Source organism: Chelonia mydas, chromosome 8, assembly GCF_015237465.2.
Source record: "Chelonia mydas isolate rCheMyd1 chromosome 8, rCheMyd1.pri.v2, whole genome shotgun sequence".
In the NCBI taxonomy this organism is placed as follows: Eukaryota; Metazoa; Chordata; order Testudines; family Cheloniidae; genus Chelonia; species Chelonia mydas.
The window spans coordinates 100,075,674-100,140,647 of record NC_057854.1 but is presented as its reverse complement, the minus strand read 5'-3'; the positions used below and the strand labels follow the sequence as shown (position 1 = coordinate 100,140,647).

At 45.0% G+C, this 64,974-nt stretch overlaps 1 protein-coding gene across 1 annotated transcript; it reads left to right on the top strand.

Annotated features, from left to right (window-relative positions):
• The first annotated feature begins 4,342 nt into the window (after window positions 1-4,342).
• Window positions 4,343-47,408, top strand: LOC102935382 (cytochrome P450 4B1). Its single transcript, XM_007061593.4, has 12 exons — window positions 4,343-4,552; window positions 14,686-14,830; window positions 18,464-18,508; window positions 20,513-20,640; window positions 26,458-26,582; window positions 27,105-27,256; window positions 27,976-28,082; window positions 33,423-33,613; window positions 36,921-37,054; window positions 38,265-38,329; window positions 38,851-38,933; window positions 47,108-47,408. Exons 1-12 carry the CDS (start codon window positions 4,343-4,345, stop codon window positions 47,280-47,282), a joined length of 1,560 nt encoding a protein of 519 aa, XP_007061655.1. The 3' UTR covers window positions 47,283-47,408.
• The last annotated feature ends 17,566 nt before the right edge of the window (window positions 47,409-64,974 follow it).

Below are 64,974 nucleotides of genomic sequence, written 5' to 3'. Positions count from 1 at the left end.
ACCGGGCGGGCAGAGTGTGGCAAGCTCCCATGCCCCGCTCCCCGCAGGAGTGCCAGGCAGGAGGAGCAGGTTGGAGTGTTGGGGCGCCCACTTTTCCAGGGCCTCCCAAGTGGCTGGGGCCCCTGGGCATGAGTCCCGTTGGCCCAGTGGCTAATCCACCACTGATTAGAAGAAAGTCCAAGAGTGTAACGATCTTGGGGTTCATTAAATAACAAACCAGTGAATGAGAAAGGAATAAAACTTTAACAAAACAAACTGGAGAGCATCTGCACTGAGCTGCTGCACACAGCCATGTGGTGTTCCCAAACCCTGCCTCCAGAGCACTGCTCCAAATTCCTATGGTTATAATACTGTCCTTTATGAAGGATCGTCTCTAAATTATAATCTTCTACAAACATATCTCTACATCTTCCCTCTTAAAGAAAAACAAATTAACTCTTATACACATATATAAACAGCTAACAACTATCTAATAACTCATTATTAAATTCTCAACCCATGTAGTACATTTCCATAAACACAATGTGAAAGGAGTGGTTACCTGCATGTCATTCTCGAGTGAGTCTTTACCACTCACTTTCCTCAAATACCCCTTCTCCAGGTAGGTTAGCAAGTCTCTATGAGTCTTTCAGGATGTTTAATCTTCTGCTCTGATCTTCTCTGAGTTGTTCTCTTGTTCCTTGACAGTTTCTCCTTTGTGCATTAATAAAGGATCAGTCAGATGGGAAATGTCAGAGTCCACATCTACTGTCAACATGTTTGAACTTTCTGGGATTACTTGTAAATCCCTCCGATTATGTCAAAATGTGTCCCCCTGCTCTGTCTGGACTACATAAGATGCAGCTGTTCTTTAATGGTACTACTTTGGCCCCAAGTGTTAGAGGTATGATCCCTCAGGCACACTCTATCACCTGGGTTAAGAGATGGGCGATCACGGGCCCTTTTGTCAAAATAATATTTCTGGTTCCACTTCTGATTTTCTTTCATCTTCCGCATGGTTTCATTGTTGTGCGATTTCAGCAGGTTATCAGTAATAAGTAAGTTAGATCTGATCCTTCTTCCCATTAACATCTGACCTGGAGAAAAGCCATTCTCCCAGGGTGTACTTCAGTAAACCAGTAACGCTTTATACAAATCACCCCCACTGTCAAAAGTCTTTTTCATAAGGTTCTTTACTGTCTGTATAGACCTTTCCGCAAGTCCATTTGATTGGGGATAATTTGGGTTGGTTGTTTTGTGATGAAAATCCGAATCTATGGCAAATTGCCTAAAATCTGCACTGGAAAATTGTGGCCCATTATTGATAAAGACTTCACCTTGAATTCCGTGTCTGGAGAAGATTCCCTTCATGCCGGCTATCACTGATTTACTATGAGTACTGGGCAGTACTATTTCTGGATACAGAGAATAATAATCCTTTGATTCCCAGGTAAATAAGTTAGTGCCGATCTTCTCATAAGGCCTTTGTGGAGCTGGCTGAGGTCTCAGCGGCTCTGCCTGCTGGCGTGGCTTGTATTCCAAGCATGAAAAGCAGTTTCCTACCACATTAGCGATGTCGTGATTGATCCGTGGCCAATACAGCACCACTCATGCTCATTGTTTGCACTTCTGAATTCCTAAATGACCCTAATGGATCTTCTGCAGCATTTCTTTTCGGAGGCTCATTGGAATGACAACCTTACTGCCCTGGAAAATCACTCCCATCTATCACAGTCAGTTCATGTCTGCAGTTCCAATAGTTTTGTATACTTGGACAGCAACTGCTTATTTCTTCAGGCCATCCTTTAATTAACACTTCTTTCAGGATTCCCAACGATTACTGAGGATGTGCCTAAGAGCTCTATGACCTCACCTTGTTAGATGCTGTCCAAGCACAGAACAAGACAACTTGCCCTGCCCCAAATAAAAATAAACATTAAGAACAGCACTGCACTCCTATGACAATTATCCCCAGTGTCCATTCCATTATCAGAATCATCCCAGCCGCTTGATCCAGACTGCCAGAATTTAAAAACCTTTCTTGCTGTGCCGGCTCCCTCCCTAGTCTTTGCATTTATGTGCAGGGAGTTTAATACGTTAACCCACTGTGTAACCTTCACCTCTTATTTTAGAACAACTCCATCTCTCCTGCCTTATGCTGCCCATTGGAAGTATTAGCCAAATTGTTGGATCATATTAAAGAAGTTCTGTATTAAAATCACAAATGAGTTTGATTCTCCATAGTTTAAATTCCAGGGTATTACTAATTAAGAGGTCTCTTGGTTTTTTGTACTGTTTCTCTCCCTCTATGTGTGAAACTTGCAAGCTGCTAATTGTGTTAGTACATTCTAAAACAGAGTCTGCTCTCAAAGCAATTCACACAGAGAGAGACTCAAAGCAATACTCTGTAACAACAGAAACAGCACCCAGAGACTCCCCACCTTTTTGTTGTATTCATCTCGCTTTGTTAACAATAGTGATTAAAATAAAGATAGAGGATGTATGTGGATGGATGCTTGGTGTGAATAATAATTGAATGATCAGGGAGGTGGCAGCCTAAGAATCCAATGTCCATCAGCTGAAGAAGGTGTCAAGTGGAAATAACCAGAGGACCCCCCAGAGGGCAGACTGGAATCCACCCAACAGCCTCAAGAATGGGAGAACCAAAGAATAAGATAACTTCTGGCAGCACGGAGCCGTCAGGAATGTGCCATCTGCTGATTGATTCAGCAACAGCATGATGAAGCAATTCCCATAGACTGGCATAGGAAGAAATTCCTATAAAAATGGACTCTAGAAGGTAAGAACTTTGGGGTCTGATTCTGCAAACCAACTTCCAGGAGCATCAGATGAGCATCTGACAAGGCCCTGCTCCCTCCTCATGTCCAGGCCACCTGGCCAGTGGCTTGGCATGAGCAACTCTAAGGCTGGTAACTATGATAACAACCTTGCAGAACCTGTGTGTGTGTGTGTGTGTGTATGAATAAATGTGTGAATAAATATGACATTGAATGGAATGTTACAGCTATAACTAACTGCTTACTGAAAAGGAGTACTTGTGGCACCTTAGAGACTAACCAATTTATTTGAGCATAAGCTTTCGTGAGCTACAGCTCACTTCATCGGATGCATTCAGTGGAAAATACAGTGAGGAGATTTATATACACACAGAACATGAAAAAATGGGTGTTTATCATGCACACTGTGCATCCTTACAGTCTCTAAGGTGCCACAAGTCCTCCTTTTCTTTTTGTGAATACAGACTAACACGGCTGCTACTCTGAAACCTAACTGCTCACTAGGATTCTTTCTGTATTCACAGTAAATGGGGCATTTTGCCTTTTCCCCTTTAATAAGATCCTGCTGGTTTTTATTTTATTGGTATAACAAAATCAACTGAGTTAGGTGAAAAGCACTTCTTCTAAAGCCCACAGGACAAGCCTTGTGAAGTCTCAGTCTAGCAGGTGGGCATCTGTTTTACTTGTGTGGAGATGGTGCAATCCAAACAGGCTCTGACTGCAGGAGTTACTCCAATGATCCTTGATTCCAAAATTATGCCTGTTACATTGTTGGATGGTCTCCCACATCAATATCCAGATATTTTCTCTAATGCTTGACTCTGACAAGTTCTCAGGGAAGATCATCCACGCAGTGAATTCATCCGATAAAGTGAGCTGTAGCTCACGAAAGCTTATGCTCAGATACATTGGTTAGTCTCTAAGGTGCCACAAGTCCTCCTTTTCTTTTTACAGAAATAGAAAGAATTCTCAGACTAAGGTCATGTCTACACTAGCAAGCTTACAGTGGCACAGCTATACTGATGAGAAACTGTACTGTGTAAGAAATCCAGGAGCAGGCAGATGTAGGATAACATGCTCCCTGCATGAATCTTGTCTTTTCACCCATCTTTTAAGTGATTCCTGATTATATCAAATTCCAGATGGCTGGTGACACATAGTCCTTTGTGGGCTATAATTGGTAGAGGTAGGATGTCTCGTATCCTTGCTATAACAACGTTTACTTTGGCATCTGGGAGGCAGCAAAACAAAAAACATCAGTCCCAAGTGTCCCAGCCCAGGCTTCTTATTGTGGAGTCATAAATTAAAGAACCTAAATCAGTTAAGCATTGCAATTTTGAGCAGAGCAATACCTAAGGTGTTGCAATTCTAAGTGGGGCAACACCTAAACACGTTCCTTCTGGTCCTTCCCCCCCACAAGTAAAGTTGGCAGGAGATCAGCTGCTGGGTATTTGTGTGACTCTACCTCTTTGGATATCATTGGATCAGTCTGCCAACTGGAACACCTATAAAGAGTAATTGGATGGTGCACTTGCTGGTCGGGAGAGGACATACACAGCAGGAAAATGACATCTGTGGTGGTAAGACTGATAACAGCTATTTGGTGCTGGCTGCATAAGGATGTCTCTCGAATCTTTTACCTGCCCGCTGTGCTTTGTCTGACCTACACGGTGCTGAAAGCAATCAAGCTGTATCAGTGGAGAAGGGAGCTGAACAAAGCATTGAAGAGTTTTCCAGGCCCTCCAGTCCACTGGCTTTTTGGCAATGTCCATGAGGTAAGGAAAGAGGTGGGAGTGCAGAACACTTCAGTGGTGGTGGTGAAGACTTAAAGCTCAAATCGAAAAACCAAAAGCAGCTTCCTTCTATAGAGAGACAGCCTGCCTAGTGGTTAGAACACAGGTCTGGGAGCCAGGACCTCCTGAGGTTTTCTCCAAGCTCTGATATAAAGTTGCTATCTAGAATGGAGGGGTGGGGAAGTCACTTAACCTCCTGCCTACTCATAGTGAAGGAGGAATAATAATGTTTACATTGGTCACTGGTTGTTGAGAGGATAAAGTGATAATTATACAACGCTCTGAAGACATTTATGCTCTATAAATGCTGAAGTGTTAGGATTATAACTATATAGATTTTTATAAAGTTACCGCAGGAATTTGGAAGGGTTATAAATTCTCATGTGTCAAGAGATAAGCCAACCAGTAGCTAAGGAGGGCTTGAAAAAAACTATTTGTGTGGGAAAGTTCTTCCAGAACTGTTTTTGGCAGGGTATCTTGTAGCATCTTCTGAATCTGATAGTACTGGCCGCTGTTGGAGACAAAATACTGGACTAGATGGACCCACTGGTCTGATCAAGTATGGCAATGACCATGCTCATATGAAGTAAAAGAGAAAAATAGAGCAACTACTCCACCTTCCTGGCCTCTAGGCTAATATCATTCAGATCTATGTTTCATGCGTAATATTGTATAGCATGCATTATACAGTGTGTGCTTTCCATTTAAGTAGCCACAGAAGAAACAATCAGATGGGGGCAAGAGGGATTTGAGACAGGAAAACTCTGGTTAAACTTTCAGTAGAAAATAATCTATGAGCAAGTTTATTTATTTACTTATTTTGCATGCTTCCCATTCAGTAATTTCTTTGCAGACATATAAGGTCCAAATTTATGCTTGTGTTCTTAGCTTATAGACATTGAAGGTCAGATATTTACTGAAGTCAACAGGGTTATTCATGTGAGTAAGTGTGAGCCTTCTAATGTGAGTAAGGAATGCATAATTTAATCCCCAAAAGATTGGCCACTTTGGGGGTTGGATTATCAATGGCACTGAGCTGGGACAAAGGTGGCATCACATCACCTTTCTGCATCTCTCTGTCCCCAGTCCTGGGGACAGCAGGGGATTGTTTCAGACTCTGGTGTAATTTAGAGCAGTCTCGGGGCTGCTCTGTAATATGCCTGGCTGTCTAGGGCATCTAAGAGCCATCCACCGGCCAAGGATTTCTGAAGCACAGTGTACGCCAGTCACCCCCTTCCTGACCCCAGCAGACCCTCTATCCCAGGGGTCAGAAGCATGTAGCATAAAGGTGTCTATGCCAGCCTCTGAGACTTGGAGATCCCCAGCTGCCTTCTTATGTCAGCTTTCTACCCCTCTTACCACCAGAGCAGAGCACGGGGGATAAGGTAAGGGTTAGGGAACTTGCCTTGTGTGAAGCCTCCTGCAGAAATGAAATGGTAAACATAGTATTTTGTCCTTCTTCCCACAAATCTCTGGCCTGGCAATCCTAATCAAGCAGCATGGGCTGTGTTGCAATAGTCTGAAAATGCTAAAGCCAGATCACTAGAATCCGCCAGGGCTTATAAAAAGCAAACCCAGCAAATTCTTTGCCATTTTGCACTGCTTCTTCTGCTAACTCATTTGACTGTGCGTAGGAAGGACTTGACATGGGATGCTTGAACTGATACAAAGAGAACTGCCAAAATGACTCACTCCTGAATTGTAAGCCATTACTTCAGCTGGAATATTGTGTTATGCAAGTGAGTTAGTTACACTGAATGGCAACCGAGTAGCTAGTTTCCTTGCCAGTGTGTTGTACAACAGCTCAAATAACAGAAACTGATCGTCTGTCCCTCAGTAAGAGATCCTGCTTAGCTCAAGTAGATCGACACCACCCTGTGGTGTCAGTCGTTGCTTTACATTTTGTTTCTTCTCTTTATTTCACACTAGGATAGTTTATCTTCACTGGCACAGTTTCAGGTATCTCCACCTCTGACCCGTCTGCTCTAGGGATGCCCCCTTAGGTCTCAGGGCTCCCGCTGTCACCTCTCTATAAGCAGAGTCTTGCAACTTTGTCCCTCCAGACCATGGTTTCAGGCATGCAGTCCCCCTGCAGTTCACTGCCATTAGCCTATAGCACCTGCAGTCTGGAGCTCTCTTTTTCAAGGGCTAGGACAGTGGTTTACCAGAGACCAGGAAGCCATCACAGATATTTAAGGACAAAAGCCTTCCAGAGAAAACATGCAAAACAATTGACACTCTATACGCTTGCTTCAGCTTACCAAGTGTGCCTAGCACCTGGAGACCTTGGCAGGTTCTAGTTCTTCATACCCTGGAGCAGGGGTTGCCATCTTGGTTAAAGGTTCCTGGCAATTGGTTGGATCCAAATGAGGGCCCTCTCAGTCAGTTTAAGCTGACACTTCTCTACAGTTTGTGGGGCCTTTGTTTCCCAGGTGTCCTGAAACAGGTAAAACCAGTTACTTCGCCTTTGCCCGCGGGGGGGTGAAACTTCAAAGGCCAGGTAGCTGCATAACCAGAATTAGGATTTAGCATTAATCACCCCTTAGTGTGTCCGTATTCCACAAGAATCTCAGCCAGCAAACCAGGAACACATAAACATGTATAAAATGTATTGACACAAAGGCCTATGAATGTTCGATAGACCCATACCCGTCTCACGCATCTCAATATAACTCTTCTGAAGTTTCCATGTGTCCAAAGATGGACTCAAACCCCTCACTGTTTAAGTTTCTGCTTCTTGGCATTTCCACAACACCTCACACAAGGCGTTATGATGCCTCTCTCATGCCTAAGCCCCAGTCTGAAACTCAAAGCTGGTGCAGAGAGGTGTTGCCCTGCCTGTCTCAGCTGCAGGGCCTGAGTGGGTAGATGTGCTCTCAGAATGATTAACTCCACACAATGAAGCTGGGAGAGAGGAGGAAAAGGCAGCCTCTCTTATAACCATTAGCCCAGAGATTGGGGAATTCATCCAGGATATGGGACATCCTGATTCAATCCCCTCTGCATTCAATCCCTGCCCATGTTCTGCCCCCCTCCTTCCCCCTACCCTGAAGCCGGCGGGAGTTCAGCTCCAGCTGGCAGGCTCCCTGCTAGCCTCCGCACCACATGGTGCCCAGGAAGCAGCCGGCATGTCCCCCCTCCAGCTCCTATGCGTAGGGGCAGCCAGGGGGCTCCGCACGCTGCCCCTGACCCAAGCGCTGCCCCCACAGCTCCTATTGGCTGGGAACCGTGGCCAATGGGAGCTGCGGGGGTGGCACCTGTGCACAGGGCAGCACGCAGAACCGCCTGGCAGCGACCTCCACGTAGGAGCCGGAGGGGGGACATGTCACTGCTTCCGGTGGGGGGGGGTCAGGCACTTGTGACCAGCCTGGGGAGGGTTGGGCCAGTGGCCCGGTGCAGCACTAAGGCCAGCCTGAGGCTGGGGGAGCCGGTAGCTTGGCCTGACGCTGGAGCAGGGGGGCGGCAGCTGGGGCAGGCAGCCTGGCTCGGGGCGGGGGGGTGGGGTGCAGCCAGTGCGGTTAGAACAGGTGGGCTGGGGCTCCTCTGGCTGTGCGGAGGGGGGGCCTCGGGAGGAAGGGGCAAGGCCTGTGGGCTAGCCTCCCTGAAGGGGTGGTTCGCCAGCCGCCCATGCACTTCTGCTTCATGAGGAGAAGGGATCTGAGCATAGATTGTCCATTTTTCACATGAGTGCCCTAATGTCTAGGTTACAGAGTCAGCCTCACCATCTCTCTGGCCCAATGCATATTTAATTCTATATCCACACAGAGGAATAGCTTCAGTGGGAGAGATTGAGAGACCCCACATCAGAACATCCTAGAATCTAGTGCTTAGGGCCCTCAGCTGGGTGGAGGGAAACCCTTGTTGAAATGCCTTCTCCTCATCTGACAGAGCGGGGAATTGAACCACAGTCATGAAGGAGTTTCCTAACCACTGGGTTACAGGTTATAAGGGAAGCCTCTTCCTCTCTCCCACTGCCACGGGGCATTTTGTGTAGAATTAAGTATGGAACATCACTATTCTTGGAAGAAGTAGCTTAGGCCTGTAACTCTAGGAGAGGTTCACAGAGATACGTGCCTCCCTCCAGCTCAGATTGAGGGGCCTAACTCCCCGAGAGATGTGGGGCTTAGAATACACCCCTCTCCTTCACATCCGCTATTGGCTGATTAAGGTGGTTCCGTGCCTAGCACGTTGGCTTTTGTGGATCCCATTCTTAGGGGCTGTCTCTCCCTAGGCATCGTAGGGAGCCTGGCCACCTAACTCAGCTTTTGAGGATTCCACGGGTGATGAGGGGTTTAAGAGTTAGGCATTGCACCACTCAACCTTGCAATGCCTAAGTTTTGTTTGTGGATGTGGACCTTAGTGTTTCTCTGGCTAGAGCTGATCAGGATTTTGAAATGTTGACACAGACACATGAGATAACCACAGCAACATTTTACATTTAAAAAAAAAATTGTGTCCATCTTCCAATCATTGCTATAGCTGCTTGGGAAATTTTGAAAAATTCAATGACAAAACAGGGGGAATAATGTCAAAGCTTTTTACCTGTCCCCTCTCTATCTTGCTTTCCTGCCACCTCTAAATCTAAGGCGAGGTCCACACTAAAACGTTAGGTCGACCCAGTTACATCATTTAGGGTTGTGAAAAATTCACACCCCTGAGTGACATAGATAAGACAACCTAATCCCTGGTATAGACAGTGCTAAGCCAATGGAAGAATTCTTTTGTCAACTGAGCTACCGCCTCTCAGGGAAGTGGATTAACTACAGTGACAGGGTTTTTGTAGTCTGGAATTGGGACAGCAATTTAGCACATACTTAAATCTCAGTAATCTGGAAGTTTTCCGGATTCAGGGCCCTAGACATGATGAAGTTTAAATTCTTTTCCTTATTTTTCTGTGTTTCTGACAAAACCAAAATACATGCCTATGGACAAGAAACCTTCCACTTTTGAGAGATTTGTTTCAGTTTGTCAAACAGGGCAGTATGGAGTATCTCCAGTGATTTGTTTAGAGATCAGGTGCTCTCAGAGGTCTGCCTCAAACCATCACAAAGCAAAACAAAATAAGCAGTTTTGATTGCCCCAAGGCTTCAGTAGAGACCCAGCAAGACAAGCTGGCTCCTTCCGGGTCTCATCTTATCTGAAGAAAGGGCAAAGTTTATAAACTCCTTTATCTCCCAGAATGCCATGCCTCAGCTCAGAAATGCAATTGGGCTGCTAAGGAACTCTGTCTCCTAGCAACCTTGCTCCCCTGAATCCGAGAGGACTATCCCAAGTCAGCCTTGTCCCTCACCTCTGAGGGGAGCTCCAACCCGCCCAGCCTGGGGAACCCCAGCCTCACATTCACCAGTATGTTTTAAGAGGTAAAGCCTGGACCAGGGTAGTGCCACGTTTTAAGGGCCAGTGCGCTTCATTCCATCCAGGGCACTCTGTGTCAGCCTCTAATTAATTCAACAGTATCATGTATAAATAATTAAAATTGGGATTGAAGCATCACTGGTGGGGGACTGGTGCTGACTGAATGTCCCAGGAGATGAGTGAATCCCTACCCTGATGGGAGGGTGAGGAAAACAGGGTTAACTGGTCCAGAGGTCCCCATTGCCAAACAAAACAGAAGCTAGGGAGGGGCTGCAGCCTACGGCCGTAGAAGTCCCACAGATGGCAGGTTGGGGTCCCTGTTTGCACAAAGTGAACCCTCGGACATTTGGAGTGCTGGACTATGGTGACCTGCTGTTACAACAACTAATCATAAATCTATATTGGGGTAGCACCTAGGAGCCCCAGTCATGGACCAGAATCCCATTGTCCTAGGCATTGTTCAAACATATAACAAAAAGACAGCCCCTGCCCCAAAGAGCTTACAACAGGTGGAGATAGACAGACAGGGGGAGCAATAGTTATAATTCATTTCACTATTATGACACCAATGATCAACAGTGTAGGGGCCTATGACAAAGCTCTGTCCTTGCCTCTGTGGGTCCCATGTTTCCTGGCGGATTTCGCTAGCCTCAGAGGCTCACTGTGACCCTCCACGTAACCCTTCTTTCTCTAGAGACAAGGGCCACAGTCTACTGAGCCATTTTCATCATAAGTCAGCAAGGGAAGTGAGGAGAAGTTATCCTTCCTTGCACAGTCTCTGTTGTCTCCCAGTCTCGGTGATTAATCAGGGGGCAAAGGTGGGGGGGGAGCCCGGGCCCACCCTCTACTCCAGGCTCCAGCCCAGGGACCCTAATAGTATCAGCTGTGGTAGCTGACCTTTTAGAAACATGACATGTACAGTTCCCTAGGCTACTTCCCCCACAGCAGCCCTCACTTCCTCAAGCTCCACTTCACCCTTACCTCAGGGCCTCCTTCCTTGCGCCTGATATGGTGTGTATTACTCAGCCTCTCCAACAGCACAACTTCCTCCCACAGCTCCTGACATGCACACCCCCCTGACTGACTGGGAGGCTATTAACTTGTTTCAGCCAGCCCCTGATTGGCTTCAGGTGTCCCAATCAACCTAACATTCTCCCTGCCTTCTGGAAAGTTCTTAATTGGCCCCAGGTGTCTTAATTGACCTGGAGCAGCTTCCATTTCACTTAACCTGGTACCAGGGATTTGATTAGCCTGGAGCTAATATATCTATCTCCCACTACTTTTCTATAGCCATCTGGCCTTGCCCTGTCACAGGGCCTCAGAAATCACAGTAGCTGTCCAAGTTAAAAGTCAGCTGAAAAGTCCAGTGAGTAAAAATGGGTGGGAAAAGGGGGGGCTTGGCAAAGGCACATATAAGACACCTAACTTTTGTCTTCTCCTTTGTCATTAACAGAGCTGGCTGAAAATTTGCAGATGGAACATGATTCTGTCACAAAATCCGATTAATCGAAATCTAAACATTCCATAGACATATCAATTTTGACTCAATTTTGTTTAGGGAAAAAAATCAAAATGAAGCCTTTGTTTCAAAACAGCTTTTTTGTTTTGAATTTTTAAAAATATTTTATTTGTATATATTTACATTTTATTTTATATTCTTTTATAAAATAATGTAAACATGTAAAAATAAAATGCAAAATAGAACAATATAAAACATAAACATTAACTACAATGTAAAAAAAAAATAAAAAAAATCAAAACAGAAACATACCATTTCGATTTTATTGAAATGGAAACTTTTAATGGACCCCCAAATGATTTTCTCCCCCAAATATTTCATTTCACAGGAGACTTTGAAAATCAGTGTTTCATTCTGATTCTGAACAAAGATTAATTTTGAATTCACAGATTTCCCCATAAAACAGAATTTCAGGTTCCCAACCAGAACAGGTCATTCATTACTAGTATTTAGTAATCTAGATATTCACTAATTCTTATAGTACCGCAAAAGCACACGGTGCTGTAGAATAACAATCCCTGTCCTTATCGGCGCCATGAAAACTAATGATTTTCCTCACTGACTTTTAAGGAAGCATGATCAAATCCTATGGCTCAAGCTCATGCAACAGAGACCAAGCAGAGCTGAGTTTGACCCTTGTAGCAGTAACACCTCCTGGAGTAGGTGGCACTTCAGAAGTTTTAAGAAAAAGGACGATGGTACATAAGGAACATTAGCTGGGTGCTAGTGCAACAATGCAGGCACACAGAAGAGAAGGCACAGAATCAGGAGTGGGTGGTGGAGCCTGAAGGAGCTATCAGGGCAGAAGTGTGGATGACGTGTAAGAAGCACAAGACAGTGTGGGAGGAGATGAAATTTTAAATGGATGATCCTAACTATGTGTACTTTCAGGGCCAGATTCCCTAGCTGGTGTAAATCAACACTGCACCACGAAGACAATTTGGACATCACATATGTTTTCAGATCAATGGGCGAGAACAACAACAAAGTCAAAACTCTTGGCATCGATTTTGATATTGACTTGAAGGAAACAGATCAAATGTTGAAAGTGTTGTTAATATTCAGCTGTATAATAAATTAGGGGACAATGGATAGAAATTTTTAAAAAGAGTAAATGGGATTGTCACAGTTCAAGGAAACTGCACTTGTATTCCCCTTCTATGGTCCTCCAGGGCACCAACTCTAGGGTCCCAGCTCCTCCGCAGTCACCTTTCTTGGGCAAAAAAACCAGGAGTACTTGTGGCACCTTAGAGACTAACAAATTTATTAGAGCATAAGCTTTCAGAGGCACACATCTCTCTGCCTTCTGACGAGAGTATTTTCAGGCTTCACAGCTCCCTGCCTGCACTATGAATTCCCCAGCAAAGGCAGACTGCCTGTGGAGGTCTGCTTTACTTTTCTCCTCAGAGCCGGTAAACAGTGTAATTGCCACAGTTATAAAAAGTTACCACACAGTTCTTTCTAAGCAAGCATATTTATTCTTAAGGTATAAGCATTACAGAGAAAACATATTAAAAACAAACAATAAAAGAACTTACATGTGTGGTTTACCAGAGATCACCTCCAGCTGCAACAAAATTTCTGGCTGGTGAACAGTCCTTCAAACCTCACCAAGGGTCACAAGCTCATAACAGTTGTTATCTCAGAACGAGCACACTCATGAATCTATGGTCCCCTCCTTTGTTGAGTTTGGATCTTTGAAGAAACCATGAATGGGTAATTAGTCATACAGGGGGGTTCCCCCTCAGGGAGAAGCTTGCATAACCAGAGTAGATGCATTGCACACTCATCCTAGAGATTTCCTGGGAAAACTGTTGATCTTTAAAAGTTCATTCTTTTCTTGGCCCATTGTTTTAAGAGTTCTTTGAAGCACAAAACCCTTTCCAAAGTTTACATTAGTCCTGTCTCCCCCTAGAAGTTCGATACCATCCCATAATAATACATATACATTTTTATTTTCATACAATGAACTCCTAGGATACTTAATTCAATAAGGTTTGTCCAGGATATTGCAGGAAATTGCTATACCTGTCACAGGGATGACTCGGGTAATTATAGGCCAGTCAGTCTAACATCAATCCCAACCAAGATAATGGAGTGACTGATACAGGACTGGATTAATAAAGAATTAAAGCAGGGTAATATAATTAATACCAATCAACATGGGATTATTTAAAATATATCGAGTTAGTTTGACGGGATCTCTTTTTCTGATGAAATTAAAAGTCTGATTGATAAAGGTAACAGTGTTGATGTAATATACATAGACTTCTGTTAGGCACCTCTGATCTAGACCATACATCATCAAAGGAGCCACACTGATTTGCACCTGCTGAGGATCCATCCCTTTAGGCCCGTCTACACTGCAAAACAAAACAAACAAACAAACAAAAACACGAAACAGACCACGGCATTGCATTGCAGAATCCGGGTCTAGAGGCTGGGGCTCATGCTACTGGGCTAAATATAGCACTGTAGACATTTCTGCTCAGGCTGGAGCTTGGGCTGTGAGACCCAACCCCTTGCCAGGTTTAAGAATCCATGCTGGAATGTCTACACTTCTATTTTAAGCCCTGTAGCATGAACCTCACAAGCCTGAGTCAGTTGACCTGGGCTCTGAGACTTGCTGTTGTGGGGTGCTTTTTTTAAGTGTAGATGTACCCTAAAAGTCTTCATTGTGAGAAGAGACAAAAGAAGGCACATGATTAGGGCTGGCTGTAGATTTTTAATGTGCTTACTATTGTAGGCACCATAGTTTCAAATGCTGCATTATCCAGCCCATGGCTGAGATTGGTTACTTTTGCTAAACCCTTACAGTAAGGCACAATTCTTTTATTAATCTACTAACCACTGCTATCAAATGACATTGTAAATCTGACAAAAACAAAGGCCTTCAAGCCTAGTTCTACTCCCACAGAGAGGTATATGAAGGGAGGTAAATTTTGAAGTGAGACTTTGTGGGTGGAAGATGGAGCATCTTAATACTGGAGTGCACTAGGGAAAGAAGTTGTGTGTACTTTGCTTGCTTAAATGTTTGTTCATCTCACTTTCATGGCAATGGATTATTAAATAATAGTTCTTCTCTACCAGATAGATCACATACTTTAGATTTTGCACTGTCCGGTGATAGTTATCCATTCTTCTGACATTGGAAATGTTGTCTTGAACTCTACAGGAGAGAGATTTTGGCAAATGCCTGACCTATTGCTTCTGTTCTCTTTTTCCTCCATCATTGTTGCAGTTCACCGGAAGAGGGAAGGATCTGGACAAGGCTTTGGAATGGAGTAAAAAGTACACACGTGCCTTCCCCGTGTGGTTTGGGAAATTTGTAGTGTTTGTGAGCCTCAACGATGCTGATTACGCTAAGGCTGTATGTGCCAGGGGAGGTAAGAGGTGGTGCATTTTGCCTCTGAATGAGAACAACACACTTGTTATCGAAGTCCTCCAAGGTGTGATTCTGCTGTGAGGCCTGCCAGGAATTGAGTAAGCAAGTGTAAGCTCAGCCCTGATGTATGGCTGCAGCCTTCTGCCTTTTCTCTTTGGGGTTATGGGCTAAGTTCCCTTCAAGCTGCTCGGCCGCACAGCAGCCTATCAAGGGCCGCGCAGGCGCTCAGGGCTGTGGCAGAGAGAGACGCCTCTCCCGCAGCCCCAGAGCTGCTGTGATGGGGAGAGGCGCCTCTCCCCCCAAGCCCAGGTGCTCCTGCAGGGAGAGAGAGCTGGGGGAGCCCTCTCTCCCGACCGCAGCCCCAGGGCAGCCTTCACCCCAAACCCCTCATCTCTGGCCCTACCCCAGAGCCCACACCCCTGGGTGGAGCCCTCACCCCCCACCCCAACCCTCTGCCCCAGCCCTGTATTCCCTCCCACACCCTGAACCCCTTATTTCTGGCCCCAGCCCTGAGCCTCCTCCCATACACTGAACCCCCTCATTCCTGGTCACAACTGAGAGTCCACACCCTGAGCCAGAGCCCTCACCCCCCACCCACCCGCCAACTCTCTGCCCCAGCCCTGAGCCACCTCCCACACTCTGAACCTCTCGGCCCCACCCCCACTACACATCACCTCCATATTGGGGCACATAACAAAATTCATTCCGCACATGCATGGGAAAAATTAGAGGGAACATTTGTTATGGGTCTTGAGTTCACCTTTCAGGGCACCTGGTACCTCCACCCAAGGAAACCCCTCCTAGTGCAGAGAACATAGGGGGCTTGTCCCTTCAGAAAATATTTCACACACAATATCACAATATCAGTCAGAGCACACACAAATAAAATAGCCATCACAATTCCCAGGTAATAAAACAGTAACTATTGTTTAGGTATGGGGAACTGAGACTAAGGGACAAAGGAAAAAGGGATCAGGATAATAAAAGACAAAAACAACAATACATAAAATCCACCCCTTCCAACGTATACAGCCACTAAAAGCCACCCTTTGGGCCCAGCACCTGCCTAGGTAAATAGTGAGTTAAGAATCATCCTTTGATTGGTGTTGCAGCACTGAAGTTGGTGGCTGGCTTAAAACAAAACAGCAGAATAAATAAATAAGGATGTTCTTATGAAGTATCCACCCCAAGGATGGCCAGATCATCCTTGTTGCTCTGTGGTCTGGATTCCAATGTGCAGGTAGGTTGGCTCTTGGTAGCCCGACCATGACTCTCCACATTACTGAGTGTCCCAAAAATCCTCCCTTGGATAGGAATGTGGAGGGCTGAAAGGTCCTCCCTGGCTGTGATGTTTCTCTCCCTGCTACGCTCCAAACACAGCCAAAAAACTGAAAGTAAAACCAAACATCCTGTCTCGCGGTGCTGCCTCATTATGGCTGGTTCTGGTTGTGTGGGTAGCCAGTCTGTCTCCTCTGCCACCAATTGCTGCTGCGATTCAGGGGCAAGTCCAGTAGATGCTTAGAATAGCATTTCAGAAGCACCCTCTCCAAAGGAGTTACACGAGGAGAGTTAGGGGAGGTAACAGGTGAGGATGGATGATTTTATGTATGTGTTTATAGAGGGTTGAGCAGTGAGGCAGCAAAAATTGCAAATGACACAGTTATTTAAGTTAGTGCAAACTAAATCAGGCTGTGAGACACTTCAAGTGAACCCAACCAAGCTAACTGAATGGGCAACACAATAGCAGATGCAATGCATTGTTGTTAAATGCAAAGTAATGCATATTGGACAGAAAAAAAAATGAACAACTCATATACCTTCCAGGGTTCTAACTTAAGTGTATCACAGAGCAGTCTACATTATGGGCTCCATTTTATTTCCTCTCCACTGCTGAAGTCCCTTCTTTGGCTGCTTCTGCCTCTGTCGGCTGGAGTCTCTGGCTGGCTTCTCTGCAGTTTTGCAGTAACAATAATAGCAACTTTAGCTTTCCAGGGAGCTCCATCCATTCTGAGTTCTCCAAACACAATGTCTCAGAGAGATCCCTAGCCCAGATAGAAAATGTGAAACTGTCCAATGACCATGGGTCTGTATACAACCACATATTGCTACCCAGCTCTGAAGCACTTCTAGGGTATTTCTCTACCATAGAAAAAAATTTTCTTGGACACTTGCATGCTGCACCTGTACCCGCACTGTGTGTCTATTTTTATAGGGCTACATAAAAAGAACACAGTAGCTAGGGTGCATCACATTTAGCATATCCAGAGACAATAAACCGTTCTGAACTGTGATGGGGGAGAAGGTTGCGGGGGACGAGGGTTCATAGTCTTAGTACAAATGGTCCTTTTATTTTAACGATATAGGCTGGCCCTGTACAATGTTCCTATTCAGCTCTAGACCTACAGTATCCTTGGTCATTGTAGTCTTGTGTCTCTTCTTCATGTAGAGACTTTCACATTGTGCTGAGTTATTTATTATATGCTGTCCCCCCATTATTTTAATATCCCAGAGACAAAGCACAGAGGGGGAGCAACATTCCTTTCTATATGTACGGTACAACAGGGGGTTACAGTTCAGGGCTAGTTGCACTTCTGTCCCCTCTTCTGAATGTACCCTCTTCCAGGTGGCTTCAAGCATTCACCTCTAGGGCAGAATCCTGTGATTCTCCCACTCTTAGACCAGGGTACTAGACTGTAGCACCCTGTGTACAAACTGTGCTTATCCCAACAGATCCTACTGGACTCGGTACCTACAGTTCTTCCCTCTGGGATCTAGTGGCCAGCAGGGGATAGAAGATCCAAACCAGCCTTCTTAAACAAAGTATTGTTTAGTCCTAACAGTAGGAACACAGTATGACAAGGGAAAAGGTTTCTAAAACAACAAAAGGCCTATATGTATGTTCATCTTACCCTCCTTGCCTTGGTAGGCACTCTAGGCAGCCTAAGGTCTGGTGGGCAGTTTCTCCCCCTTAACCATCAGCTAAACCCATCTCCCCCTTCCTAGGCTGATTCAACCTTGGGGAATGGAGATAACATATCACCGTTACGAGTCCTAGGTGAAGTGAGCTGTAGCTCACGAAAGCTTATGCTCAAATAAATTTGTTAGTCTCTAAGGTGCCACAAGTCCTCCTTTTCTTTTGCGAATACAGACTAACACGGCTACTACTCTGAAAGGTGTGTGTTAGCGAGCTCTTATCCGGACTATTGTCTGTCTTCCTGGGTGGTTTCCCTGAACAAAGCTCAGACAAACATATGGAGCCCACAGTATTCTAAGGGCTTGTCTAGATGGTGAGTTAGTGCTTGGCAAACTGGGCTAACAGTGCGTTAGCGTGTTGCACATTAACTAAACTAAAAACAGTTCTTAGCCGAGAGCAGGTCAGTATGCGCTAGGGAACTTTTAGCACATGGTTGCACCATCCAGATGGACTGTTAGTGCATGGCATGCTAGGAACGCCTCAGCGTACTGCACGCTAGAGCGCCATCTAGACAAACCCATAGATTAAAGGCAACTCCACACCCATCACTATAGGTCTGCAGACAGGCTGTCTAGGGATATAAATGACCAATGTAATCAATCAATGTGGATCAAACCACTAACACAAAGCTTTTTTTCTCTCCCAATCATGATTTTGCAGATCCCAAGGATAATATTTTCTATCGCTACGTACTCCCATGGATTGGTATGTATAGTCTCGCTTTTAGCCATCAATAATGGTACGGAGAAGCTACTCCACCAGCTGAGTCCCTGTGTTTCCGTGATTGCAAAGCAAGGCTGTTTCAGGTTGTTTCAATACACAAAACCTCCCGGGGCAACTTCATCCCTTATTCTGACTATTCATGTTTATTACAGCAGTGCCTAAGGCAGGGCCAACCGAGTGAGGGGCCCCATTGTGCCGGCACTATACAAACAGAGTGTGAGATGGGATGGAGCTTTTCAAATGAGTAGAATTACAACATGTCTCCCTGCTTTTGGGTCTCCCTGCTTTTGCTCTCCTGCCTTAATGGTTTGTTTAGCAGCTGTCTGAAGTGTTTATTTAAGATTTTTTAAGACTTGCATTCTTTAATTCATTTCCATTTTAAAAGCTATGTATTAAACATAGTGTATTAAACATTAAAAGTAGCTTGCAGAGGAGCTGATTCACTGCAGCAATTGCCTCTCTAGTGACGGTCACTCTGACCCAGAGGCGATCTGCCTCTTCTTTCCACTCAGCCTGCTAGCCAGGTCATGGTTTGGTCACACCCCTTCTGGGGTGACAGAAAGTCCAACGAATTGAAGTCCGGTGTCCTTACGTTTGGTCCTCGGTCCCAAATCTCAGCCTCAGTGTCCACTCCTTATACCCTTTCCCCAGGGCTTTAAATCAGCCTGATCCCCGTATGTCAGGGGCTTCAAGCCACCTTCCCTGTGGCTAGTAGGGGAACCCAGATCCACCATCTACACTGGGCTCCAGGCCAGGAATCCTGGGATAAGCAGCCAAGGTCTGCTCCCTCAGACACCTTGCTGCTGCCTCCCTGGACTCCTTTCTGCCTTTTTCTCAGTCCCTTCTTCGGTTCTTTGTACCAATCAGCTCCTCCCACGGTTTCTCCTCAAGAGGCCCAGCTCCTGCCCTTGCGTCAGGGTCAACCATAGGAGCTTGCTCCAATCACGTCTTACCCCCACCCTCCACCCACAGGCTTTTGTCCTCCCCCTGAAGGAATCTTCTTGCTCCCCTCAGGTCTCTCTGCTCTCTATTACGAAGAGGGTGACTGCAGTCTTACAATAGGCTAATGGTACCAGGGGAAAGCCTATAATAGGGTAGTGATGGGAAAACCCACCTTGGAGATAAATATTCACATGAAATGAGATTTTGTAAGGCATTTATCTTGAAACTAGCAAACAGGATAAACCATAGTGATTGAGGGTGAGGGTGCGAGGGAGACGCTGAGGTTTGGTTTGGAGACACATTCAGAAGCTGCTTATCTGAACCTCTTTCACTTAGAAGAAAGACAGGCTGGAGATTTTGCAAGAAGAAACGACCTCATTAGAGTCTGGTCCTTTCTTCCAGCTGAGCCAGAAATACCAGGTGCGCAGCATTCCCCAAACTTGAACTGCGTAGCTCCTAATACTGTTGATCTGGACACAAATTACTTGAGGCTTAGGCATTGGTACAGAAATAATCAGATTGTGTTGACTAATAGGCTAAATTTTTTCATTTGGAACTTTTTTCAATGAGAAAAAGGCCCTTCTTAAATGAAAATTTTTGTGGCTATATATGTGGGTTTTCTTGAAATTTTCTGAATTTTTGACAAAGCCCCCAAACCAAAAACATTTTGTTTTTCAAAACTGGAAACCTACCCCTTTTTTAATTGTAGGGGTTTTGGTTGTCCCCCACCCTTTTCCTTCAGTTTTTCTCTGCCTCCCCTCCTTTTCACTGGGAAAAAAGAGGGAAAATGGGGAAAAACACTAAATCTCCAAAAACCAAAAAATGGTTTTGGAAAAGCAAACATTTTCCTGTTATCAGTTTCCATTTTTTCTTCAAAATAAATCAAAAGATTTTGAATATTTTTTGCAAGGAATGTAGAAAAAACTAAATTATCCCCCCGTCTCCTCCCCCCATCCCCCGCCCCCCGCCAAATACCACTTTTCTGAGCAGCTCCCTTCTCTAGTGATGTAAATCATTTGATCTTTGTTGCCTGTGTTTCTCTAGGGAAAGGATTACTGACCTTACAAGGGCGAAAGTGGTTCCAGCATCGTAAACTGCTGACTCCTGGATTTCACTATGGGGTTTTGAAACCGTATGTGTCATTGATCACCAAATCTACTCAAGTGATGCTGGTAGGAACTGCTGTTGCTATTGTCATCACCTGTACTTGGTTCTTTTCCAACTTTTATGCTAAAGGCAAAGCCTCTCTTGCCGTTTCTTCGCTGTTTTCTTGGATTCTCTGCCTGCATGATGTACTATTTGAAGGACATATAGGGCGATTCACTTCTGTGTTGAATGCTATGACATAATTTACACTTGTGTAACATGTTACCAGATCAGAATTCTCCACTCACTCACAATGGTGGTAGCATTTTACATCTTCTCTGCACTCACTTTGAACAAACATAAATCACTAGAGAGCTAGTATAGCAAGCCCTGCATCGTCCTCCCAACACACACTCTTGAAACCCCAGCATGGAGGTGGGGTGACCAGAGGGGGTTTTCCAGAGAGCATCTGTGCTCCAGCAGTCCCCTGCTGCTAGTATAGTTCCTTGGGATATGTTCCAGTTGAAAGCAAGTTAGAGCAGCCCTGAGTCTATAGGTCAAATCAGACCCAGGACCAGGGGAGTGCACTGGCTCCATGCTGCAGACGAATGTGAACCCCCCCCTCCCCACACACAGGCCCCTTCCAATCTACTGTGGGGGAAAATTCCCTCCCAACCCCAAACCTGGCAATCAGTATGACTCTGAATGCATGAGAGAGTCAAACCAGCCAGGCATCTAAAAAGAGGATTCTCTGTACCACCTCAGAGCACTGGTCCACCCTGTCCAATGCCCTGTCCCAAGCAGTGGCCAGTCTCTGACATTTCAGAGAAATGTGGGAAAACCCCTCAGTATTCATCTGGCCAATTGTGCACCAGGAAAATTATTCCTTCCTGATCCCAGTAGGCAAATGACTGAAGCCCTGAAGCATCCGATTTGATTATAGTCATTCTCTTAATACAGAGATGCAAGTGTTATGAGCCTGTTGAGGGCAATGCAGGCAATCCTGTTCTCCCCATGGCCAGTGAAGAAAGGAGATGAACAGGGGGACCCAGATATTCACAGATCCTGAAGCCAGAAGGGACTGCAACGAACATCCATTTTACCTCATTGCAAACACAGGTTCCAAGTGATGGCAAATCCCCAACACCGATAAGCTGTTCCAGTGTTTAGGAAATCACCTAACTTCAATTTTCAGCTCCCGGGTCTTGTTATGCCTTCCTCAGCAAAGCTGAAGAGCCCCATGCCTTCAGATATCTTTCCCACGCATAAGTACCAATTCACAGCGTTAAGTCGCCTCTCAGCCTTCTCTCTGATAAGCTGAGAGGGCTGAGCTCCTGAGGTCTCACATTGGAAAGCTTGTTTTCCAGCTGCCAGGTCATTTTTGTGGCCTTTATTTTGAACTGTTTGACTAACACCTGAGTTTTTTGTTCTCACTCTTCCCTTTCTGTCTGCTTGCTTTTGCCTTTGCCTTAGTTTTCCCGTTTCCCCTTATGAATAACTTTTTCCTGCCTTCTTCCATATAAATCTGCCCTCTGCCCTCCTCCATTTCTTCCTCTTCCCCCTTCCTTTCTCCCCCAATTCACTTCCATTGGGCCCTACAGTTTCCTCTTGTCAGGGGACCAGCGGGGGTCCAAGGTGCCGCTTGGCTTCAGGGCAGCAGTGCCCGGGCAGTGGGAATCTAAGAGGGCGCCTTTTCTAGCAGGAGTAAGTAGTGAGAGTCTCAGGAGTCTCCCTCTTTCTGGAGGTAGCCGTGCCTAGTGACAGGAGTCCAGAGGGCTGCCTTCTCTGGCAGTGGTAGTGCCTAGCGGCAATAGACCAAGGAGCTGCCCTCTCTGGCAGTGGTATGGCCCAGTGGCAAGTGCAGGGAGGGGAGGGGAACACGGTCCCACCCTACTACACCATGTTCTGAAGCAGGCCCTTCAAAACCCATTACCCCATTGCAGGGTTCAGGTCTCCATAGCCCCAAGCACGTCCCCCGGGTCGCTTCCTACCCTTCATCCTTACTCTGGCGTCTCCTCCGCTGGTTGCAGTGCATCATCCCCTTCAGTCCCTACGGTGAACTGCGCTTCCGTGGGGTAGACAGGATTCTCAGCCTTGGCGGTCTGTAGTCCTGTTGGCTTTTCAGCAGAAGCCTGCAGCGTATGTCCGCTTTCCTCCTCAGCCAGCCCAGACTGGGCTGAGCTGCTTCCTTTTATATGCTCCCTCCACTGGAAGTGTGCCCAGCAAGGACGAGGAGGAGTGGCCTCTTGGGCCCAAAGCAGTTTGTTAATCCCTGTGTCACCAGTGCGGGGTTGCTACACCCAATCACACCTCCTCTGCTAAATTCCCCCCTGCCTCACCCTCCGGAGTAATCAGGAGGGGGGAAAGGAGTTCACAGGGCCATTTTGTATCCTGGTACTATTAACCCCCACTATTCAAAAATCGTAATCAGGTCAGTCAAAATCATAAGATTGGATTAACACTCATGAGATTAAAACAATAATAAATAATAGTAATAAACGCTGTGAATCTTTGAATGAATCCAAGGCCAGAAGTCACCATTAGATCACTTAATCTGATCTCCTGTAGAAAATAGGCCATAGAATTTCATCCCATGCCTCTGATATTGAGCCCCGTAACTTGTGTTTGGCGAAAGCATCTCTTCCAGAAAGACACTCAGTCTGGATCTGAAGACATCAAGAGATGGAGAAGGCACCATTTCCCTTGGTAGTTTGTTCCCAGAGTTAATCACTATCACAGTTAAAAATGTGTGCCTTAGTTCTGATCTGAATTTGTTTGGCTTTAGCTTCCAGCCATTGATAAACTGGATTCTTTTTATTTGCCCTCTGGTCTCTGAACTCTTTTGAGTGCACTTGGGCCACATTTTCAAGCCTTTCTCTGTAATCATGAGAGCTAAGAAAATGAAAAGCTGAAATTTTCGTGCACTCACATGACTCCAGGAGCTGGCGCTTTAAGAGAAACACCAAATATCATGATACGCATAATAAAATCATGAGTGCTGGAAATACTAGTTCTCTTGATCCTTTAACTGGGATGTGGAGGGGAAGGTGGTGGTGGTTCAGGAGCTCTCTTCTGTCTTCCTCTTGGAGCTGGTAGGTGGTAAGGTTAAGAACGTAAGAAGAACATCAAGTGATCCATCCCGTGTCACCTATTCCCAGCTTCTGGCAAACAGAGGCTAGGGACACCATCCCTGTCCATCCTGGTTAACAGCCACTGATGGACCTAGCCTCCAGGAATTTATCTAGCTCTTTTTTGAATCCTGTTATAATCTTGGCCTTCACACCATCCCCTGGAAATGAGTTCCACAGGTTGACTGTGCATTTTGCTTGTTTTAAACTGCCCCCTATTAATTCCATTTGGTGACCCCTAGTTCGTGTGTTATGAGAAGGAGTAAATAACACTTCCTTATTTACTTTCTCCACACCAGTCATGATTTTATAGACCTCCATCGTATCCATCTTAGTTGTTTCTTTTCCAAGCTGAAAAGTCCCAGTCTGATTAATCTCTCCTCATATGGCAGCCATTCCATACCCCTAATCATTTTTGTTGCCCTTTTCTGAACCTTTTCAATTCCAATATATCTTTTTTGAGATGGGGCGACCACATCTGCATGCAGTATTCAAGGTGTGGGTGTACCATGGATTTATATAGAGGGAATATGATATTTTCTGTCTTATTATCTATCCCTTTCCTAATGATTCCCAACATTCTGTTTGCTTTTTTGACTGCCACTGCACATTGAGTGAATGTTTTCAGAGAACTACCCACAGTGACTCCAAGATCTCTTTCTTGAGTGATAACAGCTAATTTAGACCCATCATTTTGTATGTATAGTTGGGATTATGTTTTCCCATGTGTCTGATTTTATATTTATCAACACTGAATTTCATCTATCATTTTGTTGCCCAGTCACCCAGTTTTGTGAGATCCCTTTGTAATTCTTCACAGTCTGCTTTGGACTTAACCATCTTGAATAGTTTTGTATCACCTGCAAATGTTGCCACCTCACCGTTTACCTCTTTTTCCAGTTCATTTTTGAATATGTTGAATAGTGCTGGTCCCAGTACAGACACCACTATTTACCTCTGTCCGTTCTAAAAACAGACCATTTATTCCTACCATTTGCTTCCCATCTTTTAACCAGGTTCTGATCCAGGAGAGGACCTTCCTTCTTATCCCATGACAGCTTACTTTGCTTAAGAGGCTTTGATGAGGGACCTTGTCAAAGGCTTTCTGAAAATCTAAGTACATTAGATCTCCTGGATCACTCTTGTCCACATGCTTGTTGACCCCCCTCAAAGAATTCTAGTAGATTGGTGAGGCATGATTTCCCTTTACAAAAACCATGTTGACTTTTCCCCAAATTATGTTAATCTTTGTGTCTAACAATTTTGTTCTTTACTGTAGTTTCAACCAGTTTGCCCGGTATTGAAGTTAGGCTTACCAGCCTGTAATTGCCGGGATCACCTCTGCAGTCCTTTTTAAAAATTGGCATCATATTAGCTATCCTCCAGTCATTTGGTTCAGAAGCTGATTTAAATGATAGGTTACAGACTACAGTTAGTAGTTCTGCAATTTCACATTTGAGTTCCTTCGGAACCCTTGGGTGAACCCCATCTGGTCCTGGTGACTTATTACTGTTTAGTTTACCAATTTGCTCCTCTAATGACACCTCAATCTGGGACAGTTCCTCAGATTTGTTACCTAAAGAGATTGGCTCAGGTTTGGGAATCTCCCTCACATCCTCAGCCGAGAAGACCGATGCAAAGATTTCATTTAGTTTCTCCGCAATGGCTTTACTGTCCTTGAGTGCTCCATGGTTTCCATGTAAAGTGCTGCATGGAGGAAACCATTTGCCGCACACTACAACTTTTATTCATTCTCCAAAACTCAGGAACTCTGCTACATATTCTTGACCAGCATCTATTGGCACCTCATCTATTTACTAGCTACTTACATTTCTACAGACATCTCTCTTTTATAGAGCACTCCTGTAACAGTAAGGGGGAGAATTCATGGAGAAGAGGCTTTAGAGGGTGCCTTTCCTCCCATCGGGAGTTACTCCTGCTGCATCTAGTGTCCAGAAGGCCGGGAGCGCAACAAACTCCCCTGCCAGGCATTCTGCTACTCCCACTTCAGATTCCCCTGACTGGTGAGTCCTTACCTCATCAGTTAAGGACAAGGGGGAGCACCGGCGAGCAGAGTCTCCCCATGCTGAGGAGAGAAGAAGGGGATCTCTTCTGCTGCTTTCACCAGAAAAATGAGAGACAAAGCTGGAAGTGTAGGCTGGGAGAAGCTGTGAAAGAACTTGAAATCTAAATACACTGTCTTAGTATAATCAACACATTTGACGTACATTGGAGACAGGGGATAGAGAGAAATAATTCTGGCCTCTCCACTATATATCAGGTACAAATACAGATCTCATTTATATTTTGACTTTAAACCCTTCCACTCCCTGCTCCTCCAAAACTAGCTTTGCTAATATTTGATTAACAGAACACTGTGTAGTCCTCCCTTTCCCATATTTCACAGGTAGATTTTAAATTTTAAGCACCCAGAAGGTAAATGCAAATGTGACTGATCCCCTTGGGCCAACAGGGGGGGTTGAACTGGGAACCTTCAGAGTTAAAAGCATGTACTGTAAACAGTCAAGATAAAGGATTAACCCACAAAGTTAGAAGATATAGCACAGTCATTGTACCAATCAGCCACCTGAGGGGGTCAACAACTTACTCTCCCGTGGTGTTAGGTATATCGACTGCTCTGTGTAAGCTCGAAAACTCGTCTCTCTCACTGTGGAAGTTGGTCCAATGAAAGCTATTACCTCATCCACCTGGTTGCTCTAGCATCTAGCAAGGCATTTCTGTCCCATCTCATTTCCCGTCTCCTTCCTGCATTAGGATAAATGGGAACATCTGATCACTCAGGAGAAGTCGGTGGAGCTCTTTGGACATGTCAGCTTGATGACTCTCGACAGCATCTTGAAATGTGCCTTTAGTCACGAGAGCAACTGCCAGATCGACAAGTCAGTACACGGGGAAGACCTGGGCAAAAATTTTTGGGCAAATAATTTGTTTCCCAAAAAAAGCAGTTTTGGTCGACTCAAAACTATTTGCGAATATGACACAAATAGTCACAAAACTGTTGGAGGGGGCGGTGTGGTGCTGTTGCGATAACCCTCCTCCCACACCCTTTATAACCTTTAGCCCAGCGGTTCAGATATTCTGAGACTCTGGTTTGAATCTGCCTTTAGAGAATTGACTTTTTTGATTCACTGGAAAGTTTTGGATTCAGTTCAACCCAAACTGAATATTTTATTTTATTTTTTAGAACTGCCTTCAAACCAAAAAGTCAGTTATTCTCCCAGCTCTAACTGGGAGCTTTATGCAATGTTATCTGGGTAGACCGCTGCCACGAACTCACTGTTTAGGGATAGGATATTGCAACTTTGGGATTCATGGTGACTATGTTACATCTCTACCACAGGCAGAAAAGTTGTATACTTTGCTAAATGCCATTTAAATCCTTCTACAAACTTTTCTTTCAGGGAGAATTCCTACATCAAATCTGTCTGTGAAATCACCTTTCAGATAAATTACAGGATCTGGTACCTCCCATATCAGATTGATTTAATCTATTGGCTCAGTCGTGATGGACGTCGATTCCAGAAGGCCTGTGACATGGTGCATCTCCAAACAGGTATTTCTCAATGTTCTTGTCACTGTCTTTCTCTGAAACTTGCAGAGAAGGGCTAAAAGCTCTTTACAGAAAATCTAACTCCCGCTGAAGCCAATGAGAAGCGATCAGTTGACTTCAACAGGTGCCAGATTGGTGCTTTGGTCTCCATGACTCTCAGTATAGCAAAAAAGTCTTCTGTTGATCTATAGACATTGTATAGATGTGCAAGCTTCCCACATATTGCACTGCCAAGGTGCCTCACTCCTCTTCTGGGGAGTCCACCTTTAGAGGTGTGAGGGAGGTGCACTCTTCATGGAACCTTGGCTTCTTTGATAAGTCTGCCATCAAAGGTGTTATGTGAGGTGGACACCTGATTGCACCTTCCAGTCATTACCTATCGGGGCTGGATTTGAGGACTGACCTTCCCCTAAATTCGAATTATGCAAACTCAAATTTAGTGAGAAATAACTGTGGAGCCAACTGGGTAATGGAATGAGAGCGATCCCATTCCCTCCCACATAGATACAAGAAAGCACCGAGTAGAGTCCTTCTAACAGGCCTCTGCTTCTGTCCTGCATCCTATGGCACCCATACAGAGTGAATCCTATCATCATCAACATGGAGGATGATGGGGCCAGAAAACCTCACATGTTGAGATGGCCCTTCACTCTGTTGGTAGAATTAGCAAAGCAATCCAGAGTCTTGAAATATATATTTTTATTGTTCTTTTTCTGAAACAGATAAAGTGATAAAGGAGAGGAAGAAGTCCCTCAAGGATGAGCGAGAACTTGAAAAGATCCAGAAGAAGAGACACCTGGACTTCCTGGATATTCTTCTGTGTGCCAAGGTAGGTACAGAAGAACCTTGGTTATTTCTCATATCTTGTGAATGAGTGTGTGTAAGTCTGTTAGACAAAAAAATTCTCACATTGATTTTTCCACTTTGTAGCAGTGTAGTTCCCTAGCTGGGTTGGGCTAAAAGTGAATTTTCTCCAGCATCAGTTAATTTCTGGAGAAAGTTCTTTAAGGACTCCACATCCTTCAACTTCCTTTGTTTATAGGTATTGTGACAAAGTTCCTCCTCTGCCTTGTCCTGCGCTTATTCTCACCTCAGAGGTTCATGGCAGCCCTCAGTTTGGCCACTTTCATGGCTCAAATCTGCCGTTCACTCAGTTAGCCTCATCACTGGCCAGCATGGGGAAAGGAAGAAGAACAATCCCCCCAGCCTCTGCTGATCCACCGAGTGGATCGGGGAACAGGCCAGAGACCTTCCCCTCTGGTGGAACCCACAGTCCAGTTCAACTCCTCCGGTATCAAGTAGGGAGTTGGGGGGATGGAGGGATGGGGGGAACCCGGGCCCACCTCTACTCCGGGTTCCAGCCCAAGGCCCTGTGGATTGCAGTTGTCTACACTGGCTCCTGTAACAGCTGTGTGACAGCTACAACTCCCTGGGCTACTTCCCCATGGCCTCCTCCCAACACCTTCTTTATTCTCACCACAGGACCTCCCTCCGAATGTCTGATATGCTTGTACTTCTCAGTCTTCCAGTAGTACGCTGTATCACTCTCAGCTTCTTGCACCTATTGCTCCCAGCTCCTCGCATGCACCACAAACTGAAGTGAGCTCCTTTTTAAACCCAGATGCCCTGATTAGCCTGCCTTAATTGATTCTAGCAGCTTCTTGATTGGCTGCAGGTGTTCTAATCAGCCTGTCTGCCTTAATTGTTTCCAGAAAGTTCCTGATTGTTCTGGAACCTTCCCTGTTACCTTATCCAGGGAAAAGGGACCTACTTAACCTGGGGCTAATATATCTGCCTTCTATCACCCTCCTGTAGCCATCTGGCCCAACCCTGTCACAGTATCTATAGCTTCAAATTCACATATTTTAGCATAGTCCAGGAATTCCCTATTCTTCAATGGTGGTCCCTTGTCCTATTCCTGATGATAAAGTGCATGATGCTTGTATCACGTTCTCATATACTTTCTGCTTTTGCCAGATCATCCAGTTGTATGTCATCAACAAGAACATGCATACTTGATACCTTTCCTTGATTACCAGGTGATATCTGGTCATGAACTATTTCAAAAGTGACTCTGCTCCAACTTCTTTCTTGTATATGGCATTTTGGGATGTATAAGTAGGGGCATTGCCAGCAGATCGAGGGACGTGATCGTTCCCCTCTATTCGACATTGGTGAAGTCTCATCTGGAGTACTGTGTCCAGTTTTGGGCTCCACACTACAAGAAGGATGTGGAGAAATTGGAGAGAATCCAGCGAAGGGCAACAAAAATGATTAGGGGTCTGGAACACATGACTTATGAGGAGAGGCTGAGGGAACTGGGATTGTTTAGTCTACGGAAGAGAAGAATGAGGGGGGATTTGACAGCTGCTTTCAACTACCTGAAAGGTGGATCCAAAGAGGATGGATCTAGACTATTCTCGTGATAGCAGATGACAGGACAAGGAGTAATGGTCTCAAGTTGCAGTGGGGGAGATTTAGGTTGGATATTAGGAAAAACTTTTTCACTAGGAGGGTGGTGAAACACTGGAATGTGTTACCTCGGGAGGTGGTGGAATCCCCTTCCTTAGAAGTTTTTAAGGTCAGGCTTGACAAATCCCTGGCAAGGATGATTTAGTTGGGGATTGGTCCTGCTCTGGGCAGGGGGTTGGACTAGATGACCTCCAGAGGTCCCCTCCAAGTCTGATATTCCATGATTCTATGATTCTATGATTCTATATCGCAGTCACTGGTTTATCTTCAATTTTAGCCTTGAATCCAAGACCAGTGAGAAACTAGTGAAACTTCATACAACCATACTCAAAACCTAACATATCATTTTTCATTTGTGCTATAATTTTCTCTGATAGTATCTGTTACATTCTCGGGTGCAATCCAGCCCAGTGACAGATTGTGTTACTGTGAAAGGGTCCTCGGGGTGCAACCCGAAGTGTGGCACCACTGAGCCCTCTAAACCGACCAACCTGGACTGTCTCTCACACTGTGATGTTAATGTCAAGCTACAAGCTTCTGATAGGCACTGCCCTTACATAGCCATCCACAGGCAGGGACACACCCAACTGAGTTACAAGAATGGTCTCCCAGCCACTCATGAACCATCAATAGAAAAGCTTCAGCCAATTGCCCCTAGCTCCCCAGCCTTGCATCCCAGAAAAAGCTTTTGACACGGTCTCCCACAGTATTCTTGTCAGCAAGTTAAAGAAGTATGGGCTGGATGGATGCACTATAAGGTGGGTAGAAAGTTGGCTAGATTGTCGGGCTCAATGGGTAGTGATCAATGGCTCCATGTCTAGTTGGCAGCCAGTATCTAGCAGAGTGCCCCAAGGGTCGGTCCTGGGGCCGGTTTTGTTCAATATCTTCATTAATGATCTGGAGGATGGTGTGGATTGCACTCTCAGCAAGTTTGCGGATGACACTAAACTGGGAGGAGTGGTAGATATGCTGGAGGGTAGGGATAGGATACAGAGGGACCTAGACAAATTGGAGGATTGGGCCAAAAGAAATCTGATGAGGTTCAACAAGGACAAGTGCAGAGTCCTGCACTTAGGATGGAAGAATCCAATGCACCGCTACGGACTAGGGACCGAATGACTAGGCAGCAGTTCTGCAGAGAAGGACCTAGGGGTTACAGTGGACGAGAAGCTGGATATGAGTCAACAGTGTGCCATTGTTGCCAAGAAGGCCAATGGCATTTTGGGGTGTATAAGTAGGGGCATTGCCAGCAGATCGAGGGATATGATTGTTCCCCTCTATTCGACATTGGTGAAGCCTCATCTGGAGTACTGTGTCCAGTTTTGGGCCCCACACTACAAGAAGGATGTGGATAAATTGGAGAGAGTCCAGCGAAGGGCAACAAAAATGATTAGGGGACTGGAACACATGAGTTATGAGGATAGGCTGAGGGAACTGGGATTGTTTAGTCTACGGAAGAGAAGAATGAGGGGGGATTTGATAGTTGCTTTTAACTACCTGAAAGGTGGATCCAAAGAGGATGGATCTAGACTATTCTCAGTGATAGCAGATGACAGAACAAGGAGTAATGGTCTCAAGTTGCAGTGGGGGAGGTTTAGGTTGGATATTAGGAAAATCTTTTTCACTAGGAGGGTGGTGAAACACTGGAATGTGTTACCTAGGGAGGTGGTGGAATCCCCTTCCTCAGAAGTTTTTAAGGTCAGGCTTGACAAAGCCCTGGCTGGGATGATTTAGTTGGGATTGGTCCTGCTCTGGGCAGGGGGTTGGACTAGATGGCCTCCAGAGGTCCCTTCCAGCTCTGTTATTCTATGATTCTATTCTATGAAATATTCCGTCTTGCTCAAGGTTGCCTTGGACAGTGCAACCTCATTAATAAGTTTGCCACTTCTTCATAGGAAAGTAGACACGCACCAGCCTTTGTAATCTGAGCAGAGATTCCCCCAAGCACTTCAACACAAACTGTTTTAGATAAAATATAATAAAACAGATTGATTAACTACAGAAAGATCGATTTAAAGTGATTAGAAGTAGCAGGCACAGAGATCTAAGTTGTTTGCTAAAATCCAGATTGATCTATTCCTGCCAACTTTCATTGCCACAGAATAGCCATTTGACAGGCCAGTCAGCGTTGATGACACCCGACTAGAGGCGTTAGCTTATTCTTTGTCTTTGAGAACCAGTTTACCCACTCCCCAGAGGTGCCTGGTAAACGCACTGTAGTCATAATTTCAGTTTATGTTCATAACTCTTAATCCGCATTTTGTACATACATTAAACAAGAAGATTGATCAGTGTGTTAGTTTTTAAATAATACCTCACAAGGCATACTTTGCACAAAGATTATTTCAAAAACGTGCAGGGTGTGAATACAGTGGTGCTTCTGGTAACACGGATCTCATTGCACTTTAGAGCAGTCATTGAGACCTATGTCTCGATAGTGATGTAGCTCCCAACCCTTCCTTAGAAGCATCTTCAGCTTTTTCAGTGGGTAAAAGAATTACATCCACAGTGCTGATATCAATGTTACAAATCCTTGATCTCTCATGCTTTGGCGTTCATGCTCATTTTGTATCTTACTGAAGAAATTCTCTCAGGTGAATAGCTCAAGCTGCAAGTTGTGTATGAACCCACATTGCTTCCCTTCACAAAAAGAGGAGACCAGGATGCACTGTGGGAGTTGTCTTTCTGACGATCTGTCAAGGGGTCAGCGGGGTCCGAGGTGCCACTTTGCTTAAAGGGCAGTAGAGGCCACTGGTGGGATCCTAAGAGGTGCTTCCTCTGGTGGGAGTAAGTAGTGAGAGTCCAATGAGTTGCTCTCTCTAGCAATGGCTTTGTCTAGGGACAAGCGTCCACAAAGCTGCTTTAGCTAGGGGCAGTACCACCCGGTGGCTAGAGTATGAGTAGCTCCTTTACTAGTGACAATGCCACCCAATGGTGAGAGTCCAAGTAGGCCTCTTTCCCTAGTACACAATGGCTAGAGTCCCAGTGCTCAGCCTCAGTGGTCTGCAGTCCGGGCAGCTTCTTGGCAGGAGCCTGCTGCACACATCTGCTCTCCTCCTTAGCCAGCCCCGACTGAGCAGAGCCGTTCCCTTTTATATGCTCCCTCCATGAAAGCATGCCCAGCAAGGGTGAGGGGGTGTGGCTTGTTTGGCCCAAAGCAGTTTGTTAACCCTTGCATCACCAGTCTTGTGTTGATACACCCCGTCACAGGATCCTGGCCCACAGAGGAGAATGGGGACAAGAGGAGCCAATTACAACTCCCATGAGGCACGACAATGCCTATTCTCAGCCAAAATCTTTTAGTTTAGAGTTTGATGAAAACTCCTAATTTCCCATAATTTTTCTGGATGAAAACAAACAGACAATTTCCATGGGAAAAAGAAAAAAAAAAAAAACCAGACCAGCTCTACTGGCCACCCCAGTCTGTGCACTGGTCTCGGAATGAACCACATTGCATGCCCAATGGGGAAGAGACCTGAGATAACAGAGAGACTTCTGGAGCTCAGGGGTGGAAAGAAAGAGAGAAGAGACCATTTTTAACCCCACTGTTCCTCTGCATTTGGCATCGCCATTGGCGGTGGGAGTGGTATGTCTGCTTAATGTTTGCCAAGGGCAGCATTAGGGGCCATGTGGTACAGCAGAAGCAAAGTATCTCTGGGCTAATACATTCCCTTGACCAATATCCCTGTCTAATTAGGATGAAAAGGGAGCAGGGTTATCTGATGAAGACATACGTGCTGAGGTGGACACTTTCATGTTTGGGGGTCATGATACCACAGCCAGTGGGATCTCTTGGACCTTATACTGCCTGGCCATGTACCCAGAGCACCAGCAGAAATGCAGAGAAGAGTTACGGGAGCTTCTGGGAGACCGGGAGACCATTCAGTGGTGAGCGCTCACATCTTATTTCATGATATTTCCTCTCAGGATTATGTCTGGTGAACTAAGATATTCTTGAGTGTTGGAAACCAAGAAATCCCTGAAACTCAGGGCATCAGGCAGTGCGGTATGTTGCGCTGATATTTAGTTGGAGTCTGATCCAAAGCCCAGTGGTAGTCAGAGGGAGTCTTTACAATGATTCCAATGGTCTTTGGGTCAGAGTTTTGAACAGGATTTTCATTGTCTTTAACATGGATGCTTGCAAGAACATTTCATGTTTTCCATGGTAACTGGAGACTGTCAAATAGTTGAGGGGGTCAGCTTATATAAGTAAGTCAGCTAGTTCTCTCCACATTAAATATAAATAGACACTAACTTTGTGGGACCCACAGGTTTAAAAATGGTTCCCACTCTTGTTCTCCACTGTCTTGCTCTTCAGGGGCATTCAGTTCACCAGTGCTAATCTCCAGCTGGGCCTGACATCACTGATGAGACTGACATAAACAACTGAGATAATGGTGCCATATGTGACTTTCAGATCCTTTGAAAATAAGCGGACGCTACCCCTGGATATCTGTGTTGCAAAGTTGTCAGGAAAATCTACCAGCATGCGTGCAAAATTTTACCTCCTGCCATCCAGCCCTCTAATCTACATAATTAAGTAGCCCTCGTCACTGTAATATGTATGAGAACCTTGGATGATAATGAGAAAATTAAACAATATTTTACTTGTCCGTCAAAACCTGTTGTGGTCAAAGGCAAGCTGAATTTTGTAACGCTGTTTTAATTAGGGTCACTCTCAGATTAAACCACTTGGACTGAGCTGGGAGTAGATTTCAATCATGTTCTGTGATTATTCAAATGGTTTAATGAGTTCTCATGGGCCTCCTTGCATTCTGTCCCTTTGGCTCACTGAAAATGTTCAAGTGATTAGGTATTATTGGCATGGATTTTTGTGGGAAGCAAATTTCAAATCCACGTGCATGAATATTTGTAGGAACCAAATTGAAATGTTCCTAGACAAAGGTTCCTGTTGGTAATGCTTGTACCCTCATTCAGCCAGGCAACTTTGTATAACCTATCTGACTAATCACAACTAAGCCACATGACTTAAATTTCGTGTAGAAAGTGCCAGAACCTTTCAGCAAACTGTCTGCAACCAGGCAGAACCCACAGAGTAAAAACATAATATTCCATGAGCAGAAAAATAGGAGGCTGAATATTTTCCACTGAATGCATCCGATGAAGTGAGCTGTAGCTCACGAAAGCTTATGCTCAAATAAATTGGTTAGTCTCTAAGGTGCCACAAGTCCTCCTTTTCTTTTTGCGAATACAGACTAACACGGCTGTTACTCTGAAACCTGAATACACTGGGTCATTTTTCACTGTGGATTCTTTACTCACCCCAAATGCTTATCTATACAGCTTTGTACACTCTTTAGGGCAGTGGTCGCCAACCTTTCTACGCACTTTTTGAATTTAAGTGCAACCCAGGATCTACCCCGCCCCTTCCCCAAAGCCTTGCTCACTCCATCCCCCCCCACCACCATGCTATCGCTCTCCCTCACCCTCACTCACTTTAACTGGGCTGCAGCAGGGGGTTGGGGTTCGGGAGGGGGTGCAGGCTCTGGGCTGGGGCTGAGGGGTTCAGAGTGTGGGAGGGAGCTCTGGGCTGAGCCTGGGGCAGAGTGTTGGGGTGTAGGGAGGGTGAGGAGTGCAAGCTCTGGGAGGGAGTTTGAGTGCAGGAGGGGGCTCCAGTCTGGGGCAGAAGGAGGTATAGGGTGCTGGCTCTTGGAGAGGGCTCAGGGCTGGGGAAGGGGCTTAGGATGCAGGAGGGGGTTTGGGGTGCAGGAGGGGGTATGGGGTGCTGGCTCCAGGAGGGGACTCAGGGCTGGGGTGCGGCCTCCCGCCGGGGGGCACTTACCTCGGGCGGCTCCCGGTCAGCAGCTCAGCGGGGCTAAGGCAAGCTCCCTGCCTGCCCTGGCCCCACACCACTCCCGGAAGGGGCCAACGTGCCGCTGCAGCCCCTGGGGGGTGGGCACGTGGCTCCGCGCGCTGCCCCTCTCTGCAGGCGCTGCCCCCACAGCTCCCATTGGCCAGAGTTCCCCATTCCCGGCCAATGGGAGCTGCAGGGGGGGTGCTTGCAGGGAGGAGACCCCTGCCTCCCCCGCCACCCGGGGCCACGGGGGCGTGCTGGCCACTTCCAGTAGTGGCGTCGAGCCGGGGCAGGCAGGAAGCCTGCCTTAGCGGCAGCCCCTCTGCACCTCCGGACTTTTAGCAGCCGGAGATGGCGATCGACTGGGAGAGTCTCCAGGATCCACCAGTTGATCGCAATCGACCAGTTAGTGACTCCTGCTTTAGGGACAGGTCCTTATCTCACTACTCATTTGCAAAGCACTTGACTTGACACATGCTGGGAGCTGCATAAATAATCATAAAAATGAATAACAGCTTTTGTAGGCTGTGTAGTCACTCAGCCTTTCCCACCCAAACCCTCTGGCCTTTCAGAAACTGGGGAGGGTGCCAAGAAAGGCAGGTAGAGAGCATGCAGAGAGGCCCGGATTTTAAATGTAGGTCAGCTGCTTTATGCTTCAGGAGGAAACGATGTGCCCAATCCTGAAAACCCTTGTGACTAAGCCAGCAGAGCGAGCAGGCTGGCATGCTCCGGTACACCGTACCAGCGAGCTATTTATAGCCAGTATGGAGTACAGGAAAGACACAGCAGCAGCCCCGCTGGAGGAGAGGGCTGGGGGGCAGGGCTGGGGGTTCTGCTCCTTTCTCTGCGGCCCTTCCAAGCAGGGAAAGTAGCAGAACTCCCAGCCCCGCCCCCTGCCCTTCCACGGATCAGACACACTAGACTCATTGGAAAAGCAGAAGAGTTACAGATCTAACAAACAAACCAAACAAGCTCAGGGGATATGACCCCATGAGCCGATTAGCTGAGCAACTGCCATTCTCATATACTGAGGTGGCCAAACTTACTGACCCTCCAAGCCGCACACCATAGTCTGCAGAAGTTAAAGAGCTTCACGACATCCTCCCTTTGTGCTGATTTTCATCACCTGGGAGAAAATTTAACTGTATTTTACAGGCTTAAAAAATAGAATCAAAGGAGCGAAGTTGTCAGTGTAAAATCCAGCCTGGCAGGTCTAGTGAAAATGATCATTTTAGGCAGAACGATAGGGTCGGCAGCTCAGCCTGGACACTGGGTGCCGGTTTTGTATGCAACCTGCAGCGTGGATTCTCAGCACAGAGATGGCCTGTCAGTATTACTGCATCGAGAAGGAGGGTGTCACTCAATTTCTCTTGCTTGCAGGGATGACCTTGGTAAGATGCCTTACACCACAATGTGCATCAAGGAGAGTATGCGTATTCTCCCTCCAGTGCCTCTTGTGAGCCGCCAGCTCAGCAAACCCATCACGTTCCATGACGGACGTTATTTACCAGAAGGTCGGTTTCCTCCATTTCCCCTTTTCGATTAGACCTTATGTGAGGGGTACTAGCCAGTTAAAAGGACAAACACCTCTTGAAGCAAAGTTTCTGGAGTCTGTCTTGCTGGTTGTCGAGAGCTACAAATTTCTTCCACAGCCACTCCATTAAGCTTTACCAAATCCGGGCTCACTAAACGGGCCATGTAGAAACCTGAAGTTATTTGGTCTCGAAGTGGCCTCTGTTGGGTCACATAGTCTATCTGCCTTCATTATTGCTGCATCTGAGCCTATTATCCCTAGTAGATGGGACTAAGGACTAGCCTTAGCCTTGAATGCCTTCTCCAGTTATGGTGATCTCAGCACATTCATTGCAAGACTTTCTAGGCTTCCCCTCTCCTCTCCCTCCCCGTAACACTGTGATTGGGACCTCTTGAGCAGCTGAAAGGAGAATATGTCCATGAACTTCCCATGCTGCCAATCTCTACAGATCCTGCCCCTTTCTCTCCTCCACACATAGACTACGGCAGCTGTGGGGCTGCAGTCGTCCTCCTGGAGCTGTACAGGGAACTAGGGGGACAAAAATGTTCCTCTGGTGGTCAGCAGGACTGGAGACGATCATGGTGGTGGTGTAGTCCAATCTTCCCAGTTCCCAACTGCCCCAGGGGAAAATCTCTGTGCCCAGCAGATCTGCCCACCCCCAATGGCTGGTGTAAAATGGAGCTTCTGCAGTTGACTCTCAGCTGTGGAGTCCCACCTGCCCCCTCACTTCTCTTTCCGTGGAGATGGGGAGACTTAACAGGGGTGCAGGGGCTCCCTGGTGTTGTCCCTAATAGTCCTGAGGGATGTCTAGACTCTGCAGCCTGGACACTGGGTGGAGCGGGGCTGATATGTTGCCCGTTCCAAGCCTCCCACGTGATTCCAGTTGAGCTCCAGAGCCATACAGTCAGGCTGAGCGATGGAGCTCCAGCTGGTTTCATGTCACAGAACCCAACTAGGGAAGAGCTAGATATTATTGTTGCTCTTATCACAGAAGTTCAGGGGGAGAGCTGTCATACCTTCCCACTGAGCAATTGCACTGGGATGGGTGGCCTGAAAATGGGGGTCATAAAAATGCAAGCTACTGTGGTTGTAAGAACACTTAGCCCCACAGAGAACATAGGTTAAGCAGAGAAGCTATGTCCAAGACCTGTCTTTTTCTTGAGCTTTTTATCCCTTCTGTTGCTTTGCAGGCACTTTGGTTGGAATAAACATCTATCTTATACACCGGGATCCCAAATTATGGAAAGATCCTGAGGTACGGTACTCTTTTGTCTTTATAACAACAACCTGCTTCCTGCAGCTACTGTACTGGGGTAGCGTCCAATGGGGTAGGGGGCCCATCCTGGATCAGGTCCCCGTTGTGTTAGGTGCTGTACAAACACAGAGCAAGATCCTGGCCCTTGCCCCATAGAGATTACAGCCTAAATAGATCAGACAGAGAAAAGATGAAAGGGGAAGTGACTTGCCAAAGGTCACACAGCATTTCAGGACATAGAATCCAGGTGGTCTGACTGCCAGGACAGCATCCTTATCCACTGTATCATGGTTCCGCCTACTCAAAGGATGCAATAAAGCTCCCTGCCACACCTGGCTCTGTTGTGGCCCTCTGGCTGGAGACACATCTAATTTGCAATGCTATAATTTCACTTATGCAACAATGACACAGTGAGGCTATCATTCAGCAAGCAACAGGAATACGAGAAATCAGCTGCCAATCTAAACAGGAGTGCTACAGTGATGTTATCTCTTCTGAGTTATCAAACACTCTCATTACAGGTATTTGATCCCATGAGGTTTTCGCCGGAGAACTCCTCCCAGAGACACTCCCATGCTTTTATGCCTTTTTCAGCTGGAGCAAGGTGGCGTATAGCATTAGTATTCATGTCTATTTAGTGCTACAAACCTACGCAGCATTTTATAAGGGAGTCAGTGCTGCCAAGAGCTCAAGCCCTGATCCAGATGGGAATTTTGCCACTGACTCCAACGGGAACAGGATGGGGCCCTTCGGCAGACAAGAAAAAGGGAGAGAAGATACTGTCAGGCAACAGAAGGGACATGGTGCAGAGAGATCATTGGCCAGGAAGCAAGGCAGAGCGGATTCCTGGGGAAGTGGGTTTTAAGGAGGCATTTGAAAGGGGAGAGGGTTCACTAGGTAGACAGGAAATGGGAGATTGTTCCATGTACAGAGAGCAGTGTGAAGTGACTCCAAGAATGGGAGACAAAGAAGGGGTTGGAAGCCTCCAGCCCCTTCTTCTCGGGCTGCCAGCTCCTGGTTTGATCCCTGGAGTAATTTAGAGCAGCCTCAGAGCTGCTTTACATTACCCTGGATGCCATGGGTCCATTCCAACAGCCAGAGATTGGTATTTCAGCACAGAGATAACCCCTTTCCCAAGACACACCCCCTACACTGGGGACCAGGAAGTGGACTGGCACAGGGGTCACTATGACAGCTTTATACCCCCCAAAGTTTTCTCCCAACAAGGGCTCCATGGAAGTTAATGGGTCAGATTCCCAGCTCGTGTAAGTCTGTGTAGCTCCACTGAAAAAATCTTTTAAATCTTCTATTAAAGATACAGAAAAGAAGGGAAAACAATTCAAGCATTTGAAACGTAAGGTATTAAGTAAGACTTTCATTTTAACAGCATGCCTTGATTCCTTTCCTTTTAGCCGGAGAGAGTTTTTAGAAGGAAAACCCTCCTATTTTACAGTCTCTTCGCTGGTATTAAAGATGGTAATAACAGTCCTTTTGGGGAGAAAGAGAAGAAGTTAGTTGAGGTGGCTTGGTGCTGTGGTTGTGCAAATCCAGTCCCCTTTCCTAAAAGACACAACAAGTCAAATCCACACGCTAGGGGAGAAAAGAACAGCAAGGATAGGGAATGCAGCTTCTGTCTCTGGTGTTGGCTTTTACTTGCAACCTCCGCGTTGGAGAAACAAGTGTGGCTCACGTTTTTATTAGCTGCTCTGAGACTTGGCAAACTCGTACTAGCCGGGGACTGTTTAGAGCATTGCTTTTAAACTGCCTCTGTGATCACAGGCTTACAGCAGCACAGCAAAATAGACAGTCTCGGCCGGCTAAGCCACTCTTATTAGACAGAAGGAAAAAGGAAAGGAATAGGAAAGAGAAGAAACAAGGTGGAAAAGGACAAAATCTCACATCCCTGGTGGTGGTTGGGATAGTGGAGCTGGCGATGTCAGCTGAGTCTCACTCTGCTCGGGATGAGGATGACAAAGGCCAACAATGTCCCAGTATCTCCCAGAGCCCCAGGAGATGGTGGTGATGACTGCCCTCATAGCAAAGCTTGCTCCTTTCAGTTTACCTGTCCCCAACCAGCAGCTGTCAGACAGCTTCTTCTTGAAAAGAAAAGGGAGTTTTGAGCAGAATATTTTGTCCTCATTACTGCATTCACCAGTTAGGCCTAATTTCCAACACACCAGTTTTGGTCCTTTGATTTCCAGTCCCGCACTTCTCTTGTTTTCCAGACATGGTCTAAATGCATTCCCCGAGTTAGACCAGGAGGTCCTTTTGTTTGGATTAATTCAGTTTGTTGCCCCTTTGCACCTTTCCCCATTGACATTGGTTGTTATAGATTATTGTGACCCTTTATGGACTGTCACTCACTTTTCACAGCTGGGCTTACAATGAGGGTATATCCGCAGACCCAATGATCACACCTCCTTTCCCAAGATCCACCCGCTACACCTGGGGATTGCAAGTAGCGTGGCACAGGGGACACTAGGGCAGCTTTATGCCCCCACAGAGATTTCTCCCGTGGTGGGCTCCATAGACGTTCATGGGCCAGAGCCCCCCGCTGGTGTAGATCAATCAGTGTAGCGCCTTTGAGTTCCCTTGACTTAATCATACTGTAGATAACCGTAGTTACAAGAAAGGCACAAAATCTGCCTCACCCAGATGCTGATTAACACAAGTTAGAGGGTTTTCTTCTCACACCTGACATAATATTAAACCACATGCCTTAAAATTACAGATGTAGCTGGAGACAATGGTGTTTTATCATTTGAAGCTTGGTAAACAAACTCTAAGTAAAGCCATTTGATTCTTTCCTGATTTAGCTTCTGAAAGGCATCTCCAGCAGGGGACAAGTGACTCCACCTTCCGAACACAGTAGGGAGAAATCCAACCAGGGGAAGTCTACTGTGCTTTCCCGTATCATTTACACATTATTACACGGTTATGCTGCCCTTCCTGGCTCTGCTGAGAATATTAGGGATTATACACCCAGACATGGAACATGATCCTACCTATTCGTTACAATCTGATTTAGGATGCCAGAAGCATAATTTGCCACTGGGCTACTGCTATTTTATTCCAGCATCAGTCTGTTGAAATCAAGGGCATTTCACCAGCACAAAGTAGGAGTGACGGAGAAGTGAATTAGGCTCAAATTATTCAAGATCACATTCTGATTGGTCATATCGGGCCTTTTTCATGAGGTTACTATAAGCTGGAAGAATGGCTGGGGGGAAAAAAGATACAATTACAGTCGGCAAGGTCTTCCTGGAGGCATAATATTTATAGCAAAAAGGCAAATTAAAGTAATTTAAGTGAAGAAAGGAAATAGCGAGCTCCCCAGCTCGGGAATCAACCCAGTCCGGTGACCCTGAGCCTGGAACCTGTTCCTGCCAAAACCATTCTCTCTCCTCTCTATCTCCCAAGCAATAATTTATAACCATGGCCTTAAGCACCTGTGGAGGGACGGGGGAAGCTGAGCTGAGGTTAACCCCTTATTTGCCGAGGATCAGATTCAGCCCTGTGCACACTGTCACAATCATCAACTCCCAAGGACGTCTGGCTGCAAGCTCATCACCCACACAGAAAGGAAAGCCCACATTCCCGTGACAGACAGAGGATGGGGAAATACGGAAAGGGGGTGGGCGGAAAAGGGGTGGGAAGGTCTGTCTAGTGAGTCAGCTTCTTTTCAAATCAGCCCAGCTGCCTGGAGAGATTTGCTGGCTGTGAGGGAGGAGGAGGAGGGGACCTGGGTGGGGTTGGCCATTAGAATTTCTCCACTGGCTTCAATTTAAAGAGACATGCCACATTTTCTCCTCCAGCCTATGGCGCTTAGCAATATTTGAAAGGCAGCAGGGCTACTTCAGAGTTTTCCTTCAAGTGAGAAGGTGAATCGAGAGCTGTTAAGTACATGTTTATGTTTTAAAGGGGATAACTGGGATGTGGGGTCAAGAGAAAGGGGGAAAACAAGAGTATAGAAAATGCCAAACATGAGGCCAGCTGCTCCTTCCAGCAGCATGCAAGAAACATTGAAATAATCATTTAGAATTGCATTGATTGGACCCAGCCCTCATCGACTCATAGACTTCAGGGGCAGAAGGGACCTTCATGATCATCTAATCTGGCCTCCTGAACATTGCAGGCACAGAACCTCACCCACCCACTCCTGCAGTAAATCCCAAACCTCTGGCTGAGTTACTGAAGTCCTTAAATCTTGATTTAAAGCCTTAAGTTACAGAAACTCCAACCTTTACTTTAGTTCAAGCCAGCAAATGGCCCATTCGTTACACTGCAGAGGAATGTGAAACCCTCTGAGGGTCTTTGCCGATCTGACCTGGGAGAAAACACCTTTCCTGACCCCAAATATGGAGATCAGTTAGACCCTGGGCATGTGGGTGAGACCAACCAGCCAGACACCTGGGAAAGAATTCTCTGCAGTAACTCAGAGCACTCCCCCTCTAGTGTCCCATCTCCGGCCATTGGAGATATTTGCTTATAGCAGTTGTGGATGGGCCATATGCATTGTAAGCAACCTCATCATAACATTCCCTCCATAAACTTATCAAGCTCAGTCTTTAAACAAATTAGGTTTCTCGCCCCCACAACTGCCCTTGGAAGGCTGTTCCAGAACTTCAGTTCTCTGGTGGTTAGACACCTTCATCTAATTTCAAGCCTAAACTTGTTAATGGCCAGTTTATATCCAGTTTTGTGCCAATATTGGCCCTTACCTTAACTCCTCTCCCGCAACGATGTTTATCCCTCTGATGTATTTACGCAGAGCAATATCTCCCCTCACCCTTCCTTTTGTTAGGCTAAAGAAGCCAAGCTCCTTAAGTCTCCTCTTGTAAGTTCTCCATTCCTCTCATCAATGTAGTAGCCCTGCTCTGTATGTGTCCCAGTTTGAATTAATCTTTCTTAAACTTGGGAGACAAGAATTGCACACAGTATTCCAGATGAGGTCTCACCAGTGCCTTGTATAATGGTACTAACACTTCCCTATCTCTATTGAAAATACCTTGCTGAATGCACGCTAGGATTGCACTAGCTTTTTTCACACCAAATCATATTGGTGGCTTATAGTCATCCTGTGATCAACCAGTATGCTCAGATCTTTCTCCTCCTCTGCTGCTTTCAACTGGTAAATCTGCAGCTTATAGCAAAAAATCTTTTTGGTAGTCCTTAAGTGCACGACCATGCACTTTGCCCTATTAAATTTCATCCCATTTCTATTACTCCAGTTTTCAAGATCATCCAAAACTTCTTGTATGATATTCTGGTCCTCGTCCATATTGGCAATACCTCCCACCTTTGTGTCAGCAGCAAATTTTATTAGCCACTTTTTGTGCCAAGGTCATTAATGAAAAGGTTAATGAAGATTGGTCCCAAGATTTATCCTTGAGGAACTACATTAGTAACCTTGCTCCAGCCTCACAGTTCACCTTTCAGTATGGCCCATTGCAATCTCCTCTTTAATTGGTCCCTATCCACCTTTCAGTTCTTGTATCAATCTCCATCTTCTCCAATTTTACTAATAATTTCCCACGTGGAACTGTATCAAATGCTTTACTGAAAGGCAAGTAGATTAGATCTACTGCATTTCCTTTGTCTACAAAATCGGTTATCTTCCCAAAGAAAGAGATCAGGTTAGTCTGGCACAATCTCTCTTTTTAAAAACCATGTTGTATTTTATCCCAATTGCCATTTATCTCGATATCTTTAATTACTTTCTATTTCAAAATTTGATCTAAGACCTTGCATACAATTGAGGTCAAACTAATGGGCCTGTAGTTTCCTGAATCACTTCTTCCTCCCGCCCCCGCCCCCTCCACTTCTTGAGTATAGCTACTATATATACAATTCTCCAGCCACACGGTACGACTCCCGAGTTTATGGATTCACTAAAAATCCTTGCAATTGGGCTTTCAATTGCGTGTGTGAATTTTCTTTAATATTCTTGGGTGGAGATTATCCAGCCCCCAATTTGATCCCATTAAACTGTTTGAATTTGGATTCCACCTCAAATGTGGTAATTTCTACTTCATAGCCTTGTTCCCATTAGCCACCTTGCCACTGTCCCCAAGTGCCTCATTATCCTTACTAAAAACTGAGGCTAAATGTTCATTTTTGTGTTTGACCATACCTAGATTATCTCTTTAATCTCCACCCCATCCTCAGTCCTTAGTGGTCCCAGTTCTTCTTTCCTTGTTTTCTTTTTTATTTACCTGGCTAAAGTACCTTTTACCATTGGATTTTTTTTTCCTCTGCAAGGTCCGGCTCAGCTTGGCTTTTGGCAGTTCTCTCTTTAGCCTTCTTTTTCTGACCTCCAAGAGGCAGCTGTCCTTGCTGATCCATTCTGAGTCCTTTATTCTGTTCTTGCACAGATAAACTATGATAGAAATCAATGGGAGTGAGTAAAAAGAAAGGCAAAGAGCTCAGTATTTGACCCTTTCATTAGGGAAAGGAAGAGTTTTCTATTTCTTTCCCTGTTATTTTCTTGTGTCTTTCTCTATGCACTGCTTTCCACAGTGGAAGAGTTTTTGCTTAAGATCCCTGTGATCTCTCCCCATGCCATACAGCCTCAGTTGAGATTGGCAGAGGTGCTCAAGTGGGCTCCCCCTCGACTGGAGAGAGGCTGGGCTGGTGGGAACCCCTTCTCTATGAGGGTCCCTGAGCTCTGGGACAGACTTGCAACCCTGGTCCAAGAAAGCTCAAATCTACTGATCTTCAGAGCATACTGCAAGACACATGTATTTATGTAGGCTCCTGTGAGGTGTTTATGTATATCTTTCTCTTTGAGAGAGGAGAGGGAAGTCAAGTGTTCTGGGGGCAATCTCATTGGTCCTATGGCAGAGGTGCCTAGAACCTTGGATAGTTGTCAATTTTTATTTTTTGTATAAATGTAATAATAATTGAACACAACTTGGTTTTTACAAAATTTAAAAAGTGAATATATGCAAATATTAAAGAGTCATAGAATAATAAAATTGGAGAAAGGCCAGAACCATTTATCTTACTGCCCCTCAGCTTCTTTATATACACATAAAAGGATGGGGTCTAAATCAGCTGTTAGCACTCAAGAAAGAGATCTTGGAGTCACTGTGGATAGTTCTCTGAAAACATCCACTCAATGTGCAGCGGCAGCCAAAAAAGTGAATAGAATGTTGCGAATCATTAGGAAAGGGATAGATGATAAGACAGAAAATATCATATTGCCTCTATATAAATCTATGGTATGCCTACATCTTGAATACTGCGTTTAGATCTGGTCGCCCCACCTCAAAAAAGATATATTGGAATTGGAAAAGGTACAGAGAAGGGCAACAAAAATTATCAGGGGTATGGAATGGCTTCCATATGAGGAGAGATTAATAAGACTGGGACTTTTCAGCTTGGAAAAGAGACGACTAAGCGGGGATATGATAGAGGTCTATAAAATCATGACTGGTGTGTAGAAAGCAAATAAGGAAGTGTACACAAGAACATAACACAAGAACTAGCGGTCACCAAATGAAAGTAATAGGCAGCAGGTTTAAAACAAACAAAAAGAAGTATTTCTTCACACAGTGCAGTCAACCTGTGTAACTCTTTGCCAGAGGATGTTGTGAAGGCCAAGACTATAACAGGGTTCAAAAAAGAACTGGATCCGTTCATGGAGGATAGGTCTATCAATGGCTACAAGTCAGGATTAGCAGGAATCGTGTCCCTAGTTCTGTTTGCCAGAAGCTAGGAATGAGCGACAGGGGATGGATCACTTGATGATTACCTGTTCTGTTCATTCCCTCTGAAGCCCCTGGCATTGCACACTGTCAGAAGACAGGATACTGGGCTAGATGGACCTTTGGTCTGACCCAGTATGGCCATTCTTATGTTCTTATGATCTTATGAACAACAATGGTCCTGCTATGCAGGGTGCTGTAGCTGAACTGTCCTTGGTTTTGCAAAAAGACCACCCTAACCAACAAGGTGCTGCAAAACCAAACCTGCACCTGAGTTTGCCCATCCCCGTTACGTTAACAATCAGCCATGCCATCAGGTGTCAAGATATTGGTCATTTCTTGAGTGACGCATTTTCCTGTCCTTCAGTCCCTCCTTTCAGAATTACAGTGCTTGAAGGGCTGCATGAGTGGCCAAACAATGCACTCCAGAAGCTAGATCCTCCACTGGTGTAAGTCAGCATTTCTCCTTTTAAGTCAATAGAGTGATGTCAATTTGCACCAGCTTTGGCGACATTTTGCTTAACTAATATGTGATGGGTAACAATTCTCGAGGTTACTTTATAGTCAAGACATGTATATTGACATCACCTACATATTAAGGGCAGTGCCATCTCCTGGTATTAAGGCTCCACTAAGGAGATAGTAAAACCTGATCTAATCTTCTGTTCGTGCTAAGAGTTGCATGTTGTTTCTTCCTTGTAGCTGTAGAATTCTATATATTCAATGAACAACAATGCTGGAGTCTATGGAAGGTTTGGACTGATCCTAAAATATAAACTAATGAGTCTGATGGCTTAAACCAGTTCGATTCCTTTAGGCATGAACCACATGGAGCATAGGGAATTGCTGAGCAGCAATTAGCCCAGTCAGAGAATTGGCAAACAGTGAACAATAAACTAAATCTTTTAAAGCGCTCTCTTTTTGTTGGATTAATGGGACATGAAAGAATCTTAATACGCCTGATACAAGAGCACTTGAAGTCAAGTGGTGGAATGCCCCATAAACTTTGGAGCAAGCACCAGGATCCTCAGGTTCGGGAATCTCACTGGTTTCATCTCTCTCTTCTCAGGAACTGTATTGGGCAGCAATTTGCCATGATCGAGATGAAAGTGGCCATTGCTTTGTCCCTGCTACGTTTTGAGTTTTCACCCAATCCAGCGAAGACTCCCAGGAAAATACCCCAGTTGGTCTTACGATCCAAGAATGGGATACATGTGCACTTGAAGAAAATCCACTGGCATTGACATTGTGAAATGAGTGGGCAAAATACATAAGAGATTTGTAAGCTGTTTGATGATCAAATGCATTAAAAATCCCATCTTCGGGGAAAAAAAGATCCCCACTCCCTTTGAGCCTGAAAGGTTGCTTGTTGGACCAGTCAAAGACATATATATATATTTATTCTGAGCCATATGATGTCTTCCATTAAAACTGTATTCCCAAACACTTTCTGGTTACTTTAATGACAGAGGGACAGAAAAATTAGATTGATCAGCAAGGGAGAAAAATGTGAATCAGATCTTCAGACAGTGTAAATCAACCTAGCTCCACTGATTTCATCGGAGTTTAGTTGATTGATACAAGCGGGAGATTTAGGCCTCTGTTATCAGATGAGATTTGAAAATTTGATCCAGTAGTCACCATTTAAAGACAATTTCTCCAAATAGGAACTTCGTTGTGACCTTAAAGCTTTTATTTCCTTTGCTAGGTACAGGGGGAAACTATGGTATCTCAGATTCCTCTATGTGGCAACTCTTGACAAATGATCACTCTTTAACAGGGTAGAAGAGTGGACTCACTGCTGGCATGCCCCCTCATGGCTAGAGGTAGCGTTGCAGGCACTCCTTCTCTAGTCAGGTCAAGTTCTGTCCCACCCATTCTGGGGTAAACATAGAGCCAATAAAATAAACTTAGAGAAACATAACTCTTTGCTCCTAACCAGACTCACTCCTCCACAGACTCTTCGCCCTTCCTGGGCTCAGCAGGGTTGTGCTCCGGCTCTTGTGTGGAATGACTCCCCAGGCTTTCTCCTCGTTGTGTTTATCAGATGCACACAGAGAAGTTAGATAAGAACTTAAATACTCATGTTGGAAGGTTGCAATATAACTTTATTTTCTTAGAATTCAGAACCATAATGCAAAACAACCAATAAACAGAGAGACCCCCCAACCTGAGAATTTAAAGTGATAGATCACAATTTGAACACACTTTTCAATCCACCACACTCCTCCCTTGTAAATTCCTCAAACACAATTTTAAAAAAAATCACTAATTTAACCTTAGAGGAGGTCTGTGATTTTGCGGAGGCCAGTGGTGCCTGCCATGGAGAGAAAGTGACACCTGACCTTTGACCTGTTTGGGTGGCCCCCAATAGAAGCACTATCCCTCTCTCTCTCTTGGCCATTATCTCCAGTGCTTTCTCCTCCTCCTCCTCTGGCCAACAAAAGCTACACCCATCCTCACTGATGTCAAGGGCCGCATTCTGTAACCGTACTGAGGTTCTGTCTGGTAACAGTTGATCCATGGGCCTCTTCATTATTTCCCATTTTACCTCTACCAAATATGTCTCTAGTCCCAATATCTGCTTTACAGCTTTCCCCCCACTTCATCCCTCCAATGTGATTTTGCACCAACACTATCTGCCTTCAGCAGAAAAACCTGGCAGGTTTATGGGGTAGGTTTTTTCACTCTGTCACATCTTTTGTCGAGTGCTCTCCATAGGTCAGGTCAAATTTAGTACATAACTAGCATTTTAAAAACAAAGCAGCTGGAGTCTTCTGAGTGGCAGGCTGTGGGGTAGACCTATATGAGAGTAGGGAATTTGCAATGCAATGTGGCCATTCATTTTTGTCTAGTCCTTGTTTTAATGTCATCACAATACTCTCTGCCAGTCCATGTGATGCTGGGTGGTAGGTAGCTGACTTAATATGTTTCACTGAATTTTGCTGTGGGAATGTCTGAAAATCCCAGAACTAAACTATGGACTGTAATGTGGAAAGAGTTCCTCGGATAACCCATAAGTGGCAAATATTGCAAAGCACTTCAGTTGTTTATTACAGAAGAGGTTTTAAATCATGTGCCCCACCTCTGGCCACCAAGAATAATCATTAACCACTACTAAATATATTTGCTTTTTCTGCAAAGCCAATGCACAGCTGCTGCCAGGGTGACAGTGTCCCTTCTGGCATGTTCCTATGGCTATAACGGGAGTCACACTGGCTACTTTCCATTTCTAAATCTTAATCTAAAGCCGGCCACCAAAAACAATTTCTGGCCATCCCTTCCATATGTATTAACCCTCAGTGCTGCTTGTGTAATTCCACCAGCATCCTTTTCTGTTCACATATTGGCATTATCACTTGTATTCCCCATAGCAAACAACCCTTCTGCATGGCTATCTCCAGTTTCCTGAAATAGTAACGGCTAAGTTGCTCTTTGGTTGTGTGATTTGGCCAGTCTCAAGTGTGGGTGCATCATCTTTAGCTAAATCACGTTTTTGTCTTGTTAAGAGAGCAACTTCCTTAGCTGTAATAGGGAGGTCATCTAGGAAAGAGACTCTGTCCATGGAATTTTCCTCTCTCCGTTTCCCTGTGTGCAAGGGCAAACAGGACAATGCATCTGCATTAGCATGGTTTTCAGATGGTCTATAATATATCCCATCTTAGTAGGTAGCTAAGATCAAAACCCCCTCTTTGAACTCTAGCTGCCGCTAGTGGGGGAATGCCTACATCTGGGTCCATTATTTTTACCGTTGGTTTATGATTGGTAACGAGGGCAAATTTTTTTACAAACAGGTACTCATGGAAATTAATAACCCAAGTCTCTTTTTCTATCTGTGAGTATTTTTTCTTGGCCTTTGGCAATGTTCTGGGAGCAGATGTTATGGGTTTTTCACTCCCGTCTTTACAAAGGTGCGAAACAAAAACCTCAATTCCTACAGGAGATACATCACAGGCTAGCATTGTGGGAAGCTCCAGATTAAAATGCACCAATAGGCAGGCATGACTTCATTTCTTTTTTGTTTTATCCAAAGCCTTATTTTCTTTTTTCTGTCCAAACCCACTTCATATGTCTCCATAACCAGGCAGACATCAGACTGGTTACTGCTGATAAATTTTGAATGACTCTTCCATAATAGTTTTAACATAGCCTGAAACGATCTAAGCTCTGAGACATTACATAGCCCAGGGGCATTCTGAATGGCTTTTGTCATCACTTTTAACAGGTGTACTCCTGCATCTAGAAAATGGCTGGATGAAGTAACCTGATTTTGAAAAAAAGCACGCTTATCTTTAAAGCCATGTTTTTACAAGCTCTTTAGAACCCCTCTAGGATTTTTAAATGTTCTTCTGACATAGCAGACAAAGGTAACACTATCCAAAGGTTGGCAGTGGAAGCTAGACAAATTCAGACTGGAAATCAGGTGTATCTTTTTAACAGTGAGGGTAATTAACCATCAGAACAATTTACCCAGACTTGTGGTGTGTTCTCCAGCAGCCAACTTTAAAATCAAGATTGGATTTTTTAAAACAAGATCTGCTGTAGAAATTATTTGGGGGAAATTCCCGTGTTATCCAGGAGGTCAGACTAGATGATCAGAGTGGTTCCTTCTGGCCTTGGAATCTATGAATGAATGCATCATCCAAATAAAAGGCAACACCATTTACCACCAGCACTAACTGATCCATTATTCTTTGAAACATAACACACGCACTAGCTACCCCATAGGATAATATTTCATGTCTAAATAGCACCTTATATGTGTTCATTGCCCACATTTTTTTGAATCTAGCTCCAATGCCATCTGCAGGTCAGCTTGAGACAAGTCTACTTTAGTAAACTTCACTCCCACTGTCAGCTTTGCAAATAAATCTTGTGGTTTAGGAACTGGATATTGGTCCAATTCCAGCCAGGGGGATATGGCACATTTATAGCCCTGCAAACTCTTATGCTGCCATTACCCTTTGGGCTACCTACAAGTGGTGCATCCCATTCGCTGAACTCCACAGGTAAAATTATGTCCTGCTTTTGCAATTATGCCAGTTGGAGTTAGATAACGTAAAATACTCTTGCTGGAAGGTTGCAATGTAACACTATTTTGTTTCTTAGGATGCAGAATGATACCCCAAAAGAGAGAGAGACAAAACAGGCACAACTCAAGTCAACTCACCTCACTCTAGGATGGCTCTCTGCAAGTTGGTTACTAAAAGACCCAGATCATATGCTTCCTATAGAGCCCCCTCGCCTGCAAACAAGACCAGGAAAACCCCATAGAATTTAAAGTGATAGATCACAATTTTAACGCAGCTATAGAGGCCCAGCTACAGCCTCAATAATAAGGTTACAATCTAGCTAGGCCATAACATAATGAAGATATATCAAATATGGATCTGATCCAAAGCATATTGACATCAATGGGAAGTCTTGCTAATGACTTTAATGGCCTTTGGATCAGTTCCTATATACCTAGACCTCCGTGGACTAAACAACCAGTCACAGGCTCTTCTCACTATTGTGTTTTGAATGTGCTAAATCCGTTAGCCCCTGTGAGGAAACCAAGTACCAAATAAATGTCCGTTGTCTTCCCTGTGGACTATTTGAATGTTAATTTCCTCGGAGGGTTCTTCCTTCAGGTGAAGGTCACGCCTTTAGTCAGGCAGAAGGAAAGTGAAGATTATGCCAAGAGCCTGTCTGATCTGAATGACAAGCACCGATGATCTTTTTAGGTCTTCAGAGGAAGGACTATCTCTAATGATGTGTTTGTGCAGCACCTCACACAATGGTGCAGCGGCCTTGCATGGGAAATAAATAATAAGAACAACAGCAATGGTGGAGCATTCCTCCATGACCCTTGTAAATTACACACGTGAGTTAAAGTGGCACAGACTTACTCTTTCAAAAGATGACCAGCTTCAGGACCGTGGACACAGAGCACTTTGTATCCTTTTAATTCAGAACGCCACTAGCCATCACCTTCAGCCCCCAACTAAAACCTCTCCAACGCATCATCAAGGATCTACAACCTATCCTGAAGGATGAACCTTCACTCTCATGGATCTTGGGAGACAGGCCAGTCCTTGCTTACAGACAGCCCCCCAACCTGAAGCAAATACTCACCAGCAACCACACAACAGAACCACTAACCCAGGAACCTATCCTTGCAACAAAGCCCATTGCCAACTGTGTCCACATATCTATTCAGGGGACACCATCATAGGGCCGAATCATAGAATATCAGAGTTGGAAGGGACCTCTGGAGGTCATCTAGTCCAACCCCCTGTCCAGAGCAGGACCAATCCCCAACTAAATCATCCCAGCCAGGGCTTTGTCAAACCTGACCTTAAAACTTCTGAGGAAGGAGATTCCACCACCTCCCTAGGTAACCCATTCCAGTGTTCCACCACCCTCCTCGTGAAAAAGTTTTTCCTAATATCCAACCTAAACCTCCCCCACTGTAACTTGAGACCATTACTCCTCTTTCCGTCATCTGCTACCACTGAGAACAGTCTAGATCCATCCTCTTTGGAACCCCCTTTCAGGTAGTTGAAAGCAACTATCAAATCCCCCCTCATTCTTCTCTTCCGTAGATTAAACAATCCCAGTTCCCTCAGCCTATCCTCATAAGTCATGTGTTCCAGTCCCCTAATCATTTTTGTTGCCCTCCGCTGGACGTTTTCCAATTTTTCCACATCCTTCTTGTAGTGGGAGGCCCAAAACTGGACACAGTACTCCAGATGAGGCCTCACCAATGTCGAATAGAGGGGAACAATCACGTCCCTCGATCTGCTGGCAATGCCCCTACTTATACATCCCAAAATGCCATTGGCCTTCTTGGCAACAAGGGCACACTGTTGACTCATATCCAGCTTCTCGTCCACTGTAACCCCTAGGTCCTTTTCTGCTGAACTGCTGCAGAGCCATTCGGTCCCTAGTCTATAGCGGTGCATGGGATTCTTCCGTCCTAAGTGCAGGACTCTGCACTTGTCCTTGTTGAACCTCATCAGATTTCTTTTGGCCCAATCCTCCAATTTGTCTAGGTCCCTCTGTATCCTATCCCTTCCCTCCAGTGTATCTACCACTCCTCCCAGTTTAGTGTCATCTGCAAACTTGCTGAGGGTGCAATCCACACCATCCTCCAGATCATTAATGAAGATATTGAACAAAACCGGCCCCAGGACCGACCCTTGGGGCACTCCACTAGATACCAGCTGCCAACTAGACATGGATCACTGCCCGTTGAGCCCAACAATCTAGCCAACTTTCTACCCACCTACCACAGAACCAGTTATCTCATCATAGAAGGCAATTAGATTAATCAGGCATGACTTGCCCTTGGTGAATCCATGCTGACTGTTCCTGATCACTTTCTTCTTGTCTAAGTGCTTCAGAATTGATTCTTTGAGGACATGCTCCATGATTTTTCCGGGGACTGAGGTGAGGCTGACTGGCCTGTAGTTCCCAGGATCCTCCTTCTTCCCTTTTTAAAGATGGGCACTACATTAGCCTTTTTCCAGTCTTCCGGGACTTCCCCTGATCGCCATGAGTTTTCAAAGATAATGGCCAATGGCTCTGCAATCACATCCGCCAATTCCTTTAGCATTCTCGGATGCAGCGCATCCAGCCCCATGGACTTGTGCACGTCCAGTTTTTCTAAATAGTCCCAAACCACTTCTTTCTTCACAGAGGGCTGGCCACCTCCTCCCCATGCTGTGACCTCCAGAAGAATGGGGAAAGTCCATGTACCAGCAACGCAGATACAGGTAAGTAACCGTTTTCATGTTCTCTCCACAGGTACCATTGCGGGGAGTGGCCCAGATGATATGTCTGGTGGAAGGGAGCAGAAGGAGACTCCGCCAGTTGAAAGGTATGAGATGCCCTGTCCTAAGGTTGGGGGTTCCACGACCACCACTCCCAAGAGAAGGAGGCGGGTGGTGGTGGTCGGGGACTCTCTCCTCAGGGGAACTGAGTCATCTATCTGCTGCCCTGACTGGGAAAACAGAGAAGTCTGCTGCTTGCCACACTATGAGAGACTCGTTCACCTGCACATCCACCAATTGATAAATGCCATCCTGTGCCAGCAATGCCCCTCTGCCATGTACCTTGGTCAAACTGGACAGTCTCTACGTAAAAGAATAAATGGACACAAATCAGACGTCAAGAATTATAACATTCAAAAACCAGTCAGAGAACACTTCAATCTCTTTGGTCACTCGATTACAGACCTAAAAGTGGCAATTCTTCAGCAAAAAAAACTTCAAAAACAGACTCCAATGAGAGACTGCTGAATTGGAATTAATTTGCAAACTGAATACAATTAACTTAGGCTCTAATAAAGACTGGGAGTGGATGTGTCATTACACAAAGTAAAACTATTTCCCCATGTTTATTCCCCTCCCCCCCGCACTGTTCCTCAGAAGTTCTTGTCAATTGCTGGAAATGGCCCACCTTGATTATCACTACAAAAGGATCCCCCACCCCCACCCCCGTTCTCCTGCTGATAATAGCTCACCTTACCTGATCACTCTCATTACAGTGTGTATGGTAACACCCATTGTTTCATGTTCTCTGTGTATATAAATCTCCCCACTGTATTTTCCACTGAATGCATCCGATGAAGCGAGCTGTAGCTCACGAAAGCTTATGCTCAAATAAATTTGTTAGTCTCTAAGGTGCCACAAGTCCTCCTGTTCTTTTTGCGGATACAGACTAACACTGAAACCTTTTAATTCTGTTACTCCTCCCACTTTCTTTAAGAGGCCCAATAAGGAACTCCCTCATCAAATACATTTTACTCAGGTCAGGCAAATTCCTAGTAAAAGCATCCAGGTTTCCCCTTGTAATGTGAGATTCCCCTCTCCCCATCTATACCTGCAAGAGGACTACTTGGAAGCTTATTTGGCAAGGAGAGATGTCCTTAAAATAATAATAATAAAAAAGGTCTTGGGCTAAATGGCGACTATCACAAAATGTAATGTGTAAGATATCACACCAATGTCAGCAAATGGGACACCTGTATCACTTGAAGGTGCTGTATACAGAAGAGTTTTAAGAATAAGTGTGACCTAGGAGCTAAATATTATTATATATTGAAGAATTCAGTTTGTTGTGTATTTGTTAACAGATTGTTTCTGACTACTCATTGAAGTATTACTGCTCTCTTTCATTGTATTGCTGAAGCACATTTGCTCAACAGAGGCTTGGGCTGGGCTTTTCAAAGGAACCCAAGTGAGTTAGGCACTGAAATGTCACTGTGTTTCAGTGGGAGTTGGGCGCAAAGACCCCACTCTCAGTAGTGCAACATGCTGTGTTCATCCTCTAAGAAAAAAAACCATCTTTTGTGACTTCACACCAGCTTTCCAGGTTGGGCCTTTGGTTTGCATATCACATTCCCTCTACAGCTTTTTAATCTGCTAATAAGGAACACAGCATTGTAAGGAACTAACATGAACAAGGTGGGAGCTACTCTTCTCTGGTGAAGATACACCACTTTATTTAAACATACTGCTACCCCACTGAAGTCAAGTATGTGTCGGGGTGGTGTGGGGGAGATGTAGTGGCCATGCAGACATGCCCTGAAACTATTCTTTCAAGCAGATCAGGAGACCAATTTCATAGCTAGGCTCATAAAAGAAGTATGCCCTTCCTTGAAAACTAATGCTACCATGCCCAAACTGATGGTTTAGGACTGTAGAAAGATTTAACCATATCCTTAAAAATATGCCCAAGAAGTGTACATCCCATGAACCCCACCAGTGAGATCAACTATTCCTGGTTCCTATTCTTTGCTGCATGTGGAATACCTCAACAGGATTACCCAACTGAAGTTACTCTATGGCAGTCAACCTCAGGGTATTCTTGATTTGCCGAAAGAGCACGTGGGAAGAACAGGTCCCCAGATGGGAAAGCGTTCAAAATGGGCTTAATCCATTGAAATAATTTCATTAAATTCTATGGACGCTGAATCAGGTCCCATGTCTTTACACTGTGTGAGAAGTTAAAAGCTCTAGGGACTTATATAACAGACCTTATAGATTGCTTTGCAGGTCCACAAACAACATCACAGCTGAACAGATGCTAATACCGCTGACCCAATACCGGAATTTGAGATTTTGAAATGTCACATGTCCCAGACCTGGGCAAAAAGTCCAAAATCTCAGAATTTTTCATGAAATGAAATATTCTGATACATTTTGTTTTAACCTTATCATTTTTGACATATCATATATTACAAAAGTCAAAACATTTGCACTTTTGTATTATAAATAATAACATAACAAAAGTCAAAACAAAACATTTCAATACACATGTATCGAAAATTTAGACAGAATTGCTACATTCCTCTGAACCACTTCCATTTAACTGCACAGCAGACTTCCACTGATGTGCAGCCTATTGCTTTGGAGCATCAGACTCCTTCCCTTCTTATTGATGTTCCTGTTTCTACTCTTTCAACCCAGGAAAAGTTCGTACAATTCGGCAGCAGAGTAGCACTTGGGTATATATGCAACTGCCTCTTTGCACAACGCGGGACGATGCCAACTGAAGTCAAATGGAAGGTTGCAGGATGCTTAATTAATTATATGTGGGAACATGAAATCTGTGCTAGAGAGGGTGGAAAAAGATCTCTTAGTCACGAGTGTAGGAGGATGTCCCTTGGATTGATCACCTGCCTGCTGCTGAAAGTGATCCAACTGTGTCATAGGAGACAGGAGATGATCAAAAACTTACAGTTTCCCAGGTCCTCCGGCCCACTTGTTTTATGGCAACCGCCACAAGGTAGGAAGGAGTTGGATTGATGCTACGTCCCCTGAAAGAATGAGCACTGACACAGCAATAGACATATTGCAACTGAAACTTAACTCCAAAGCACTGGACCTTGTGGCAGATAAGGGATGGGATCCTAGTGCTGGCTGCCCGGTCAACGGCTCTTTGTGCTGGAGTGTGGAGACAATTGCCTGTTCCAATAGGGATAAGAATAGTTATATACGTTACTGGAGTGTTGTGGGGAGTCTGTTACCCATGATCAGAGAAATAATTCCCTTTCCAGCCTTAATGCTAAGGTAATTTCTTTAATGCTACATGAACTATGGGGCCTGATCTCTCTTAAACTGGTGTAAGTCAGGAGTAACTGTGTTTAAATCTGTGGAGTTACACTGGTGTACATGAGAAGCAAATATAGCCTGCTGGTTTAGGTCGGGCTGGTAGTCTGTAGGACGTCTGCCTCATTTGTTGCAGAAGTTGGAAGGTGTGTAGTAATAAGGGCATTGCAGAACAAGAAAGGACAGTTTCATGGGTAAGGTAGTTTAATGCCACCCACTCATCTTCCAGGGGTATAAATTAGTTAACGAAGATAAATTAGTTAATGTTTGTGAAGCAGTCAGATACCTTAGCAACAGGAGTTAATAATTCTGTCTTTAGAGGAATGTTTGAATAACCTGCTATGAATAAGGCCTGTGGCCACACACTGAAAGCAGAGGAGCAAACAAAATATTGAATAGCTGCTCATTCACTGAGCACCGTCCATCCTGTGCTCTGAATGAGGCAGGGGTTTCTCGGCCTGTGCTTAGCTACTGCAGTGATGGAGGCCATGTAAGTATCTCTGTATCTAGCTATTGCTAAAAAGGAAAGGCTCAAGATAGTGATCTGCACACACCATATGAGCACATCTCACAAATCCCGCTCTAAGCAGGTCACATGGGTTTCCCTTATTAACAGGTCATTATCTATTCGTTAAAAAGTTAAATATGCTTTGCTTATATAGATGCCTTAATATATATTACTAATTGAGGACCAAATTCTGCTTTCAATTATACCAGTATAATTCTGAAATAAACTCACATCACTGGAATTATTCTGGATTTACACTGGTTTAGCCAATAGCAGAATTTGAGCCTGACTGTCAAACTGGTGTCCTCGGGCCTGATTCTGATCTCACTTACAATGGTGTAAATCAAAGTTAATTCTACTGAAGCCAATAGAGTTACATCCTATATCTGAAGTGCAGTTCTTCTCAATGAAAATAGCAGTGTGGAGTTCCATGTTAATTATCGCTCAGTGACATCGAGAGCAAAACATGTTTGTTCAGTTACAAGAGAAGAGTGGTTGGGGTTTTTTTGGTCAGCTCTGCAAACTCAGCTTGGGATCTGAGAAGCAAGCTGGGTTCTTTCTGGCTCGTGGAACATCACAACTAATAACGCTTTAAGATCAGCCAGAGTGCTTATGCTCAGAGTCCATAGAAGCATTTCTCTAGAGGATTGCAGAAGGGCATCCTCAAGGCGGGATTCCTGATTTTGGAATTCATCTTTCTAATTAGTCCAGCGAAGCCCAAATCTCAGGACCTCCATGGGACACTTACTAAGACTTTCCCTGAGTACAGCAAGTTGCATAAGAAGGCTTGGCCCTAGATCCCTAGCTAAGCTGATTCTTATCCAGTGGGCTGTTTTTAATTATGTTTTAAGATGTTTTTAATTATGAAAATATGCCCAAAGCATATAAAGGGCATGTATCTTACATGTCTAATAATTGCTACATGCAGCAGTGTTTGTGCTGGCTCTTATTCTTTCTCATGTTTTCTTCTAGCTACTATTGTGAGTCATTGCTATAAATGTTTATAGAGAAACAATTAAAAGTACAGAAAGGTAAATGGTTAACAGCTCGTATATGATCCCAAATACAGCACACTTCACAGGATCACCGATGGAATGGGACTGTTACTCAGTTTTACAACTCATCAAAATGACACAATCAAACAATGCTGCATAGATACAACTCATTCGGGTGGGGATTACTGAAATAAAATAGGAGAAGATGTATATGAAAGGGAAAGGAGGGGACTGGGAGGAGGGAAAAGGATGAAAGATTGGGGGTGGGAGCCATAGGTGGAATGGAAGTCTGGCACTCTTTGAGCTATTTTAATGGTCTTTATTCAAACGTATCTAGAAATAAGTTGCAAATTTCTTTAAATTCATGTCACTGATCTCTGCAGTGGAAAGTGATTTTTTCGTTGGCTGCTAACTAGAACATGTCTGAGTACCACTGCTGTATTGTGGGTATGGGCAGAGGGTATCATAGGCTGAGGGAGACTGCCTCCCAGAACAGCCTGGTGTGGCCCCACCCTCAGGCCCCTTCCTGCAATTCCCGGCGTTCTGCCCTGGCCCTGGCTGGCTGGGGCTCAAGGGTGGGCTGCCAGGTGCTGGGGACCGTGGTGTGGGTGCTCTGGGCTCCTGCGGGGGGGGAGGGGAGATGAAGGGGGGGCCTCAGGCACAAGGAGAGGGGTCAGGGGCTAGCCTCTCCCAATGGCCGGGTCATAAGTATACTCTTCCACATTTGTAACCACATGGGCTTGGTGATCATTGCAGCCCTCAAGAAACAAGTCTTTGAGGCAGAGTGAAACCCAGCCCAGCCAGCACATGTCCTAGGATATAAGTTCCAGGAGAGGTTTGGCTGCTGAAGTTGAGTAGCATTTGAACTCTCATATCCACCTCTTTCTGTAGCTCCCTGGTGGTTGGACAGTCCCATAGCATATGCACCAGGGTCCCTTTTTCCTTATTAAGCACCACAGACATCAGAAGACAAGGGCTTAGGTTGTGTGACCTCCGTGACATCCAGTCATGGTATCAAGTATAGCCTGAGATCCACAGAGGCATTTTTAACATTATGTGACATGCACCGTGGCAGGGGGTTAGACTAGATGACCTGTGTGGTCCCTTCTATGATTCTACCATTGGGGTTCTTTCACATACAACTGAAGACTAATGAAGTTCCTCTTAATTCATAAATCATAGAGTGGGCATGAGCCTGGGGAGTTTATGAAGCATTTCTAAGGTTCTTGGTAGTTCTGGGGCCTTGGGCAGTGTCCAGATCAAATTGATCTGTCACCATTTGTTTTAGCTGTAAGTACTGCCACTCTGCTGAGGGTAGCAGGTCATAGTTTTGCTTCAGCAAATCCCTCATCATTCACTAATCCATATGATGGCCCTACTCAGTCAATTCTTCCAAATTATAGACTCCCCTCCCCGCAATTTGTAAGTCTGGGTTTTCCCATATAGGTGCTTTTGGAGGAAGGTTAGGCTGAAATTGGTACCTCTTAGCTAGGATAGATCAAACTCTTCTAAAGGCAGCTACCACTTCAGGCTCTTAAGTGAATTTTTGAAAAATATAGCAAAAGAGATAGCCCATTCTTTGATATCTACCAATCCTCATGTTCTCTCTTCTCAGTAATATCCCTGGTAAATTGTTTTCTTGTCTTTTGTCTGATGGATCACATATGACGATTTTGGATCCTTTTCAATACTGCACGAGCTGCTGCTTGAGTATGAAGAAGCTGAATATGAATGTCTGAAGGTGAGTTCACGCCCATGACGCCAGCCTCCATTTCCCACTTGTTGCACTTTCAAAAAAGCACCTTCATGCTTGTCTCCCATCCTGGCTCTCATGGTTGGTAGGAGTTCCCCATTAACACCAACCCATTAACCTGCTCCAAACTCTCCTTTGCTGTGATGCCTTCAAAAAACTTGACTAATGGTATACTGAAATCATAACCTATCATGCTGACCAATATTGTCTCATTGTTTCCTTGTACACCCCCATCTATCTGCATACATCCGTTGTCTCTTGTCTGATACTTAGACTGTAAGACCTTTGGTGCAGGAACCGTTGTTTTGTTCTGTGTCCATACAGCACCTAGCATGATGGGGTCCTGGCCCGTGACTGGGGTGCCTAGGTGCTCCACTAACACAAATAATAACTAATGATCATTAAAAAGACTCTTGGAGTTGATTAAAAATGCCAAGCGGCACTGCAAGACTCTCATGCCAGCTGGCATTTCAGCACTGACACGGAGACATATTTGGATAGATCATAAACACATAACACCCCGTATATATTTATTATTAAACCATTCCAAAACAAAACACCCCACTGCAAACAATTCTGCCCCTGAAGAGCCAATGAGAACAAACACAAGACCAGGTGTTAGTCACGCTGCTTAATGCACTACAGAATAGTCATTCTATTCTATTTAGGTTTTTTACACTTAACCCATCAATTTGGTCTCTGAATGGCTAATGAGCCATTGCCGGTTTGTAATAGCCTCTGGTGACCATTTTTTGACTCTGGAAAGACTCTTGCACTCTGTAGGAAGGAGGTTTTGTCAACAATCTTATTTTCCTCTGCTGTCCCCACCGACCCCCTTATTGCCGCCATTTCAGCAAGATGAAAATGATGTAGGCAAGGTGGTGATTTGGAGCCATAAATACTTCTATGACTTTCCCATTGGGTGGAAAGTTTCTCGGTGTATTTAAGGATGAGCTGCCCTGATTACACTCAGGGCATATCTGCCAGAGAAGGGAAGAGTTATTGCATTTTATTTCTGAATGGTCACAAAAATGCCAAGTGCAGTGCAGATCCATCCCTTCATAGGACAGCCTGGTTCTCCAAATCTATTACAAAGAGCTCACCGTTCCCTATAGCCAGCTGTGTAAAGTTGTCTGATAACAACCACTGACTGTTATAAGCTCAGTACTGTTAGCATATTATCTGTCATGGAAGAGCCCATGGTCTTTCAAGGAAAGACACCAGTCACCCCTTCCACTGCAGTAGCAGCCATAGCTTTGTTGCAAACTTCATTTTCTAGAATGCTGCATACAGATACGTCCCTAAACAGGAATCTTCGTCCCAGACCTTTGAACTTTGTCAGTTTGGGTAAAATGGAACCCAGAACCAAACCAGCCCCCATTTGGGGTTTATTAAACCAACCGATGACGTTTTCAAAAACATAAAGCAAAACCACACTCAGTTTGCCCATGATGATCTTTCATCCTCCACCCTCAAACTGCACTGGGTCAATTAAAAAGAAACCCAGCTCTGAATCAACTCTGGTTTGCGCTCTGAGGGTGCAAAACCTAAGCCCAGCTTCCCAAGACAACTAGGAACGTTGGAACTGCCAAAGAGGGTCAGACCGCAGGTCCATGTAGACCAGCGTCCTTTCTGACAGTGGCCAGCACCAGATGAAGGTGCAAAAATCCTCACATCGGGCTGATGTGGGATAATTTGTCTTCCATTTTAGGTCTCAGCCACTGTGATGATTAGAGCTTGTTGCTCCTAGTGCCTTCAGAGAGGGATTGGTTTAAACCCTGAAGTGATTGGTTTAATTCTAATTTGGACTTAGCCACTATCTAAATCATTGATGAAGATATTGAGCAGAACCAGACCCAGAACTGATCCCTGCAGGACCCCACTCGATATGCCCTTCCAGTTTGACTGTGAACCACAGATAACTACCTTCTTGGAATGGTTTTCCAACCAGTTATGCAGCCACCTTAGAATAGCTCCATCTAGGTTGTATTTCCCTAGTTTGTTTATGAGAAGGTTATGCGAGACAGTATCAAAAGCCTTACTAAAGTCAAGATAAACTATATCTACCACTTTCCCCCTACCCACAAGACTTGTTACCCTGTCAAAGAAAACTATTAGGTTGGTTTAACATGATTTGTTCCTGATAAATCCATGGTGACTGTTACTTACCACCTTATTATCTTCTAGGTGTTCACAAACTGATTGCTTAATTATTTGCTCCATTATTTTTCTGGGTGCTGAAGTGAAGCTGACTAGTCTGTAATTCCTCGGGTTGTCCTTATTTCCTTTTTTATAGATTGGCACTATATTTGCCCTTTTCCAGTCCTCTGGAATCTCTCAATAGGTAGCTTTGTACTTCTAGACCCTCTTGGTGGCTACATCACAAATTTGCTCAAATTGTAAGATTATTTTTGTAACTGGCTAGTGATGTGGGAACTGAAAAAAAATAATCCCTCACCAGTAATAGGGATTATGCAAGCAGACCTCAGCTAGTAATTTTATTGCTGATGGATGAGGCAGAATGGGATTCAACTCTGTCTTCCACAGCTGCATGGACTCTACAGGGATAAGGGAAGGTAAAAATTATTTCAGTCATAAAGGGTCAAATTTCCAAAAGCGCTTAAGTAACTTAGGATCATAGGTGCCTATGGGACTTTTGAAACTGGGACTTAGGTGCTTTTGAAAATGCTGCCCAAAGTCATTAAGTAAATGGCTGTGACCCTAAGGCTCCATCTATATTATGAGCTAGGGGTGTGATTGCCCTGCTTGCATCAGCATTCTTGCACGAGCTCTCATCATGTGGCACATTTAATGGCAGAGGAAGCACTACCTAGCTGTGCTGAGTACACACCCACTGGTTTCAGGGGGGGTTGTACGCGGCATAGCTAAGTGATGTCTCTGCTGATTCTACCTGTGCTACCTTGGCTACGCTGCTACTTATACTCATGGTAGTTTGACGAGAGCTAGCCCGGGTATGTGTACACGAGCAGGGGAATCGCCCCTCGAACTCGTAGTGTAAATGTAGCCTTAGACACACAAGATCTATAAAGTAAGAAGGAGTCACTTTTCTGGTCATAACTACACTTTAAAGACTACTCTAATCTAACTATTAAAGTAGCTGGAATTTAACTCAGGCAGAGAAAGAAAAATTACTTTGGGCCTCTACCATAAATGAAAGGTGCAATCATATATCTTGTTCTTATTTTAAAGATGGCATCTCTAAAATGTAAATAACCAGGCATCATTCTCCTTTCTGCCCAATTTTGTTGCATAAACGTTGAAGGTACCTTGGGTATATTTTAAAAATGAAAGGACGATGGCATCTCACCAAATCATCTTGTTCCCTCTTATCTCTGTCTCCTTTTTTAGGTTAAATGGGAAGAACTGATCACAGAGGAGAAACTGGAGGAAATCTCTGAGCCAGTTACCAGGAGGCAGTATTTCGGGGCATGTCTAGGTGGGTGAGGGGGCATGTCTGGGGGCAATGCTGCATGTTGGCCCATTCCCCAGCTCATAGTGAAACAGTCCCCACCTCCATGCAGTTCCAGGAAGTCATCTCACCCCATCCCAGCCCTGGGATGAACTTGGCCCTAGGTCATGGAATCATAGAATACCATGGTTGGAAGGGACCTCAGGCGGTCATCTAGTCCAACCCCCTGCTCAAAGCAGGACGAATCCCCAATTTTTGCCCCAGATCCCAAATGGCCCCCTCAAGGATTGAACTCACAACCCTGGGTTTAGCAGGCCAAAGCTCAAACCACTGAGCTATCCCTCCCCCCTCCAGAATTTAAGGCCAGAAGGGACTGTTACGACTATGTAGTCAGGAGAATTTAGGTTTGAGTCAAATCTGAAGTGAAATTCTTGGCTGTTTCTTACTTTAGTCAGCCCTTGTCACCCTCATGACTGGTGCAGTGAGATCCAGCAAGATCTGTGAACATAATGTCCAATGGCTGGCTGATTTGCATCCCTGATTAGTATCCTTGCTTTACCAGGATAAAAATGGAGCTGGGTTATCCTGTGAAGATCTACGTGCTGAGGTGGACAATTTCATGTGTGAGGGGCCCGATACCATGGCCAGTTGGATCTCCTGGCTTGCACATTGCCTGGCCCTGCACCCAGAGCACCAGCAGAGGTGCAGGGAAGAGATCAAGCAGATTCTGGGAGACCAGGATACAGTTCAGTGGTGAGATGTCACATTGTACTTGATGACTTTCCCCTTCAAGATCATTTTCAGGAGACTGATCTATTCTTGAGAGCATTATTCACAAAACCAAGAAGCTCAGCATCTCTTCGGACACTTTATGTCATTGTGCGTCTTGAAGGGCTGTATGTTGTCATCAGTTTCATAGGACTTTCACCTTCCTAATTATGAGTGCTACTAGAATCATTTCAGGAACAAACGGCTTACGTCAAATAGCGGAGGCCCAGAGTTTATCCTACATTAAAAATACCAATCAGAGAGGTGCATTCCCTGGATTTTGTGTATCTGTCTTTAAAATCCCACTATCCCACCAATGAGAAATTAAACAAAACACAGCTACTAAGTCAATGAAACTCATACACCATTATTTGTGTGCTCTA

Excerpts from the sequence above, each read along its gene's own strand:
- LOC102935382 (XM_007061593.4), top strand. The coding sequence starts at position 4,343 with ATGACATCTGTGGTGGTAAGACTGATAACAGCTATTTGGTGCTGGCTG. Across the intron at positions 27,257-27,975 it reads CATGGTGCATCTCCAAACAG|ATAAAGTGATAAAGGAGAGG; the intron begins GTATTTCTCAAT and ends TTTCTGAAACAG. Across the intron at positions 28,083-33,422 it reads ATATTCTTCTGTGTGCCAAG|GATGAAAAGGGAGCAGGGTT; the intron begins GTAGGTACAGAA and ends CTGTCTAATTAG.